The sequence below is a fragment of the Blennius ocellaris genome (genome assembly GCF_963422515.1).
Source record: "Blennius ocellaris genome assembly, chromosome: 18".
Taxonomy (NCBI): Eukaryota; Metazoa; Chordata; class Actinopteri; order Blenniiformes; family Blenniidae; genus Blennius; species Blennius ocellaris.
In genome coordinates, this window is record NC_137667.1 from 12,940,118 (window position 1) to 13,012,206 (window position 72,089).

Consider the following 72,089-nt stretch of genomic DNA (forward strand, 5'->3'; position numbering starts at 1 on the left):
GGTTTGCGCTCCCACCTTATAGTGGGAATATCTGTGTGGAATCTGCCTGTTGTGCCTGCCTGGGTTTTCTCTCCAGTTTCCCGCCCCAATCCGTAAGCATGTTTGTGTCACAGTCTTGTTTGTGTTGTGATGGATTCAATGGTGCGTCTCATGTTGCCCCTAGTCGTCTGGGATTAGTGTGATGATAGTACATCCATTAAATTCAAGTGTGTGGAGCAAGAAGACATCAAAACACGCAGGACTGTGTTCCTCCCGCACTGCCACTGTGTTCGATGTGTCCACAAGACTTCAGAAGAAAGTCCTAACTGTAAAGCACAGTGTTGTTAAATGTTGTATTTTGGCTGCTGCTTTGCTCTCATATTCAGGTGAAGCAGCTCAGATGAGGCTTTAACAGGGATTCCTGAACCATGTCAAGGAGGACCTAAAAATAAATTGAGTAAACCTGGCTGAAAGTTAAAGTTCAAACAAAAGGGACCAGATTAATTTTTTTCAGGATAATATCAAATCCACTGGGTGATGTTTCGAAAGGAAGAAGTACAAGATTAACAAACGGATGTGTCAAGAAAAAGCCTAAATGGTTGAGTTTTGAGAGAGCGAGTATGTTGAAACAATTCTGAAGCATTGCTTTGCGTCAGGTTTTTTTTTTAATGAGAGGGTGGGGAAAATGGCTTGATTGTTAGCTTTCAGTTATCATGATGCATATAGCATATTGTACATGTTCATGACCATGATGAGGGAAACACGTTTGAGAAAATCCATCCTAATTGTTGTAAACTGCTCTCAGTTCTACCATTAAGTTGATATTACAGGGATTAACAGCAGAAAAAAAAAGTGTAGACAGGTTGACTGCAATGGATAATGTGGAAAAGTTGATGGTGCTGATTGAAGGCAACATTGCTACTCTGCTTCTCTTGTTGGATGTGTGTATAAAAAGGTTTTGAATAGGAAGTGAGTTGCATCTGTTACCAGGGTGAGAATGAATGCCATACGTAGTCCTGTATCTATGTGAGGTATCATTTATTCTGGAGTGGGGTTAGCTAATATTCTTGTCAGTGTGTGTGGTTAATGTTTTCTAAAATGAAGGGTATTCTGGAGTAAAGCCAAACAAACACATCCGAAGGTTAATCTGGGTCTCGATGCGAATATCCGGTGATCACATGATTCATGTGTATGTGCCCTTTTAAAACCCTTAAATTGAAATTATATTAAAGTCAAAGATGCTGTAACATGAAGGTTTGTAGCCACTGAAGCGAAGCTCCAGCAGGACATTATGTTGGTTTCCTCTGGAGATCCTGACTCCTTTCCACACCTTTTTTTTTTTTGCACTAAATATCATTTGCATATTTCTTATGTGTATTATTAATATTTTACCAAATTGTTCTTTCTTTATCTTTTCTATTTTAACTCGGGGAGCACACGCACGCGCGCGCGCGTGTGTGTACACACTGGATGACAGAGAGGGCTCGCGTGCACGGGAGAGGGCTCGCGCTCCCTCCCTCCTCCTGCGCTCCGCACCGGCAGTGTGACTGAGCTTTCTCTCTCTCTCTCTCTCTCTCCTACATTTCAAACATGGCGAAACTCTTTTGCATCATACCGCCGCCGTCCCCGTCGCCCTCCTGCGCCTCGCCACCACCGCCGTCCCCCTCGCCCTCTTGGCCCTCACCGTTATCTCCGCTACCGTGATGACCCGGGAGGATGGAGAAGTTGTCGGCGAGCCTGTCGGAGATCACTTGGAGCCCGTTGGCGCTGCCGCTGGACGCGGTGGTCAGCAAGTTCCGTCTGCCCACCCTGGTCCGCCTGGCGCACGGTAAGACGCACGGACCGAGCCTCCCCCAGGTGTCCGCACCGCGCACAAGTAACGCAAACAAACTTTTTTTTTTTTTTTTAAATCTCAAACAATCTTCACCAACTTCATGTGTCTGAAAAGGAGAAACGTGACAAGTCGTCATGATGGATGTGGTTGAATAGTCAGGGGAAACCTGCGGACAGTTGCACTCGACACGACACCGTGTATTTATGAGAATAACTTTGCAGGCTTCTGAGAACAAGTGCAGAAATTTGCTAAAAAACCCAAACTGGAGCTTTTTGTACGCCAAGAGTCCTGAATTAAAAAAAGATGCATCCACAGTGACCCTTCAAAGTAAAACAGCTAATATCTTAATGGAATCTTGTTCCAGTTTAATGTCACCAAGTTGTTTTTTTGCAGAATATTACAATTTGATAATCAGAGTAACCAGCATTCTGCAATAAACTCAAGGAAACAGAATTTTTTTTTGCATTTATTTAAATCAGATAACTTCAAAACCCAGCATGCTCTATTTTATATAAGTTACATCAAAACAATCGCATATCAAAATAATTACATTAACTTTTATCTTAAGTAGAGGACCTTTCTCGGACTGCTTATTTCAAGGATCATAAGAAATATTAAGATCTTATCCTTGACGCAATTAAATTAGTTTGATGGTTTAATCGGATTTCCGCTGTGCTTTTAAATAAACATGTTTCCTTTTTTCTTGACAAGTGCATAAAATATTAAACCTTTACATGTTGGTATACAAATGAGGTATATACATAAAACCATCCAGATACAAACGCACTACCAATGGTGTTTTTACAGTACTTGGTGTAACTTGCTGAGCTCTTATTTTGACTCCGTTCTGGCACCATATCCGCGGTTGTTTTGTTTAAATGTAGCGGATTTGACTTCACTGCCACAGTTCAACTCGGACCATCATCCTCTTTAACTTTTACACTAACTCCGCAGATAGGTTTCATACAGTATTTAAGTTTAACTTCTCTGTGTGTTTGCTCGCATGCCCGTGCTGCCATCGTGACGCTCCGCTCCACTACATTTTCGCGGTCCGGACTTTGGGAACGGGTGTCACGGCCAAAGTTGTTCCAGTCCAGCGAGGCCCTGAAAGCCACAAAGTGTCTGTTGTGCTGCTCAAGTGCTGCTCAATTCTTTTCATATGTAAATGCTGTAATCTGTCGGCGACTGTGGTGAATACCAACGAGCACCAATGAGAAGGAAAACCTCCCCAACTTTTTAAGTGCACAAAAGCGCGCACCCCTTAGTGTCACGGTCCCGGAAAATTACGCACCTTACTTTTGCCGACGCGCCTGTGCGCGTCTTTATAGGGAGGGGGGGGGCAAAAAAAAAAAAGAAAAGAAACCCATAGGTGTTTATTAACTGCACTGGAGTTACCCCACAGATGCCTCCTTGTTTGCATAGCCAGTCAACCCAGATGGTAGTTAGTTATTTACAACAGGGCTTGATGACACCAAGTGAGCTTTTTCTCCTACTTTTTCTCCTACTTTTTTTTTTTCATAGAAACATCAACAAACAGTGAATTTGAATGGGAAAAAAAAAGTGTCTGCGTGCGCGTAAGGATGCCATTCATTATCATGGGGATTTTCCTGACATGCTGCAATAAGAATTCTCCAGATTGTTTGCCGACAAATTAAATAGTAGCCTAAGTGATTGCATGGTAACAAGTACACAAAGCTACACAAAGGAGCTTGCACACTCACTGGCCACTTTATTAGGCATACTTGAATGATCTAATGTGATCCGATACAGCTTTTACTAAAATATTGTAAATTTTTGTTTTGAAATCAAAGTTCTTTTCATTTCAATGGATGTTTCGACTGGAGTTTGTAGAGGGGATCACTCGGTTAACATGCATATTAAAGACGGGAACAATATTTATACAAATCAACAGTTTGTTTAAAAAATAAAAAAAGGTTTTCCCAGGCAAATGAACATGAGGAAAAGCTAAATGGCTGTTTCCACGCTGTTTTTAATATTGGTATGACAACAGGAAAAATAAGAAATCTAATAGTCTTCATGAAATTGTCCTAACAGTTTGGAGTATTTAGAAACGGTGACAGTGAGTTTAAGTGTTGGTGTTGTTTTTTTTTTTTAAAGCACAAACTTTAATCAAATCAAATAATTTCCCAAGCTGACAGTGATTTAAAAACAAACGACTTATTGATTAACTCGAGCTTCTATTTTTTTCCATGGCAGTGTTTGGGAATAGAAACATCATTCCTGCTAATTTACTTTTTTGCTGCATTACCATGAGATCAATTTATACAAATGTATGTATACCTATAAAAAACCTTAAAGCTTTGTTGCGCAAGCCTATAAGCTGTCCAGCCCCAAACAACCCAGATTTGGATAAAGTGTCACAGAAGCATGACTGTGGCTGGAGAGAAACGGCACTGTTTTGTGTGATTGAGTTGTACCATGGTGCCATCAGCAGAAATCAATGCTGGTGAGCTCTTGTGAAAGCTGGAGAGCTGTTTTTGAGTGTGTTGTGTTTGTGTGTGTGTGTGTGTGTATGGGGGCTGTGTAATGGTAGGTTGCCAGTTGCAGACTGGGCACTGATGAGTAGGTTAGGGGTGGTGAACCGTCACTGATGGTGGTAATTATGAACAGTGAATCCTGAGTGCTTGTGTGTGCATGTGTGTGAGGGTGTTGCAGTGTTTCCCGTTGCCAAGCTACTTTATGCGACCAGAGAAATTAAATTAAAAACAACCAGTAGGTGCAGCACCTCGCAGAAGCTGCCATACCATTTCTTGATCTCTAACCCGTGTCTGTGTGTTGCAGGTGAATGTGTGGAGGGTCTGTCGGAGGAGGATGTGGTGCTCTTACACTCCTGCCGGCAGTGGACCACAGTGACGGCACACAGCTTAGAGGAAGGACACTACGTAATCGGGCCTAAAATCGACATCCCTCTGCAATACCAGGGTGAGCTCGCATGCAAACGTGGACACACATGATGGGTGCTGCTTTTTGACACAGTAGTGGGGACAGAAATTATTGAATATATATATATATATATATATAGTCCACATTCTAATAATTTTACTGATTGTGGAAACTAATACTGACTTTTGTGTTAAAGATTTCCCTCAAAAATGTGGTTTGACACACTTTTTGGACAGTTGAATAAAGTTTTTGCTTATTTGCGCAACAACGTAATGCATCGTTTAGTCAACTCTCCTTTAAATAACAGGGATGGAACTGTGTTATAAATCTTGCAGTGTACTTTTGCTCGGTGAACTTTTTGATTTGTGAAATGTTACACAACAGTGTTTGACTTTTTCATCTCACAAATAAAGGAAATGACTCCTAAATAATTTTCGCCCTATTGAAATGAAAGTTTACACATAATCGTCTGAGTCATAATCTATGACTGATGCTAATTAGAGTCAAGTCGGTCATGTGTTTTACATCATGCAGGCGTGTGGGTTTGAACTTCACATTTGTTAACCGATATCTTTCTTTGTCAAGTCATGACTTGTGTTTTCCCACGTAATTTTCCACTGGATACTTGCATTTCAAACTCCTACATCAGTTATTAAGTGTATCCCAGTCTTGTGTTTTCTTCAATTTATTTGGCACACGACTCCATTTCTGGGGAAAGCACAGCGTTGTCCCAAGAGCTGCTAATAACTTAGGATAGTTTACCGCTACACAATGAGCTTGCTCTCAAGAGGCACTTTACACACAGTTTGCCATTTATGAGCCAACTAGTGCAAATCAAGCTGTGAACCCAAACTGTTGATCCAACCTGCAGAATGTGCAGAAATTGCTGTGGAAATCTCAAATTCTCTTTAACATTTTAAGTTGGTCTAACAGCACAGCTCTGCCTCGATTTCAAACGCTTATCTAATCGTTGTATAGCTTCAGATAAGAGCTGAAACATGCTGATACACAACAGGTGATCGAACAGCTTTGATTAAGACGATTTCAGCTACCTTCATTGCATCCATTTGAAAACAAGCAGCCGCTTACACTCTCACATCAATCCAACCACGTGACCTTCACTGACTCCTCTGGTCCATTGACTCATGGTCTTCCTGCTGAATGAGTCTAGTCGGTATGATCTCACCGGAGCTCATCCCCACAACTCCCATTGTTCCGACTTTCAGCCCAGTCACATTATTCGCTGTGTAACTGGATCTTAATGCCTCCCCTCCATCGCTTCCTCCTCTGATGGAGCGCTGATGTCACCTCATATACTGCCGCCTCCCAGGCTCCTTTTCGGAAGAATGAAAGACGGTTTGGCCAGGAGGAAGGAGGAGGGGCGAGCGGGTTTGTCACTGTGATATTTCAGTAATTCATAATGGGAATATGTGACGGGCGGTGTTTTATAATGAAGAGGATATGGTGCATTTCATTTATCCAACCATGGTCTTTACCCACTTCATCTCGGTTTACGATTTCATGGATTGAAGCCAGGCGTGTTTAGATGGTGCTAAAAAAATCGTAATGAAACCGACTGTGTTGAGGTGAACCTTCAGTAAGAAGGGGCCTTCCAAAACACACATTAAGAAAACTGCCTTTATGTGACAAAGAATTGCAGATGTGTAAATTACTGCTTAGAGTTTTGCATGAGTATGGATAACTTATTAGACGTTTTTTAATAGAGTATATCAATTCTATGAAGTATCCCAAGTGCCACTCAAATGACACTGGAATCGGCTAATTTCAGGATCTGGACAAGTTAGAAGTGCAGTTTCACAGGGTTCACAACCTCTGATTCATTTCCTGAATGATCAGCAATCAGGCTGTCGGATGATCAGATGTAGTTCTGGCAGGTCAGACATTTTGGTTGGCAGCATCGGTTGCGATTTGAGCGCTCGCAGTCTGATTTCCCACATGCCCACTGTCAAAAGAATTTGAGAATCAATCTTTTAGAAACCGCAGCGAGCTCGTTTGGGAGGTACTGCCACAATATTTTACACAATGAGAGTATAGCTTTTCACATCAAGCTGTGCAGTGACAAAACTATAACTGGCTTTGCTGAGTAAAATAGAAAGGATCAAGCAAACTGTAGCTCAATGGTTTCCCTTTTTCCATCAACATCTACATTTGGCATTCAGCACCATTGTTGTGACAAGTCAATCCATCAGTGTGAACGAGAGAAAAATCCCAACTTCTGCTGATGTGCAGAAAAGCCAACCACATACATGTCTTGTTCATTTTTTTATTTAACTTTGAATTTTTTTTAATTTTTTTTTGCGGGGGGGGGGACCTTGAATACTTGTGTGCAGCCCTTTTGCAACAAAGAAAATGGGACTCTAGGAAACCCTAGTTACAGCCTTGTCTGCACAGCTTTCAGTCTGACAATATAAATGATGCGTCTCTGGGCAGTTTTGCAATAAATCAGCCCGGAATCTTATTTATCTAACGATGCATGTCACGTGGGTTTGAAAATGCACGTTTAAATTTATGCACACTTTCAGGACGATCTTTATCTCCTGCCATGCGGCAGGTGTGTTGGTGGGGAGTCGGAAAACCTCACCAATGATGAGCTCATGTCTGTATGATGACCTCACACAGGAAGTCTAAATAAGCATCGGATGAGAGCAATATAGGTTTACCCCTGGGGATGGACAGCAGGATGCCACCCCTCCTCCTCTTCCTCCTCCCTGTCTGTGTGAATCCTCCTCTGGCTCTCAGTGAGGGACGGGGATGACCGGAGCGTAGAGGATAAAAAGCTGAATGATCCCTCATCATGAATGGGGAGCGAGTGGCGCCACAGCCACCCTTGCAATGTGGAGCAAGCAGCCAAAAGCCTGATGCGGTTGCATTTTGAACATTTAATGACTGATTCTGTTTATCACACTGCAATAGCTGCTCGTCAAACTAGTGCCGGTTGTTTTGTTTCTGGCAATTGGTGGTCATTTTCATAGGCTTTCTACTAATCGAATAATCCGCTTCGCACAACTTGTAGGAATGAGTTAAAATCGGTTAAGTTCGGTGCCAAAACCCTGTTTTATTCAAACCTTTTCCTTTCCATGATGGAGCCAGTCAGTCTGGAGGTTGGTGGGTTGTGTTTTAAAAAGTAGCGTTTGGTGTGTGGATGCTATCCTGGGAGCTCAGTTTGAATTGTAAGGAGTTGGTGGTGGTGGAGCAAGAGGTGGCGAGAGAGAGGAGGAGGAGGCGGAGGAGGAGGGAGATGCTGGCATAGATTAGATGGTGAAGTTTCGTATTCCCTTCTTCCTCTCAGACATAAAAAAAAACTTTCTTATCCCTCCTTTCCTTTCACTCTTTGACAAGGAGGATCTGTGAAGCATTATAGTTGTGCAGTTTTAGTCCGTTAACCTGGTAAAGAAGAGGGGATGAGCAGGAGATGAGCAGAGGAAAAAGAGGGTCGGAAAGAGGGAGAGTTGTGTATGTGTGCATGTGTGACAGTATGTGTGTGTGTGTGTCTCCATGGGGATGTGTCTCTGCTCTGCGTGAGAATGGGGGTCTTTTATTGGTTGCTATGCCAACCCTGTCGACTGTCGATTGGCCAAGAGCTGGTGCCAGGTCAAAGGTCACTGAGGTGTCTTTGTTTTCCCCTCGTACAAACAGGGCGTCTAACTGTGGATGTATGTGCAGTCCCATAGTGATACGGTAGCCAGTCAGAAATGTAAATGGAAGGACTGAATGAAACCTTCTCACCAACTTTGTTTTCTGTTTCTTTGTCTCCTATCGCTCGTCATTCCTCCACGGTCACCCTTGCAGGCAAATTCAAGTTGTTGGATGAAGACCGGGACGTCCGGGATCCAGTTCAGTATTTCTCCAGCGTGGAGGAAGTCGCTGGAGTCTTCCCTGACCGAGTCTTTGTCATGGAGACGATCACTTTCAGTGTCAAGGTCAGAACCGGGTTACTTTGAGGCGCACAAGCTCGAGAATTCTCTTCAATCTTTCAGCGAGCTTCTATTATATCCACAAATTCTTTTAACAGTGCGAGAGCTGATAGCCAGTGTTCAAGTCCACATGACATGAAATCTCTAAACTCCAACTATACCTACAAAAACCTTTACATGCATGATATTTACAGAGGCCATTATAGTCTGAGCTATATACCAGAGTTTCGGCTGAATTTTGCACAAAACTAAATTACAGTGAAGGCCTGACCTACTTGAGATTGTTTTAGTTTACAGTATAAAATAATCTACGAACTTGAAGTATCACACGTACATTTTGAGCCTGTGTGCACTGCAGGTGGTTTCAGGGGAGTTCAGTGAGGACAGCGAGCCGTACAGCTTCACTCTGCAGGCTGGAGACGAGCTGTCGCTCATGGGGAAGGCGGAACTTCTCTGTGCCACGCCCTCGAAGGAAAAGACGGGACTGACTGCACTCCTGAGACGCCTCGGAAAGACTCCACGAAGTAAGTAAAGGCAAACTGTTGACCTTAAAGTCCTACAAAAAAAAAAAAAACAACAACAACACTTTTTTAAAAATAGTTATGCAAATGAGAGCAAAAAAGGGATATTGTTGACATAAGATTGACATTCAGAATATATTTTCTTAAATGCTAAAGCCTTATCAGTCAGATGATTTAAAAGATAATAATTAGGGTTAGTGGGTTAGGGTTAGTGGTTATCATAAAAAATGACCTTTTTTTAAAACACTAAATATTTCTGTTTCTAACAAGTTACATCTGAATCTTGCAGAGATACAGTTTAACATTTACCCCCCCCCGCCCTGCTTTTCCGTAATCTCCTGTTTTCTGTAAACAGGAGATTTGGCTTTCCCATCATTTTTTCCTCCCTAATAACTACTTGGAATGTTGCAGTTTGCAATATTTGCTATATTAATAAAGTAAACGCATTTAACAATTGCAGTAAGTTGCCATTTTGATGCACTGAATGTACTCCTGTCTTACTTTCAGCCTTGTGACGGCTTGTAACATAATAGAGTTTTGTTTTTTTATTTGACAGTTTTTGACTCTTTGCCCGATTGTTGAATGAAAACAAGAAAAAAAAATCAAAACTAACACTCAAAATTAAATTTGCCTGTACGTTTATATGGCAAGTAGTATTGTAGGAGGGAAAAAAATAAAGTACTGTTACTTTGAAGAGCACTCCACACATTGTAAGATAGTGATTTTGTTTAGTCCAACCTGATCACATAATTCACTTTATTTACCCACCTCACTGTCTTTGTCTCCTCAGGTAAAACCCCCTGCCTCGTCTGTATGAACCATCGCACCAATCAGAGCGTCAGCCTGCCCTTCGGCTGCCGTGGACGCTTTTGCACTCGCTCCCCTCTGGAGCAAGGCATGCTGGGAGGGGAGCACACAGTACGCAGCATCATTGAGAGAGTCCGCCTGCCCGTCAACGTGTCCGTCCCCTCACGGCCGCCACGGAACCCCTACGACCGCCACGCGGTGCGGGAGGGCCACCGCTACAAGCTGCTGAACATCGTCAGCAAGACGGTGGTGCTCTGCATGGTGCTCCGCAGACAGGAAGTCTCACCCTCCCACTTCCTGTTGCTGCGCTGCATGCCCCGGTTCAACGTCGCCGAGGCCTCTGTCCACACAGCAGCGCTGGAGAGCCTCCTTCTCAGACACGCTTTTGACCCAGACGCCTACTCGCGCGCCGTTCGAGAAACCCGGCCAGAGTTGGAGTGCATGACGGAGGAGTGCGTGAGCCCACGGCGCTCTCGCATGTGCGTGTCGGGTCAGGACTCGCTGGCACCGGCCCTGCAGCGCCTCTCGATGTGCGGGTACGTCGGCGGGGTGTCGGACAGCGTGTCGCAGCGCTGTAGGGACTCGCTCGGAGAGCGCCTCGGCGAGGGGCCGGGCGAGGAGAGGGAATACGTGACTCCCGAGTGGACTGAGGCTGAAATGAGGACCAGTGAGGAAATTCCTTACGAGGAACTTTGGACCAATCAGAACCCGGAGGGCTTGGGAAAGGAGCCGAACCTCATATCCTTCCATTCGTCGTCGTCTTTGGACGGTTCCGTCGGTACGGTGGTGGCAAGAGTGTCTACCCCGCCACCTGTACCTCCAAAATCTGATGCTGTGAGTTTCAGTCCTCACCTCCTGTTCTTACCTTGGTCCATGTGTCTCTCATCACTCTTATCTGTCCACAACAGCATCCGGCTATTAAAAGTCAGGATGCCCGACTTCAATTATTCATACATAACAGCTTTTAAACCTCACTGACATACACAAATACACAATGACTTCCTGGAAAGGCAAGCATACAACGCCCCTACGACTACAACACATCAAAACATAACTACCCATGTGCTGGCATGTCACTGTGTCTCCTGTGGTCAAGGGCCTGCTCAACAGGAACCTGTGAACAGGAAGCATGTATACAATCATTCAATGTGCTCCACAGAGCCATCAATTCTCATGGGTATTTGAGTATAATAGTGATGGTGTTTTTTTTTTTTATTGTTTCTAGATTTGACAAAATTAGCATTGACTTCACTGGACAAAAAACGCAGCAGGAAAAACATTCCTAATAATGAGGAATGTATTCGATGACTTGGTTTGTTGTAAGGGATTTGTTATTAAATCGTCATCCACTTAAAATGATTTATTTATCAAATAAGAGTTGTCACTTATTCTGAGAATTTAATTAATGGGTTGAGTTTTAAGTCCCACGTTATTTTGTCATTTGTTTTGTCCAAGCAGCACTCAAAACCTCAGAAGCATTCAGTTTCATTTAGTTTGAAATGTATTTATTTCTCCGAAAAACTGTGGTTTCTAAAGTTGCAGTAGCCAGAAACAGTCGCCCAATACTCTAATTTCAAATGGCTTATTCATCTCCACAGCATGATAAAAAAAAAGAAAACCATATTATTCTATTAAGATGGGTCTAAAATGTTCAAAATACAGTTTTCAATGTTTTGGCTCACTACACATTTACACATTCAAAAATGTGATCAGGTTTCATGTTAAAATAAAACTGACAGCAGTGCATTTCTGCAGGTTTGTGTAATAAGATATTTTATCACCCAGGCATTATTTTTTGCCAAATGTGGCAAACGTCTGACACAGGCTTGGCCTCGTGGCCAACCAGTTTGCTGGTTTTAAATCCGACTGTGACGGGCCACTGCCGTGGGTCTCTGAGCTTGGCTCTTCACCCTTAACTTCTCAGGTTGCCTGAGGAAGGGCATCGAGCCAAAAACATGTACTAAACGGATCCACTTGGTGAAGCCCGAATAGGAAGAGGCAAAACACTTTTGCAGTAAAAAAAAAAAAAACGCTTTTAAGATTAGCACAAGTTTCCTTTTTTTTGCAGTAGATAAACCAGACCCATAGCATTAAAATACTGTAATGGATTAAAGAAGAACACAATCAATCCTGAATAAGAAATACATAAAAGTAATAGTGATCAAATAGTTGCCTTGGGTCCGTCTCAAAGCACTCATTACATATATTGACTTCTATACTTGTAACCATATTGAGGCGCTGCTTGAAACAAAAATCGAATCAAATTTTGTTTAGCTTTACAATCATAGTGGACTTTAAAATATAAATAGTATAAAAACATGGTGTGATTGTTATAGTTAGTTCTCATGGTTTCAATAGTTCCCTTCCAACCTATGCCAGGTTGACAACAGGCTTTTTGGTCTGTTTTTAGTTGATGTTTTCAGGTTGTTCCTGATCATCAGTGTCATATGGTCTCATGTATGTTATTTGTAAGGGTCACATTATCACGCCTTTGTGTGGTACAATTAACTTTTTTTTTTTTTCTTTCCACGGGAGGGCAGCAATTGAGAAATGTTTGTGTGGGTGTTGATATCTGCTCAAGTAGATTATACCCTGTCGCACGACGCATTCTTTATTCCCTGATATTTAGCCTGCCAAGACACCCTGCGTGTGTGTGTGTTGGAAAAAGCTGCTGCTGTGTGTGAGGGAGTTTGTTTGAGGTGTAAAGGTCACAGAGTTGGACATTTACCAAGCAGAATACACAGAGTCTCAACAAGGCCTCCTGAGGAGTTAAGTTTTAGAACTTAACTTTATTTGCCGTGTGGTTTGTGTGTGTGTGTAGGTGAGAGAGGAGTGCCGCTACTTGATCGCCCCTCCAGTTCCCCCACGCTGCTCTAAAGGAGGCTCCATCTCCAGTCCGGCTCCCAGCCCTCCTGTGCCACCACGTTTTCCCAAAACCTCCACTTCCCCAAGACCAAACCTCTCCTTCTATTCATCTGGACTGCAGGACAGGTAGAGCAAATGTATATAATGCTGTGTTCACACAACACATGTAACAACTTAACCTCTGTATTGCTTTTATATCTAATTATATTAGTGCAGTATCTGAAGGGTTTGGCATCCTGTTTCTGTCTCCACTGTGAGACGGGAAACTTGAACTCAGATCATGTATGGAGAGAAAAAATGAACAAATGCATTCCCTGAAGTACATTGTGACCTTGTAAATATTTGCCAAGAAGTCACTCCATTTAGCAGCTTCTCTGGAGCTTCATATCACATAGCATGATCTCCATCAATATTGGGTCAGCTAAGTAAATACTTCGGGCTATTTTCAAATTCAAAACATAGCGTACGGTCTGTTCAAGATGGAGAGCAACTCCTATATAGCAAACAATACTTTCAGATAATACAGATTTTCGACACGATAACAATTTGCTGTTTTTCTTCTATTTGTAAGCGGTTGTGACAACAAGGTTACAATCTGTCATGGCACAAATGTCAACTTATGAGGTCATCTCGCGTTTTATGTTTCTCCTTTGAGAGGAAAGCTCATGTTTTCAGACTGCTGATGCTCAGTTGGCACAAGCTGATGTCATCTTGACATTATTATTTTGATCATGGACACAGGATCATCTGCAGATATTATGTGGCTGCTGTACAAGTGCTGCACACAGAGAAGTTCATAAATGTGTTCTTCAAAGTGGGTAGGGTATCAAGAGACAGAAGCTAAAACGGCTTGTTTCAGAGAGGGTTGAAGCGAGGGGCCACAAATGGGATGTTTCTCAATTCTCATTTATAATAACTAACACAAAGCTGCCAGAATGTGAACAGCACCTCTAAAAATGCCCATAATAGGCCAATTAATATTGTTGAAATGAAGCTTTGTCACAAAATGTTCAAGTGCCTTGCCTCTGGAACTAATGTCACTTCCTCCTGCTCTGCCTCAGCTGTTCACCGTCTCCGGACACCTCCCTCTACTGTTACCCATGCTCCTGGGCAGACTGCCCTGCTCCAAACCCCGCCAGTCCTGGGCCAGTGTCCGCAGACAATCCAGCCAATCCTCAGCCTGCGCAGGCCACCTGGGCAGAGCCATGGGCGGATTCCTTCTCTTCCTCCGGACCTCGGCTCCGGCCACCCCCTCCGCAGAGCCGGTTTGCTCCCTTTGGGGCACTGAACCCCTTCAACCGCCAGTCCCCTTGCCCCTCGCCTGAGCCTGCCACCAATCCAGTAACCGATTCCTCCAGGGGTGCAGAGGGAGGCGGGGCGTCCACAGAGGGCGTGTCCCCGCCCCCCGACCCCACCTGGCGACCTCCGTCTGACCTCTCGGCACTGTCCCTGGAGGAGGTGTCGGCATGCCTGCGGTTCATCGGCCTGTCGGAGGCGGCCGTGGCCGTGTTCCAGCGGGAGCGAATTGATGGCAGCCTCCTGGTGCAGCTGAATGAGGACATCCTGTCACATGACTTCCACCTGAGCCGTCTCCATGTGACCAAGATCACGCAGTTCATACAGGGTTGGAGACCCAAAATCTAACACGCAGACGCCCTGTCTGAATTAACGTGCCTGTTGGCCCCTGAGCCATCCTGAACGTGCCTTCCACTGTGACCAACTGACTGCTGAGCCCCACCGGCTGAAGCTGAAGGAAACCACGCCACACTGTGGTGGAACTGCAGAACTGACACTGATGCTGGCTCTCGTGCTGAGAAATCTCTTTGACTTCACATTTCTGGTCTGAATCAGACTGGAACTAGTTTACTAACAAATGGCCACAGCAGATACGAAATGGCCCCGTTCTGATCCAACCCGGAGGCAGACGGTCAGCCATCTCTGTGCTGCACTGAACAACAGCACAGAGGTTGCTCAGGCTGCGTCGCCCCGAAGCTGTGGTCACACATGAAAAAAATGAACTGCAATTTCTCATTTTAAGGTACATTAAGGTATTCACAACCTCTAGTGTTGACCAGCTAGAAGCAACAGAGAATCGGTCACTTTTCCAGGTCTCCGCCTCTTTTTATGAGTCTCATTGAGCTTCTGTGACGTGTAACTGGCACAAAGGGCAGAGGGAAAGATATCGTAGAACTCACTCATGCAATTACTGAGCTTTGGGTACTGATCAACTATTCAATGGACTCTCTCTGAATATGCAGCATTATTTATCAGGGTCATGTTGTGCTTTGCAGCAGTGACATTTTTATTAACAATTCCCTTTCAGGGTAACAGTCAAGACAGATGTGTCGCCGTGCTAGAATAAGTTTTTGTCTGCCTCAGAAAAGGAGTTTTCAATAATGTACCTCAGAATGTTTGTTCAAATATGCTTGATTTAGCCCTGTATAATAATAATAAATGTAATCACACTTGGTACTGTGTGCAAAGAGCCACTTGTTTTTCCTCTTTTAATAAACTGAAGTTTGTTTTTTTTTCTTTTCTTTTTTGTTTTTTAGACCAAACAAGCAAATGGCAAACGGAAAAACCACACAATATTTAAACAAAGTGAGCATATACACAAAGCTGTTCTTGTATACAATTAGGTTACATCGGTTGAAGTAACAGTGATGCCATTAATGCCGGGGCGACAGTCTCGGCTGCGCTGAGGTCATCAGTTATCCAATTTAAGCTGTTACAAAGTTGTTTAATTCTTTTGATTTCTTGGTTGCCATCCTACACACTGCTTCTCTTTCATGACGTCTTACATCATAATGGCTCTTTGAATTCCTTATTCATTTACTGAGCAGTGGCCAAGTCAAGAACTCCATATTAATGCCAACATTGTGAAACTGCTCACCGCGTGGTTACAACCTCATGAACCAATGTACTTTGCAAACATGTAAGTGCAAGTCCAGAGACCGGTTCAGTGTCTTGCCTCAACACATGAACAGGGATTGGGATTGAAAAAATGGCCCGCTCTACCAACTGATCCCAGAGCCATGCAATGTAATTGCCTACTACTGAGAGCAAAATGGGGTTCAGTGTCTCGCCTAAAGGCAGATTACACACACAGACTACAGGAGGTGGTCGAATACTTCCAGTTCACAGCTTCTTATTGCGTCTCCCAACGAAAACTTTTCCATAACCAGCTAAAACCCACCGCTGCAGTTAATTTAAACACAAATACTGCAGATATAAAGAATTTTAATCAGAACACAAATACAAGTTGAATTGACGGGTCCAAATCAAATGGCTATTTTACAGTTGTAAAACAATTGGTCTTGTTTAATAATCAGTTCCGTGTCTAGAAGACTGATGAGAAATGCATTAAAAGATACTGCCTTCCTAAACTTGGACAAACATGACATGAGAGCCACTCTCTCCCTTGATTACCAAAATGGTAATGGGTCATAACTCAACAAGAAGAAACATTTGTGCCAAATTTTCACAAAGCCTTTTTTTTGGGGTATTGGAGTATGAGAAGACATTTATGTAGTGGAAACCTGAAAGCAGTGACTGTCACTGTTAAAGAAGCATGAAAAATCAAATATGAAAAAAAAAAGAACGTGACGTAGATACTGGCAGGGATTTTACAGAGCGATAAAAGCCCTGTTTTACAAAGTATGCATAATTATGTAATTTATTCCTTTAGCAGAGATGTAACTGGTGACTTCACATGGGTTTAGCTCTTCAGATATGTGGGGCAATTATTTATTTAATTATGTTACGTTTTTTGTTTTGTTTGCATTGCTTTGTTATGTTTGTCGTTTATTTTTGTTTTGTTGTGTACCCATATGTCCGAAATAAACTAAACAAACAAACAAAACAAAAAAGCCTTTCCAAACACAAAAAAGGTTCTATTTATACACATCAAGGGAGAAAAACACATGGTTTTTCAGCAAAAGTCACAAGAGCTTTAATCTGATAACCTGCCTATATGGTCCTGCTCCATGCAGTCTGGACACAGCACATTTAAACACAATGAGCGTATATCTTCTTCTAATACCCAGTTCTTATCTTAGTGATTTATTCAGGAGTAGGGAGGTAACCTCTTTTAGAGCAGTTTTGTACATTTTCTAACAGACTGAATCCAGGTCATTGACTGTAGACATTTAATTATAATAATTCTTGATCTATTCAAATAACAACCTCAACATTGAAGCATAGAGTTACCATTATATATCCAAATATCTATTTTACATAAAGTGCAGGAATAAAGAATTGACAGATGGAGAACATACCCAGAGGGTCCACAAGTTGGTGCCCAAGACCCATCATCTCAGCTTTACCAGCTCTCTCCTGTCAGCATCATGTCAAGCGCTTGGGGGAGACCCACCTACACACGTGCAACAGGCTGAATGCAGATAGTGTGAGCTGATATGTTGGCCCAAGTGAGTCTCCTGACCTTAATATACTCCAGTGGACCTCAGTAACCACCAGCACAACACTGTGGCACAGCTTTCAAGCCTTTTGCTGGGTGACTGATTAATATGAGTGTGTGCATGTATACCATTTTAGGCAGTCTCTCAGTGCCACCCTGCTCCGGGCAGAAGTCCCAGCATCACCTCTGGAGTCCCCACTTTTTTTTTCTTTCTTTTTTTTTGTGGTGATTTGGGAAAAGCAGACTGTTGCAAGCTGCAGAGATGTCATGAAATCATTTTTTTTTTAATTTCTCAATATGAAAGCAGCATTACAAGCAGGACCTTGTCAAAATAGCCAAAACATCTTGTTACACTTACAAATAAATATTTGTTATTATTATTTCCGTTGTATATCCTACGGAAATAGTAAAACGACAGGTGATTACATCAAATGACATCAAGATTACATCAAATAAAAATAAAAAATGACCCTTGTTATAATTCTTTTTAGCAACCTGAATAAACATTTCTATATGTTTATTTAAATTATTATTCCAGTGGTTAAATGTCTGTTCAACGTGCAATTTGAAGCCAGCTGCGGACACCATGAAGCCACAACTTGCACCGTGCAATTATAAAAGAAGTTACAATGAATTATTAATTTTATATGACATAGCAGACAATCGTGGGTGCTTGCAAGTTGTAAATACAGTAGAAGCCTCCTGCCTGCAACCAGGAAAGCCACCTGAACTCAGTTTGAAAAAGCTGTTCCCTGAATGACCACAGGGGGCGCCAGAGTATAACTTGATGAAGACCTCAAATCATACTGAAAGCTGCCTTTGCTTTATACGTTCTTTTGTTTCAAATATTTATCCTAGGTTTCGTGGATAAAACATATAAATATATATAATCATACAATCTTTCATTTAAATTTCGCTTCAATATGAGTAGGTATTGAAGTCGTTGTTAACTGAATTTCCTTCCGGCATATTGTTGGCCACCTCCTTGAAAGCGGTGTTTGTAGTCCACTGTGGCCGATCTTCCGTCTGAGTCGAGGTGAGCAGAGGATTAAAACACACACAGGTAAGCTTCAACACTGTTATTCTCTACCGTGAAACTGCAAAGACAACCAACTTTAATTAATCTCTGCCTGCATGTCATTTCCTCTCAAATCCTTGGGAGATAAAATTAGACCTGTTAAACTGTAGCTGACGAGCTAGGTTGATTAGCATGGACCCTGTGCCTGCAGCTTCCTCTCTTATCGTTTACATTGTTACGATATTTTTGAATGATTTAGGCGTTCAGTTGAGGACTTTATGAGTTTGCCACTATTCATATGGGTATTTAGCCCTTTTGAGTTCCGTGATTCTGTCATTCTACCTCTGTCACTCCAGAAGAGGAATGTAGGTGAAGGGTCATAGACGGAGCCCAGTGGGCTGGACAGGGTGACCGTCACAAATCTGTCATATTGACCCACATAACAAAAAGCAGAATAACATAAAAGACCGACATGACCTTGTATCGTATGGTTGTAGTTTCCACTGGTGGTTTGCACTGTTTTTGGCCCACTTGCATTATCAAAAGAACATTGTGATCCGCAGTTCCAGAGTTCAGTCAGTTTCCGCCAGCTGCAAATGTGTATTAAGATTATTCAACCTCAATTATCATGTTGTATTACAGTTATCTGCATATTCATACTGAAAGTGAGGTGTAAGTAATAAAGCTTCACCGTGTCGTCACCGCAGAGGGTTTATTACGTCCAGTGTAAGTTAGTTATTGTACCTGCCTTAGTGGCAAGACGCAAAGATTATTATCCTCGTGGGGCCATTTAATTCTATCCATCTATCTATCTGGGATTGTCTGGTTTAATTCATAGTTGCTTCTTGAGGTTGACCTTTGCTCTACACGCAGGTCTGGATTCACCTGCGGTCAATCAGTCATGCTTTAATGGCAGCAAGGCTTCAACAGCAATGATGACAAGCATTTACTTTACAACATAAAAACAACAACTTTGACAGTAATAGCAATTGTTAAGACAGCGTTAGGAATGCATATAATTTTGAATTTGAAAGACTGCAGTGTGGCTGTCATTTCTTATATCCTATTCTTTATTATGAAGCCTTTGTGTATCCTTGGCACATCATCTATTACCGGCTGACACAATAAGACTGATAATACTCATGGGTACGGCTGATTTCATGTCTTTAGATTGAGAGTGGTGCCCAGGTTAAAAAAGACAAGCACAGGCAGAACATATGATCCATATCAATGTCCCAATTCACCAGCAAGGTACACATTTTTGCTGCGCGGTGATGGAGCTAACTTCAACCTACTGTCTCTCAGGCTGTACAGTTCTTTATGAAGATAAACTAGAACTCTTTAGAAAAACAAAAAACAAACTATATATTTTACAAGCATTTCACTTTAGTATTATATTTTAAGTACCTGGGAAAATCTCTTTTGCCCCCTCATCTAGAACATTATGGCTTCCATGTTGCTGAACTCGATGCGGAGCTGCCCCGTCAGCCCTTCCTGGGCAGTGCGGTTGGGTATGTAGTTTTTAAAGTTCTTTTTTTGTTTGTTTTAAGTCCACATGTATATAGTCATTTGAGAGATTTGTTACAAATAAACTGTGGTTTGTTGATTTAAATCAATAATAATGATTGTTTTTCTTTCTGTCATAGGGGCTCGTTCTCTCAGCTCAACAGCACCACTTCAGGCACAGGGTAAGTTAATTTGGTTTTACAGTTGCATCCGAATCCAGAATTCAGCCATGTCTATATTACAGATTTGCAATGTTTCCCTCAGTTCAGACAAAAAGCAAGAAGACACTGGCACGGCCTGGTGTGAAGAACATAGTCCTGGTGGAAGGAGTCCGAACACCTTTTCTGTTGTCTGGAACAACGTACGTCTACCCATGACTTATAGCTCAATCACTTCCTGGAGGCCGTTCTCGATATGTTTCTGCTGTTTTTAATGTTCTTCTGGTCAGAAAAATATACTGATTACTGTCACTAAAAACATAATTGTAGTGGTTTAATTGGAAAACCTTTCTGCTGTGCGTTTACAGGTATGCTGACCTGATGCCTCATGACCTGGCGAGAGCAGCTCTGCAGTAAGTGCCACATTATTTCACACTTTTATTTACACTATTGATAATCTGGCAATTATCAGCAGAGTGCAAAGTTAAGAAAGTACCCCACTGAGCTTTTTTTGGCTCTGGATTACTGTTTAGTACATAATACAATGTTTAATACATAATGCAATATGATCATTACAAAAGAAGTCGCTGGTTTTCTTTAGCTCCTTCATTTCCAACTTGAATAGCCAAGTTAATTCCCACAATTTGAGTTCCTGACACAATTGTGTTTTACACTGATCATCCTGATCAATCCTGGACTATTATGACTAAGTATTCAGTTTCAATAAGTAATTTAATTTCTGCAGTCATTTTCATACTTCATTCATGACATCTATTCTGGTTTTCTTCACTGCTTTATCATCTGTTGGAATTGTGCTTTCAACTCGCAGATTAAATCTCCATCTTCAATGTCAAGGACTGATTGGAAACTTAATGTGAATTGAAATGACTTTTACTGTGCTCCCTCTCAGCTGTAATAGTGGGACTTAACCGTGCACTACCAGCACGGTTAAGTTATAAGTAATTACAGCACTTGAAACATCAGCGACCTTCAGATGTTATATTGAGGGAAATTTCAATGGAAGAAGGTGAAAAGTGCAGATTCACATTTGAGGAGGGACTCTAAAGTTATCTGCATTGCTCAATTCCTCATATTGAGTAAACTATACTTGGCAATAAACCCGATTCTGATACGCGAAGCATTTGGGCCCCTGAATGCAGCCGGGTTGAAAGCATTCTGAGTGAACTTGCTGCCGTTTGCATTTTAGTTTCATCAAATTGGTCATATCGAAGTTCTGATGCATCCAACTCTTGACTTGGCAAGTGGTGGACTATTTCACTTCTCACTTTGAGACGTTTCCACACCACCGACGTTTTTGCCATTGTGTTACTAATGCTGTGGTGTGGGTCATCTTGTCAAACAAAAAAAATGGACTGAGTTTTAAATAAAACTAAACTCAATCTGATGAGGACATCTGAAATTTGCTGTTCAACTCTTAACATATCTGATTTCCTTGGGTTTATTTAGGGGTCTCCTGAATAAGACCGCAATCCCCAAAGATGCTGTCGACTACATCATATATGGAACAGTCATTCAAGAAGTCAAAACCAGTAATGTAGCACGAGAGGTATGTGCTGTACACACACACACACACACACACACACACACACACACACACACACACACACACACACACACACACACACACACACACACACACACACACACACACACACACACACACACACACACAGCTCGTGGAACTCCTTCCTTCAAAATTTAGACTTGGTGTTTCACTGGAACATAATCTCAACTTCAATCTCAATTTGTGTATGTGACGTCAGGGTGTTTCATTTCATCTTACTGTGCTCTTAGGCTGCACTTGGTGCAGGTTTCTCAGACAAGATCCCAGCTCACACCGTCACCATGGCCTGCATCTCTTCCAACCAGGCAATGACCTCAGGTACGTCAAGGGGGAAAAAAGAAACCTCACGTAATTGTCTATGAATACGAGAATTATGGACTAAACTGTAAATGTTAAGGTGTTCTGCACTATAGAAACATGAAAAAGTGAAAGGGAACAAAGGATTTTCGAAAATTACTACAAAACAAGCTCCAATGGCTTTTCTTCAAGGCATAAGCGTCAAAACATTTCATTTGAGCAAGTTGTAGACGAGATGAAAATCTATATGCATGCTTAATGGCAATGAGGAAATAACGAAGGAGCATCACAGAAGGAGAATCGTATCAGATGTCTCTTCTTGTTACGGTAAAGTTTAGCCCCCAACATAAATCTGCAGACGCGGTGATGCGAATGCTTCGTTTTGTATAAACATGCCAGGTTTAAAATGTTCCAAATTGATTTTGTTGGCTTGGTCCTGTTTGCTTCACCTGATCTGAATATTTCATCCTTCTCTTCAGCTGTCGGTATGATTGCTGCTGGCCAGTGTGACGTGGTCGTGGCTGGAGGAGTGGAGTTCATGTCTGACGTTCCAATCCGCCACAGCCGTAAGATGAGAAAGACCATGCTCTCCCTCAACAAGGCGAAAACCCTCGGCCAGAGGCTCAGTCTGATCGGAGGCATCCGGATGGCACACCTCTCCCCAGAGGTCTGAATTCACTTCACCACTTTGCTTTATTAAATGTGATCACTTCCCACCTGAATCCTCTCTCACATCTCATGTGCGTAGCTCCCCGCCGTGGCCGAGTTCTCCACCGCGGAAACGATGGGCCACAGCGCCGATCGTCTGGCTGCTGCGTTCGGCGTCTCCAGACTGGAGCAGGACGAGTTTGCGCTGCGATCACACTCACTGGCCAAGAAAGCTCAAGACGCCGGGCTGCTGGAGGACGTCGTCTCCTTTAAAGTGCCCGGTAAGCCACCGGTTTTACTGTTGGCAAGAATTGTAACATAACTTGGAAAAGTTTGCATTGTGAAACATCATGTTTGTCTTCCCCAGGTCGAGATATCGTGTCAAAGGATAACGGCATCCGTCCATCGTCCATGGCGCAATTGGCAAAACTAAAGGCCGCCTTCGTTAAACCCCACGGCACCGTCACCGCTGCCAACTCGTCGTTCCTGGTAAACACACTCGCGCCAGAGCTTCTTCTACTGGGGTCAGACCCACGGCTAATAGAAATACTATAAATGTGTTTACCTACATGGCTTTTGTTGTTTTCCACCCTCATGGAGTCCGAAGCTGCACTAGAATAACTTTTTCTTAACCAAATCTTCAATCACGTGTTGGAAACTGTACTTCGACCTTGAACGTAACCAACCCCGGCTACAAATAAACTGCTTGTTTCTTTGTTTCTAGACTGATGGTGCCTCTGCAGTGCTCATCATGTCTGAAGAGAAAGCTCTGGCAATGGGTTACAAACCTAAAGCCTACCTCAGGTATTGAACGCGCCTCTCTTGTAGCCTCTCTGGTAACGCAGCCTTAAAATTCCTCATAACAACACTCCACTGTACAATAAGTCATCAGATGTTTGACCTAGTTTTAAAATTAAAGGATGACTATTGTGTGGCACAGATCAATAGATTATCTCATTGGAAATTAATTTAGTATTTCCTTGGCTCTTTGAGGTTTAGCTGATCTAATATTTCTCATCCTGACAGAGACTTTGTGTACGTGTCTCAGGACCCGAAAGATCAGCTGCTTTTAGGGTGAGTTCCTCGACCTTACTCTCACTATTTTTTTCCATAATAAGACAATATCTTGCATTCTTCTGTATTTGAATGTGCTTTTTTTTTTTTTTTTTTTGAGAGATTGAGTTTTCAAATTTTAAGAGTTGTTTCTCTTTCAAAAGGTAAACTGTAATTGTTTTTGTTTGTTTCAAATCTGATTTCAGGCCAACTTACAGCACACCCAAAGCTCTGGAGCGGGCCGGATTGTCCATGAGTGACATTGATGTTTTTGAGTTTCATGAAGCATTCGCAGTAAGTTATCACGACACATTTTGGAGGAAACGGACTCTAATTTGGGATTTTCTATTGATGCCTCTTTACCATACCAATACTTCAGTCTCTCATCTTATACGTGTTCTGTTCTGCATGTTACCTTTTACAAATCATAAATGCGCCCAAGTACATTCTGTCAGGTTGGCTTTATATTCTGCACTGCTCTGCCAGTAGGAATCACTTGTCAGGCTGGAATCTGTTGTGATTCAGATTTGATATTTGCGTGTTTTCCAGGGTCAGATCATGGCGAATCTGAAGGCCATGGACTCGGACTGGTTTGCCCAAACATACATGGGCAGGAAGTCGAAGGTAAAGACAATGATTGGTCCGGCTCTGGCGTTCTTGTCTTGTGTCTTTTCAGAAAGGCATGAAGGAGTGATATTGCTGCTTGCCTAGTTTCAGTTTTCTTACTGATTTTATTAAGTTGTTGTTGATATTTGCAGTTGACAAACGACAATGCCTTGTAAATACTGTATGAAAGACAAAGCAAGTTTTTTTTTTTTTAGCGAGTACCATTTGAACAATATGCTTTTCATGAACATGGGAATACATTAAAATACTAAATAAAAAATAATCCTTATATTCAGTTTGAGATCATTAAAATGGAGAAATAAAACAGTTTAAAGGATGCAGAATTAGCTTTTACAAGTGAGCCTAAAGAAAAACTATAAAGACGACTGCTACGAATTATCTGAACAATAAGCTGTGACACAGGCCAGTTTGTTGTGACTATGTCTCTTATTTACAGTTGTTCAGTCTGATTCTGCTTCTCCAGGAGACGGGAAGGACCAACATGTTCTTGGTCAAAGAGTAAAAGTGCTTCTATAGCGGTCTGCTTTCAGGAAACCAGGAAGATTCCTGCTTTAGCAAAGTTGTTAGGTTCATATCGGTGTAAATAGATGTCACGTTTTAACTGCTGGTCCAGAAAATCTGGATGCAATTTGAATTTGAGTGACGTGTACTGACCTCTGCGGTCGGCTTGTTCTAACCTGAACCTGGTGCTGTGTGCAGGTTGGTGTTCCCCCGATGGAGAAGTTCAACCTGTGGGGAGGGTCTCTGTCTCTGGGTCACCCGTTCGGTGCGACCGGGTGCAGACTGGTGACCACAGTGGCACACCGGCTGAAGAAGGAGGGAGGACAGTACGGACTGGTGGCAGCCTGTGCTGCAGGAGGACAGGTAATACCAGACTAAATTCTGCCCTTTTGAAAAGTGATTGCACACCTTGGGAAATTTAGATTTGGATGTAATGTTTATCTATTTTGTGAGTTTCATATGTCACATAATTCTTTTTCTTTTTCAGGGTCATGCTATGGTGATTGAGGCCTACCCACAGTAACACACATGGTGCAAAATCACAATGACGGCTAGACACACACACCTACGGTATCACCCAGACAGAGTGTACATATTAGCACCACCTTGCCTTGATCAGAGAGGAGTCGGATACAGTGTGTGAATGTGTTTGAAGAATCTCGTGTAAATTCATCTTTAGTTAGAGGCTTTAAAATTATCAGACTATTGTTGAGGAACGTTGGATACGTTTTGCTGACTTTCAGCTGCGTCTTGTCTGCAGTGCCTCCAAATCTAATGTAACATAGTGAAGTTTAAGAATGCAGAGAGCCTCAGTGATCCTAATGTTTATATAAGCTGTATTTTTTTTTTCATACAAACTATTGGAATAAAGTTGTGTGATTGAAAGCACACTAACACTCATCTGTTGGTCTGTCTGTTCATATTCTTTCATGTTGGAGAAGCACAAATGTTTATCAACTACAGCTGCAAGCTGTCAAGTCAACACGTAATAATTATGATTCGCAATGAATGCAACCCAATCGGTGATAGTAATGTGTGTGGAAGAACAAATAACAGTGCTCGAACCAGAGCTGTGACTGGGCCCTGTTTTACGTTTTGTATTTTTTTCTATAAAATATATATCTGCAATCTGTTTGAGCAGAGGAGTGGGGCTTTCTAATGTTTCTATTTTCTGGCTTCTGAATTCTGCCCTTTAGCCACCAGGTAAGGAATAATTCAGACTGTCAAGCCATTCAAATTTGCTCATTTCTACACAAGTGGCATAATTTGTGTACATTTATTTTCAGAATAAAAAAATTTGTTATTTTGGATTTGCAGAGCATTAACTGTGCATCAGAACATCCATTTGTGCAATATTTATCTTGTTAATGATAAATTTGCATTATATTGTGCAGCCCTACTCCCAAGAAAAATGCCAGAAATCTATTATTATTCCTCATTTGGGGTAAATGTGTCACCTTTGTAAAATGATGGGAAGTCTCTACGACTGTTCTGGTTACACATAGCGGTGGTAGCTACTTTGAGAGCTCAACATTTTCTCAGGTGGTACACAATTTAGAAAGTTATATAACCCCTCAAAAATAAAAACCCAAACTTTTAAATTCTGCTTCGTGATGTGAAAACGTCCTTGTCATCAAGGCAGTTTGGTGAATGAAGACATTCATGGGTTCTTTATTAAACTATTTATCATACTAAATATTCGTTACAATATATGTATGATAATGGATTGTGTGACTAGTCTAATCGAAATAGAAATGTAGACTGATAAATGTAATTATTTAATATTTACTGCCCATTTATTCCAATATATGTATATTCATAAGACTCAATTTTCTTTGTGGTTATGATAGCTTTGCTTGTAGCACTTTCAAATTTCATTATAAACTTCCATTGACATTTTGCCAGATATAATCAATTGCTTGCTGAGCACATACACAATCTAACCCTACTATTGCCTGTACATTTAGACTGAACGTGAAATCCACATAAACTGAAGAATTGTTTTAACCAAGTGAAGTCCACCTCTTTAAACCCGGATCATAAATACAAGAACGAAAACAAAATGTGATATAATCTCATAATGAAGGAAAATGTAATTATTGAGGAGTGTGTGTTTGCATTAACTAGTGGCATCCTAGTTATAGTTTCAATGGACGATCAGTGTTTGGTAATGGGGGGAGTGGTGATGATGGTGATGATTGTAGGGACCACAACTTCAAGCAGTGTTGATGGCCTATGTTTTATTCAGCGGAGACTAGTCTGAAACTGTTGAGAAAGAAAAGATCAATGTATAGAAAGCTTTGTGCCGCAGACAACAACACAATCTGAGGCGGGAGAGGGAGGGGAGTCTGCTGTTAAAAGTCTTACAAAATTTGCATTGCCAAATTTCTTCTCCTTTTTAAGCATCTGCATCCAGGCCCTGTGCCAGGATGTGTCATCAGTGGGCTGCTGTTGGATTCCCCTGCACTTAATTGATGGTGAATAATGCTGTCTGCCGGTGACGAGACGACTGATGTTAATGAGGAGGTAAAGAGGGATGCTCGGGCTTCCCGGTGATTTAAAACAACATGAATATGGAAAATTGGAAGCGTGACTGGCAGGTGACTTAAAAGTTCAGGTTGCACTGATGTCGTCCTGATATTTGGGTGTTTCCGTTGCGGGTGAGACTGAACTTTCTCCGCGCCGCTAAAATGTTTGTCTAATTGACGGCGGATGGGTAAATTTATATCAACACCGCGGTGCGTGCGCTCCAACCCCTCAGCGCGCACCGGGGAACCTGCGCGCAACACACGCACGCCTCACAGGTTGGAGGGCTTGTTAACACAACTTCACTCAGACACGTCGCGTTTAAAATGTATTTAAAGATTTAATTCTTCCAGTTTAAGGGATCCTTGACTCTGAGCGGGAGGAGCTGATTAATGCAGCCGCGCCTGGCTGTCACACGGGCTACAGGCAGGGGGAATAAAACCAATGTTTTACTGCCAAGGCAAAACGGAGCTCAAATGTAAATAGCGGGGAGATAGACAGAGAGGGGTTTTTTGTGTTTATAGAGCTTCAAAACCGCCTCAACCCTGCGAGACACCGGAGACACGCAGACACACACCGACATAGCGGGCCGCCTCCCTGCCTCTCCCCGCCTCAGCGGGGCTTTGATCAGACGGAAGCTTTTATGGGGAATGACTGGCGAATGCACCCGCTGCTGTCACTACAAATCTACCTCACCGAGCGCGCGGGGAGGCGGGGAGGCAAGGAGGGAGGCAAGGAGAGACATTCACAGTGCAGCGGCGTCGTTTCATCTCGTCCTAGCCGGCTCACGCGGGGCGGCACCTGCTGAAAGCTGCACTTGACTCGCGCTCTCACTTCACCTGCTCCGCGCGCCACGCACGAGCTCTGTCTCTCTGTGTGTAAGTTGTTAAGCAAGTTTCAGCCAGCGCCTTGTACAGTAATACCGCACCCGGAACAGTTTAGGCTATTTGGATTGTTTCCATCCATCCTTCCATCATAAGGTCACGGGGTTCTGGAGATGGATGAAGGCAGGGTCACGTGTCCATCACAGACCAAACACCGAGAGACTGTTTCACAAATGATCACAATAAGACAGGTAATTCAAAGTCAACATAAATAGTAAGTATTTGGACTTTTGTAAACTGGAGTACACCCAGAGAACAGTGACTCATGCAGGCTTCACCCCGAAAGGCCTGACCTGGACTCAAACCTTGGACTGTTTGTTTTTATTACTAATTCTAAGGAACAAAAGGTCAGGTAATTCCTTCTGTCCAGTGAGAATCTACACTGATCAGAATTTCTGATTCCACTGTACACATGTCTGTTAAAATGCGATCAGATTACAGTGTCTGTACATACTTTATTAGACACACATGTTCAACTACTTGCTAATGCATACAGGTAATCAGCCAATCACATGGCAGCAATAGAGTGTCATTAGGCATGTAGACATGGTGCTGGAGTTCAATGTATTTAATTATTATTATTATTATTATTATTATTTATATCTACGTGACTTGGCAAATGGGTTGGTCTGGCAATACTAATCAACTTGGATTTTCAAGCACAATGTAAACAAAATACGCCACAGTGTTGGTGGTGTCTTAGTGCGTGAGCCCCATACTATCCATCAAGTATTTAAATACAACAGCCTTGTCAAGTATTTGTGCTGGTGCACCATATTAATTCAGAATCTTCAGATAGATGTGTTTACATTTATTACAAGCACTGTCATTCTGATCAGAGTCCATAGTCTGTTCCAGCTCTGGTATCGGTGCTTCAAATCCACATTGCTCGGAATTCCTCTGAACTGTGTGCAGGGTCACAAGGGTGTCATTCCCATGGATGTACTCCTCTGCATTGAGGGGGTGCTCATGGTATGACAAGGTGTTTCAAGACTAAAACATACAAACTCATGGTATAAAGGTGCAGTCATGCACATGTGGTGTCTCTTAAAATACTGTTGTATATGCAGCCCCCCCAGTCCTGACATAATGACCACAAGTGTAATGTTTTTGTTGCCTAAAAAACCTTGAACCATCAATGCTAGACCTCTGAAATTTTGCTTTGGTATCGGGAAGAATGACATTTGCAGAAGATTTTCTAAGACCCATCAGCTGCATGCTGGGCCATAGACGGGGCTGGTTTGTAAACCATGGCCCAAAGATACTTGATTAGACAAAGATCTGGAAAAGTCAGAGTCAACACTATTTTCTTCCCAAGCATTTTCTTTTTCTTCAATTTGTGACAGGGGGCATTACCCAGCTAAAAGCGGCCACTAGTATCTGGGAACACTTGCTCAGGTAGGTGGTAGGTATCACAAGAACATGGATGACAGGACACAAGATTTTCTCAACTGAATACTGCCTCAAGCATCCCACAGCCTCCACCGGCCTGCCTTGTTCTGACGATGCATCCTGAGCCATGTGCGTGGCACGGTAAGCAAGCAGTTCGCCAGGATGTGTGGTGACTAACTTTCATCTGCTCACTGTCAGAGTAAATAAATACATCAGCGACTCGTGCAGGGTAACATTCTATTTCAGTGGGTCAGCGATCCACAGGCCCTGTTGAGGTTCAGACTCGCCTTCTATCGTTTACTTTCGCCATTACAGGAATTCAGTTGGATTTCTTTAACCTGTCCTCATTAATAAAAAATGTTTAGGATGTTATGAAGACAGCAACAATCTGTACAATATTAATTGACCACATAGAGATCTCTCATGACCAGAATGGGACTGTAAATTATGGGAATCCTGACTATACGTTAACAATAGCTCATGCTCGAGGGCTTCCGGCAGGCTACACGCTCCCTCTCTGTCCCATGAATCATGATCCACCTCTACTCAGAAATGCTCCTGGTTGAAATGCTGAAAATGTTTGTTCTTCTCTGACATCTAGTACATGAAAAAGGGGCTGGTTGTTTCCATTTTCTTTTGCACAATAGTGAAGACAAGAGAGCTGTCTAAGAGCCTCAGAAATGCTGTTATCAAAAAAGACAACGACTCCAAAGACACAACAAGATGTTCACCAAACATCTTTAAATCCCAGTTTTTACAGTTTTGTGATGTTATTTAGAAAGTTTCACTATTACACAACTGTTAACTATCCTCCTTGGTGACAAGAAACCAAACAGTTAAGCCTTTGACAGTTGGTGTGGATGGTGGAAATAAAATATCAAACATCTAAGGGCCGACCTCCATGCCGACCAAGTACGGAATGGTTGAAGGTTAAGAAGGACAAAAATTGACCCCAATAGCCCAACATCATTCTGTACTGCTGTTCCGGTCAAAAATCAGAGCAGAAGTCTTTGAAAATGTAATACGTCATGACTTTTATTGGTGACTAAATGTACCTAATACAGTAAAGAAGACTATTGTGAAACATGGGAGAGGCATCATCAGGCTATGGGGCTGCTTTGCAAAAAAAAAAAAAAAAAAAACACCCAGCAACACAAAGGAATGTTTCATAGAGAAGCCATGGATAGTTTTCAAGAGGCCAGTAGTGATTTAAATCTTAAAATATATTTAGTAAGACAAAATCTGCAACTTCAAAGAGACTTCCTGCGAGCTTCAACAAAGTCAAACATATCACAGTGGAAAGATATCAAAAGACTAACAGCAAGCAGAAGCAAAAACAACTTCCAGATACATATAAGAGATGCGTAGACACTTATTGCTGCCAAACATTATTTTGAAAACGAATGTAAATGAACCATGCTAATAATCATATTCAAACTGCAGTCCCCCAATTTTCAAAGTAAACTTTAATATGCTGATATAGTGTGTATTTCTTGAAGCCACGATATTGTTTTTACTGTAATTGTCAATGTGATCACATTGCTTTTACTTCCTGAGCTTCAAACACGACCAAGCTTCCGTTTCATACATTGATGGACAATACAAACACACACTTTTCCTTCTGCATCAGACTCAGTAGTCCTAACAGGTGCAGCTTGTGCACTGAACTGTAACAATGTCAACCTGATCAGGGGGCTTGTGTGCTTAAGGTGGTGTATTTTTGTGGATTTCTTTAGGGAACTTTGGTATCTTCAACAAACTGTGGGCACACACACACACATACACACACGCTCAGACACACACACAAATACATCTCGACATCTGGCAGTTTGTACACCAGCTGTACACAGGTGGATGGCAAAGACTGTGTGTGTGTGTGTGTGTGTGTGGAGCAAGTGGATTATGAGGAACGGTAATTGGCTGTCCAGAGAAGCATCCCATAAGTATATCTGTGTGTGTGTGTGTGTGTGTGTGTGTGTGTGTGTGTGTGTGTGTGTGTGTGTGTGTGTGTGTGTGTGTGTGTGTGTGTGTGTGTGTGTGTGTGTGTGTGTGTGTGTGTACACTCTGTTCGAAGTTCATCATGTTCTCATAACGGTCAGTTAGGGTTGTCCGCCAGGCTCCATCTCCTGTCGGGATTGTAAATGTTATCGATCAGATGCATACGCCGCCGCATTCAGAACGAAAGCTGAGACACAGTTTTACTCTCTCTCTTACACACACACACACACACACACACACACACACACACACACACACACACACACACACACACACACACACACACACACACACACACACACACACACACACACAACTCATTAGAAGCCGTACACACTCATAGACATATCCTCATTAACACTTCCTCGTCACACACACTAAACATTGGTACACATCCAGTTGTCAGAAAACACACACACACACGTACACACGCACACACACACACACACGTACACACGCACACACACACACACACACACACACACACACACACACACACACACACACACACACACACACACACACACACACACACACACACACACACACACTAGAGTGATTGGGGGACAGTGAAGGATGGGGGAACAAAATGTGGTCATGAAACGTGTGTGTGTGTGGGTGCGTGTGCATGTGCGTGTACGTGTGCATGTGTGTCTCGAGCATGACATTTGTGTTAGTGTAGGGCAGTGTGTGTGTGTGTGTGTGTGTGTGTGTGTGTGTGTCTGTGTGTGTGTGTCAGAGTCTGTCAGCCCCAGCGCCTTGTGTCAGGGCGAGAGGCAAGACATTAACAACTTCTGTCATTCTGCTGACAAAATGGTGGCAGAAGATTTCCCATGGTGCCCTGATGACTGCTGGCGTTTGTCAACAAGCCCTGTCACTGCAGCGATGAGGGGAGGGTGAGGTGGAGGGGAGGAAAAGGGGGGAGAGAAAGATGGAGTGGGGGAGGGTTTGTGACAGGCCCCGGACCCGTTCCCATGAGCACCGGGGAAAGAGAGCAGGTTTCGGATGTGTGTGTGTGTGTGTATATGTCAATGTATGTGTGTGTTTGTGTGTTGTGTGGGGAGAGGGAAAGTTGGGAGGCAGGAGGGAGAGAAGGGTTGTCTCTCAGCAGCTTTCATACACAGAGTATAAAAAAACCAAAATGAGCTGTCACTGCAATTCCCAGGATGCCTTGCTGTTTAGCATAGCAGCAGCAGCACTATGAACGTTATGTGTGTGGGCCGGTAAGCTGATAAGCTCTCTCTCTCTCTCTCTCTCTCTCTCTCTCTCTCTCTCTCTCTCTCTCTCTCTCTCTCTCTCTCTCTCTCGCTCTCGCTCTCTCTCTCTCTCTCTCTCTCTCTCACACACACACACGCACACACACACACACAGATAATTAAGCAGAGCAGAAGCTCCCCCTGACGCGAGGCAGAGCTCATCTGCATTTTGGCCTCCGGCGCGCAGTTAGGAGCAACGCCTGATGGAGGGAGAGAGAGAGAGGGCAAACGAGGGAGGGATGGAAGGAGGGGAGCAAGAGAGAGGGAGAGTGAGAGGAAAAGACAGAGTGAGTGAGAAAACAGAGGGAGAGAGAAAGAGTGAGAGAGAGGGTAAGGAGCCAATTAGCCAGCTGGATGGATGAGTGACTGACAGCACTCCTGACACACTGCTATCTGGGCTTTTCTGTGGTGTGCGCGCGCACACACACACACACACACACACACACACACACACACACACACACACACACACACACACACACACACACACACACACACACACGCACACACACACACACACACGCACACACACACGCACACACACACGCTTTCCCATCTCTCCATCCATCCCTCTCGTCTCAGCCTCCTTCTCTCTCTGTATCCGTCTCATACTGTGTCGGTAGCTCTTGTTCTCGCCTGCATAAGGCTCACGCTCCAATCACACGCACCCCCCCACAGGGCTCAAATGCCCAATGACCTTGGCCAATGAGTGCACACACTGAGCAGCGGGCCCCGCCTCCCAGGTGCTCAGATCTAAAAGGAGGTCAAAGGTTGCTGTCACCCCATGGGGCAGACTCATAGAGAGCCTAAGTCATGACATCCTTCCCAGGCGTTATCCTCAGGAACTCAAAACAATCTGTAATCAGCTTTTCCTTTTACCTGTCATTTGAAATGGTGCAGCGCAGCTGTCCTGAGATCATGCAAAGTTTCCAAAGTGTCATTTTGTAATTGTAAATGACAAATTAAACCCAAACAGCCAACAAACACCGTCCATTCAAAGTATTCCATCTTTTGTGCAGCAGATGTTAACGAGCTATCCACACACTCATCTGTAGTGTGTCCTTAGTACTACAAGAAAAAGGGAGAGGTTTCTGTACAGTTAGAGGAAAAGATAAACACAACAATGGTTGAAGCCGAAGCCAAGTAATGTCGTGGTGCCAACAACTACATGCTTAAGGTGTGTTCCTCTTTCAACGTATCTCCATCGGATGAATGGATCATCACCGAGGTCTGCTGAATACCCCGTGACATACGTGCTGTGTGTTCACATGTAACCAGGAAGTGGGAAATGTTGGGGAAAATACACAATAAGAATAAACGCAACACTTTTTGTTTTTGCCCCCACTTTTCAAAGATCGAAGATTCTTTTTCTCTGTACAGAAAATACCTATTTCTCTCAAATTTTACATCATTTTATCCACTGAAAACACAAGATTTGACTCATACATGCCACTTTGCTTCAGTGTCAGACTTCAACAGAGGGAACATTTAATTTGAAAAAATAGTTCCTACTGCCCGCTCTCCACTTGCAGGATCACCTGTTGGTGTCGAAGACAAGTCTACTTCTTCTGCTCTGATTCAATATGCGGAAAGATCTGGCAAAAGGATGGTAGAACTTTTACAGAATTCCTGTGATAAATCAAGAAAAACATTTCTAATCGATAATTTGGATAAAATCAGATTTTCGCTTTGGTTTTACCCTTACCAATGTATGTTCTAATAGGATAAATCAATCAAATATATGTTGCATAGTGTGGACATGTGCAATGTACTTAATGGTCTTTATTTAACCAATCATGTAACAGTTCTTGAACACGGTACAGTTTGAATGACTGAACTCAAAGTAATTGAATGAGCGCTTCAGAAAGGATAGAGTCACTCAAGTGAACATTTCCCTTTGTGGTCAGAGGTTCAGGTCAGTTTAAGGAAACGGTCATTTAAATTTCCTTATCAGGTCAAACAAACTAAAATAAGATGGACAAAGTCCCTACATTGTTGAAAAAAATAAAATAGAAAAGAAAAGAAAAACACCTTACCAGACAGCATTGCAGAAGGGGGCGGGAGGAAGCAGTTGATGCGACAGACGGCTGACCAAGCACAAATCATCACCTTCAGGAATTCACAAAGTTTTCCGGAGTTTGGCAGTTTTGTGTCAGAACCCAATTACATCTCGCCCAGAATATGATATGAAACCACGGGAGCAGAACACAAAATGATACACGTTGTGCCTCATAACACGACTGCAGGTGAGCACTTCTCTGTAGTCACACACAATGAGTCCGTACAGATTACCACAACCTCTGGCCACATCGTTCAAAGTTTATGCACAAGTTACGTAGATGGCGTATCTTCAGAAGCTGAAGTAAGGTATCACGTTCACTTTAAATCTCCATCTTGTATCTTTGACTCTCATTGAGTTCAGTAGTTCAGTTTATGGGGCTGTTTTGTTTCCTGCAGGACAAAACTAGCTCGATAGAATCACAAATTGCAATATAAATGGTCTGACTGATGAGTCATAAATCTAAATGTGCAAAATCAAATAAAACTAGAATCCACATATTTATCTCCTCTACCTCACATCGGAACTGTAAACCCTTGAACTCTTTAAGTATCAGAAAGTATCAGAAGACCTGCTGATAAACAAAGCATAAAAACAACTTTACATTTCTCCATGTTTAACAAACATTGTCCACCTACGCAAATCAACCTGAATAATGTTCTGGGCCAGTAAGGATTTCATTCCCTTGACAAGCAAAAATTGTGTAAACATGGAAAATATACATAGAATGACTTCTTTCTGCAGAGTCTCACGATTAGGGATGTAGGGAACAAGTACTGTCACTGTAACTGTTATCACACAGGTACAAAAGAGAGACACTGGCCTTTATGATGGTTTAAAAAATAACAAAAGCCTCAGAGACACTGGTGAAATTAAAGCATGCGGTGTTTGCCGATATATTTGTGCTATTTGGAGGTTGCAGTAATTTACAGGGGGAGTCTAAAAAAGCAACAAAAAAAAACACAGCTGCGAAGTTCTTTACTTCTTTTTCTGATGTGTGCTGTGATCAAACATGCAATCTTCATGCAGCTTCCTCCCGTAATTATATATGAAAGTACACAGGGCGCACTTTTCAGTGTCTTTTGTTCTCGTATAGTCGTTTCACCGACTCTCTGAGTGAAGAAACACAAACGCTGGAAGAGTACAGTGAAGTGCGGCAAAGAAAGGGAAAATATTCATTTCCACTCAAACCACAGGAATTAAAAGACGCTAGTGAAGTAGTCTCTGCACAGTGAAACGCTGGTGTTTAGAGGCAGACTGTACCACTGTCGCTTTCATCTTATTAACATACTAACCGCCATTATTACAGTCACATCCTGACATCAGATTTGAAATTCTGACCTGAATGGTGTCTGAACATTTAACATAGGATTACTTTTTGCAAACTCATTTCATCTCAAGCAGGCCAGACTAATAAACTCAAAATATTTCCTTTGTGTTAGTCCAAAAGGTACAAATACAAAAGCCTACATTTTCTTGAACGTATGTACTTACTTTGACCTTAAGGCTGAAGAGAGACACTGCAGACTGCTGCTAATTTTACATATTAAGGACAAAGGATTTCTGCAGTTTTCTTCACGTTTTCAAAAATTCACCCTGACAGTATTTGTTTAGTGCTAATGCTGCTTCACGTGCAATAAGTTAGCTTTCACTACTGCGGCATTGATCTGTCAGCTCAAGTCTCAGTGTTGTGGGAAATCTTCCATACATAAGCAAAAACAAAACTATTTGAAACTCTTGCTCTTCATTATGCTCACATTGTAGCATCATTAAACACTAAACAGTGCTCAAAACACACCAATCACAATGTAAATCAGCTCTTTGGTTTTTAGATCTATAGCATCTTTAAACTGTGGAGCTCCAAATAGTCTTTCTATGGCCTTATATAGTATATATCTGTACCTACAATAATCTTCCATGAAGCAAAGTTGCTTTAGGTTAGATACAATTAGATTAACAGAACCTGGACTGCTGAAAATCTCATATGACGGCGTGATATATTCTAAGAGCCATATTGAAATGTATGAACGTGTGATGTTACAGCATTACTCATAGGACTTAAGTTAAGGAGCAACAAAGCATAAACAACAACTTTATGGAATCGGTAGTCTGCACGTTTTTATGTGAATGAGTTGCCTAAATTAAAAATGATAAGGTGGGACAGTGTGAAAATACTCTTGGAATAAACTCCCAGCAAAGGATGAGTCAGTATGTATGTTCAATTATTTCAGGGTAATTGGTGACTCTGAAATAGCTGTTGAGACACGTGGGAATCATTGAGACATTCAGTGGCCTTAATGGTGCGTTCAGGCGCATCCTGGCAGTTGACCTGTTTGCACAAGAATTTGTTGGACTTTGGCATGTTCAGTCGCTTTGCAGGATCCAATTTTTATCACTAATACTATTCTTGAAATATTTCCAGATAAAATTCTCTTCTTTTCTGTTCCTGTAATTTGGTGCCTGGCGACTCATCCTGCATTTGAGGGCGTTTCCTCAATTTTGACCCAGTAGAGATGCAGCTGCCTCCCGCACTCATTGATATCCCGGCTGACAACACATCAAATTGCGGCAGGCGCATAATGTACAATTATAGCGATTTACCTGTTAAGATGTACATAAAATCTCAAATGCATCCACTTTGCCATGTTTTTAACCAGGATTATGTTAATGCACGGATTCATATACTGCTCCATCCTTTTACTCTTCATGTTGACATGGGGAAATAATAACAACATATGAGTTTTGTAACTCACAAAACTACATAAATGCAGCAGCTCACAAAATGTATGAGACAACAATAACCTTTAGTTAAGCCAGCTCTGTGTAGGTGGACAGAGGAAATAGGCCGACAGTAGAATCTATTTGTTATAGCAGGCAGTTTCTTCTCAATTAGGTGTCGTTCTAATTTACACATATGTTGATGTGAAGCACTTTAAATGGCCTGTTGCTCAAGTATTTTGTACTCATGAATATGTTGTGTTTCATAATGAATGAAAACTGCTTTGCCACACAAAGATTTACCCGAGTTCAAAACTTGCACAACCAGACGCCATGTTTTAACCCGTTCTGCAACTCCAGTGCCAAAATAATGTCTGACCTCAAGTAGTTCTGCTCCAAAGGGATGAACTTTCCCATCATTTCAATGCCACACAATGAGAGTATCTATCTTACAACTGGATCCTGCAATTCCCACAGCGCATCTCAGTTTTTTGACTCGACCTTGCCCGTTTAACATATGCGACGCTGTCTGCTCTGTTTACTGTGCACATTCTTTGCTCCAACAGCTGAACTCAGTTTCCAGAAATTATCTCCAATAGTTTAAAACTTTACCCGTCCAGAGTCACTTAAAGACTTTATACATCTGTTTTCAAGCCTGTGTGAGAGTTTGAAATGCAACAAATGTCCAAACATGAGGTCAAGTCCAAAACCATTTAAGTGTGGTGCGTTTTTGGAGTATTTGCGGTGCATTTGCTAAAACTAAAATGAGGAGACGTTTTCACCCCAGCCTTGCGGTTTCAGTCGACGGAGTGACAGGCGGAGACAACAGCAGAGGATATGACTCTGTTCCTGCAAACTGTATGCAAATTTGCAACAAGAAGACGCCAAAAACACAGTGAGGAGCAGATGTAGGATACGTGTGGGTGGAAGCTAACATTTGGAAGAGGGATGTACTGCTATGGGTTGACAGGAGCGCAGTTGGCGGGGCTGGAACAGGAGGCCTCATGACAAGCCGCCGAGCTTCCTGTTGGCCCACGGAAAGACGCCTGAGGAGGAAGAGGGAGGAAGAAACCTGTGGAAGAGACACAGCTGGAGCGAGCGAGCAGGCTCACATCTGCATGACAGTGAGCGAGAGAAGAAGAGAGCGAGACGGGTGATGGGAAGAAGAATGGGAGAAAGAAAATGAGGCCGAGAGTTGAAGTGCTTGTTAAGGTGGACTCTGATCACGAGCACATTTCATCATGTGATGCCGTAATGCTTCTTTAACTAATCAATCAGTTGAATCGATTGATATTAATCAGCTAATAAGTGAGCGATAAGCATATTATATCAGTTAAATGTTCTTTTTGTACATTTCTAATGTATATTTATCACATTTAAAGCTGTTATATTTGGTGTATGTATATATGCAGCATAATAATAATACTAATAATAATGCTTCTTTCAAAAATAATTGTTTTCATTGGTTCAAATGGAATTGGCCAAGTTAATTTTATATTTTAATTCACAATTTCTGTTCTGCCTTGTGATTTATTTTAAGTAGTTGATTAGTTGTATTTTTGTCTGTGCACATAAGAAAATCTAAAATAGATATTATTTAGATATGTTTGAATTACTCTGAAGCATAAATACAGAAACACAAATTAATCAGATACAAAATTATGAGACCAGTCATCAATGTTGATTATTATCCGTTTTTGTTCATGCCCGAGTCAACACTGAGGGGAAGGTCAATTTTAAATTGTGCAGAAATGTTAGTTTGATTGTTCAGAGTTGGACAAGTGACTTAATCATCCAATGGTGATGTGAATAGCTACAGCATGTGGTCACAAATGTAAGTGTGACCACAAGGCTCCAAAAGGGAGCAGATAAATAAAAACTTCTTCCACAAGATGCAGGTTTACTTTGGCCCGCTGGGTTACAGCCTCCCCACGGCCCAAAATCTGATCAAATAAACTGCCCGGCCAATAGTCCAGAAACAAATTGTTCCATCTTGTTCTCTAACACAGATTTTTGGATTTGATTGTCAGAAGACAGCCAAGAAACTGATGCTTCTATAAGAGGAAAACAAAGTGAACACAGCCTCAGAATTCGAGGGTGGACTTTACCTCACTGATCATATGTAGCCTCATGTCTTTAACTTGCTGAATACTAGAGAATCTGGTCTCCTTAACACTGCCGGTTCCCATCAGGACATGTTAGCATATCATAGAACAGAAGGCAGCCATAGCAAAAGACTATATGAATCCAACCATCTTCAGTAAGGCATGAAAGTCTACTAACATGCTCTAACTCTTTGTTTAGTTGTTTTGAGGAAGTATCAGTATTCAATATTGAGAAAATTAAAGAAAAACCTAACAAACTTGATATTTGTGATCAAGTCTTTGTCTCGTCACGTCAAAGGCTGGGACTCCAGTAGCCCAGCAGACTGACAAGTCGGGTAGATTAAAATGCCACAGACACAATGGCAGTGGCTCTAATGTCGCCGTTTATGTCAATCAAACTCAAATGTTCACCATGTAAACATAAAGTTGACTCTGATTTCCACTGTTTTGCAAAGGGCATTTAACAGGTTTCGATACCGAGGACTGTGTGAGACCGGATGAGAGAGACGGACAGGGGATGAAGGAGGAAAAGAAGAGCGGGCGGGGAGGCGAGGCGAGGGGCTGAGTGACGGGCAGAGAGGTGGTGGTGTGCGTTTCAGACGAAGGGATGGAGGGAGTAAATCCTTTTCTTCATCATTACCTCGTCTCTGCCACTGCCCTCACCTTAATTAGTCTCAGAGCAACTCGCTCGGCCAGAAGTCTCTCTCATCCCTCCATCCATCCCTCTACCCCCTTCACACCATTCCCTCCCTCCTCATAGCTTTCACCTCCTTGTCTTTCTTCCTCTGCTCTCTCTTTTTCCTCCAGCGATTTCCACACTTCCTCTGTCTCTCTCGCGTTTGCGCTTCATCTGCGTCTCGGTGGAAATTGACTGAAATACCAAACCCCTAACCCCACAATATCAACAGCTGTGCAGCAATGCACATGCACGCACAGCACAAAGAGCTTAATGTTGGTAAATACCGCCGACACACACACACACACACACACACACACACACACACACACACACACACACACACACACATGGAGACATACGTGGCATGCTCCAGGCTTGGCAGCTATAAATACAGAGGATTGCAAAGAGGAGGAAACTCGGTTAAAAAGTTAAGTGGGGAAAAAAGCGGTGCTGTGAGATTGACACCCCGACGTCTCAGCTCTCTAGAGGCTAAATTAGGAGATCCACAGCTCGGCAGACACAGACACACACACACACACACACACACTGGAAGCACCTTCGCACAAACTCATAGTTTTGTAAGGTGCATGTGTCGCGCACACAGTTGTGTATGCGTGTGAGTGTATGCATGTCATGTCAGTCTCCACAGTCCCCGACTCCAGTGCATACACTGAGGGCCGACCCACTGTCCCTGCCTTGCCTTCACCAGCTGAATGCTGATGGTCACTGGGACATTAAATTGGTGGGACATGCTGCATATCACGCACCAGGCTCCATGCTGTGCACCTTCCTCTTAATCTGCTGAACTGGAAAGGTGAAAGTTAGTGCCGGAAATAACAAAAATACAGGTCATAAATGACTTGTACTTTTTAGGAAATGCCCAGAATTATGCGCTCAACTTACAAATGACAAGAAATAGAATATGTCTTGTTCTTTTTTTTTCTTTTTTTTAATTAATAAAAATCAGGGAAACGTTGCTGCTATAATAATAATAAATAAAAGTAACATTTCAGTCTTGAGTGTTTTCAGTTGCTCACAATCCACAAGTAACTTTCTCAGAATATTGATAATTAAAAGCAATGTAAATGAAGAACCTCTACTTGCTTACATTCAACCAAAGGTATTTTTTCTGATTTGTTAATTTACGAGACCCTTATTTTCTCAGGTAAAAAAAAAAAAAACAACAACAACATGGTCTTCTTCCATTTGTTTCTGCAAAATGAAAAGATAAACAGTACATCAGTCTGCAGAATCAAGACTTTTCAGTGTGTACAAACAACAACAAAAAAACCCTAAAATCTTTCAAGTACACCAACACAAACAGCGATGGATTAAAATGCCGCCAAACAAATGTTCCATATTTTTCCCCCAAAAATATATGCATAAAATTACTGTGTGTCTGTGTCAGGCTTTTTGTTGTAAACCTGATTATATAGAAATCAGTATCTTTACACACACATATCTTTACAAACATACAGTTATACCTCAACAATATACTGCCGGGGAAAATAGATTCAATTAAAAACGTGGCATTGGGCTGTAATTTTGATTATATAACCTAGCTCCAAAAAAACAGATACACACCAATTTTTAATTATTTACGATAACACTCTATCACATCTACGGACCTAGGAGCAATTTAAGGTGACCAATTAACCTCACATTCCTGTTTTTGGACTGTGGGAGGAAATCCATGCACACATGAGAAGAACATGCAAATTCTATACAAAAAGGCTGGATCAGTATTTGAACCCATGACTAATCACTGCGCCACCTTGTGGGCTTTTAAACTATATAATAATGTACATTGAAAGGGCTCGAGCTAATACATAAAATAATACTTTTATAAATCTATGAACTGATCAGGATCAAGTTTGCAGAAATCTTGATAGTCCTTTATTGTAGGTGCAATAAGTTAGTGCACCTACTTTTTAATCGTTAATATTCCTATTCTTATCATTAAGTTTACACCAGATAGGTTTGAGAACAAAACTTGAGCAGTTGGTGGTTAAGGGTCTCAGGGACCCACAGCTAGGGGGATTCAAACCAACCAACTAAACGCTTGGCACAAGCGTGTTTTCCCAACCTCCTCTTTGTTGGATGATTTTTTTACACAATTGAACACATTTATAAGCATCAATCGCAATGGTGGACTGGTAGACTTTAAAGTCTTAAAGCACATGGGGGTAAAAAATGTTTTATTAAATTAACGAACATAAAGTTCAAACTTTCGTAACTATATTCCTATTATCCAGATACGAGTCAAACCGCATCTGCATGTGATCCGATGCCCTCTTCGCCCTGCAGGGGGTGCTATTGACATGGAAGTGGCCCTGTGACCTCTGATCCCGCCGCTCAATGCGCGCTCTCGCCACGGCCTCCCGCTGCAGCCACTAGATGGCATTCAGGCTCTTCACACACGCAAAACCAAAGCACACCGAGTGGACGTTTCTGACTGTCTCATATCCACATCTGTTTGATTTGGTGTTAAACTGGCCAGATGTTGCTGCGGCTTCATTCTGGATTCAGACAGGCCGACCTGACTCTCATTTCCTGGAAGTAATTTTTGTCCACTACAATCAGGGATGCACTTGAGTTATTTCAAAATAGGTGGAACAAATGGAGGAAACGTGTGAAAATATTTGAATTTGACATTTGTGAAGCTTTTCAATCATGTTGCTGGTGATGCACGTTTATGGGATGAGTACCTGCCAAAACTCACACAAATTCAAACTGAATATCACAAAAGTAATGCCATTTGTTGTCAAATCTTTTGAAAGGAAACGTATAAATTGATAATCTTATGACAAGGTGATAGCTTTATTGCCTTCAGCAGTGGGAAAAACGACATGAAGTACATTGAGAATTACAAAAACAGAGTGTACAGGAAGATATTATGAGAACACATTAGTTGTAATTATGACCTGTGGTTGCAAAAAGACTGTACAATTTTGGCATTATAGGCTTAAATACTATACCAGAGTGTCCACGCACACACACGCGCACACACACACACACACACACACACACACACAAACACACACACGCATTTGCACACACTCATGCAGAAAGAGACAGAAACTATTCAGCCCATTCTTGCGTAAATCACTTGGCCTCAGGGCTCTCTTAACCCTTTCTCTCTGTGTGTGTGAGAGTGAGTGAGTGTGTGGCTGTGAGTTTGTGCGTGTGTGCGTGTGCGTGTGTGTGTGTGTGTGTGTGTGTGTGTGTGTGTGATTGTGTGTGTGTGTGTGTGTGTCCATGTATGCGTGCATGTGCCTTAGATGTCCCTTTGAAAACAGTAATGCCTGTGGACAGTATAACTGGTGTCTGTGATGATGCTCCGTATAAAGACAGCATTCAGACAAAGATCCCAAACAGGAACAGGATGAACACTGAGTGCAGCATTAACAGGACATAATAGATCATTGAGACGACTCAACACAATAATAAAAGTCTGATTGCACTCTTATACAATAACATCCTCTTGACAGTGTGTGTAAATGTGTACATAAACTTGAGTTTGCAGGAGGGACGCACACACGCGTGTGTACGGTTTATTTTGTTTGTTTTTGTTACATTTGAATTCATAAAGAGTTTTCCATAGAAAATAAACACTCGAAATAAGTAGCCATAAGCAAGTTTTCAAATAATATATAAAAGAAAAATGTGGATATTAAAGGCAAAATTAGTGATTATAATATTATTAAATTCATTTAAAAAATAAATCAATGGTGATAGTTTTTTCTTGCGGAATCTCTGCTAACAATTTAACTCAATTGTCAAACTCAGTATTTCTTGATAGAGAAAACAAAAACCACCTTTAAGTGTTCATAAATTACAGCTACTATTTTTTATATATTATACGGAATTTGGACTCTTTTATCCACTATGATATATTTACTGATGCATCAAACTGGGACCTTAAAACCAAATTAATGACAATACTTTGACTTTGAAAAGTTACTTTGTGAGACTTTCTGTACCTAACTGTGAGTGGAGCAATCTTATTTTCATACTACTTTTTTTTTTTTACATTTATCACCAATATATATAGAAATATAATATTCAAACATTTTATTAAATTTTTTTTCTTTCATTAAGAGCTATTATTTTTAAATCCATAAGTATAACACACTGTACATTTATGGATCTTTGTACACACTGGACATCCACAAAACCTTTTGCATTTGATGTGCCTAGGATTTTTACAGTGAATACATTTGGTTCTATCTAGTGTATTCTAGACAAATGATAGCTGTGTATCTTGTGTACTGTTTATTTTTCACCAATCACATATACTGTACTGCTCCTACAATACTTAATCGTACATAAATGTATCTTCATCTAAATATGCCGACCACATTGTTTATGAATCTTCTGTCTTTCTGCGATGACAATATGATTATACACGTTTAGTTAGATAGTTAGTTAATTCTATTCAAAGCCACACTATTTTAACTTATAATTATAAAAAAAATGTTTTTAATTACACAGACTCTCAGACATCATTTAAAGTATAAATAGTTTGTATGAAGATAATGGAGATAAAAAAGAAGTTTAAGAATACATTATCACTTCTAATGAATTGTAACTAGTAAGAGTCCAGAAGAATCATAAATGCAGTAAGTTTTTTGACCAGTGTGTGCACCGGTTTTGTTTGTCTCCTTCTATAGAAGAAAAACAAACAAAAAAAATCTACATTGACCCCGTCAGTGGCTGCCAGGAGCGAGACATTTTATATGAAAAGCAAGAAAAATGTATGCTGCTATCGACAACACACACGCACACACGCACACACGCACACACACACACACACACACACGCATACACATACACAAAGTTGTCTCAGGCTTGCTGAACCCCCGTAATGCTCCTATTAGCAGCTTCAGTTAAAATGGCATTTCATCAGGCAGCTGACAAGTGAATTATCCCTCCCATTTTCCTTCCTATTTCCCTGCTTTTCTCTCACCCTCCCTGCCTCTCTCCCTCTCTCTCTCTCTCCTTCTGTCTGCCTGCCTCGGTCTCCCACTCTCCCCCCGGCTTAGTGACAGTAGCCTTAGGCCTGAGATAAAGAGGAGGCGCGGCGCTCGGCGCTCTCACACACACTCTGCAGAACTGAAGTGACATCCTGTCAAAACAATAGTTTACTACAACAGGAACTTGTGTGTTCTGTCAGACAGAGGCTCAACTTCAACTTTGGGACATATAGATTCCTCTTTCATATTGATCTCCCCCCGACTTTGGGCGTGTGCACGCGTGTTTGAGTGTGTGCATGCATTTCATTTGGGCCAGTGTACTCGGATCCCAGCCCCGAATCAGAGAGAGAGAGAGAGAGAGAGAGAGAGAGCGAGAGAGAGCGAGAGAGTGTGTGTAGATAAAAACTCAGAGGACAGTTTAGATACTGTTCATCATACAAGCGTCTGTAGTGCTCCGGGGAGGAATTGCCATCGTTGACAAATCTCCTCCAGAGCTCATCAGCCCCGGTGAACACATCTCTGCTGTTTCCCGTCGCACTTCTACAAAAAACATGACCCTCCATTTCTCCATCATACCCAACAGTGCAGCTGAAGGAAGCTCTGTGAAGACGTGCGGATAGACCTGTGGCTTTCTGAACTTCTCAACTTTGCACAATATTGTTGCAGCAGAGATGAGAAAATCAAACGACAGAAGATCATCTTGAATTTTGACAAAAGGGAGGAAATGATTAAAGCAACATCTGGAGCAGTGAATGTAAGAAGTAACCTGTAGAAGAAGCAAAGTGTTTTGCTGTTCTCTTTTTACAGTAATGAGGGCCTTTGTGACTCAAAGTTGAGACAATACATCTAAAATATGTGTTTTGAAGTTTTGATCATTCTTTGCTGGTTATGTGCAGCAGTTTTACAAAGTTTTCCCTTTAATTCCTGAATGTTAATCATCCCGCAACCCATCAGGTCTTTCTTATTAACTCTTAGCAATCAGGGTGCATTGTCTCCACAAACAACTTGACTTCTTATATTCCTTTTCATTTGACTATCGAGTTCAGGCTCATTGATTTTAACAAACAGAATTCATTTCAGAAAAAAAAAAAAAAAAAAGATAAAACAACTTGAAGTAACTTTATTATATTCTGGGCTGAAAAAAACTGACACACTGAGGGTGGTGATCTACTTTAAAGGACACATCCTTTCTTTGTGAAACTTTGTACAAAGTTGCCTCTGAGTCCCATGAAGCATAACAGATCTGGATGTAGCCACCAGGGGGCGTTGTAGAATGGGGTGCAGAACAACACCCGTTGTTGCCCCTCTCCAAACAGGACACAGGCAAAAGTACTGTGACTTTATAATAATTACATTTTAAGTCTCAAATTTATGTGTGGTATTGTTTTTATTGAAAATTAGTAACCAAAAATACAGTATAATGATTCCAACCAGATTTATTTAACACCCAAGAAGCGCTTTCATGTTGTTTTAGTGGTCAGGTTGAAGTCTGGTTGGGATTGTGGGCCTTTCTATGTGTGGAGTAGCCATGTTTTAATGTTTGTTTTCTCTCCACCCCGGCACACACGCTTCCTCCCACAGTCTGAAAAATGCATTTGAGACAAACTGGTGCTTCTAAATTGCCCCTAGATGTGAATAATGAGTGTATGTGGTCGTCTGTCTGTATATGCTTGCCTTATGAAGGACTGGTGACCTGCCCAGGGTCAGCAAACTGCTCCTGCACCAGTACACTACATAAAGCTGTATGGAAGCACTTTAATAGCCATAAACTTTACTTTTTTCACATCTTTTGGTGATGTCCAGTCATTTTTAATAGGATAATCTCATAGTTAAGTGACATGCACAAACAAGTCTTGACATTAACGTTATGATGGAAGTTACCAGTCATTTTCCTGTTGAATGTGTTCACAAAAGAAGAGCATCAATAGATGTCTCACTGAAACATAACAGAACTAAAATCTCAGCTGCAGCCAGAATAACACTGGCTTTTTTTTCTCTCTCCCTTGAAGCATTCAATTCTTTCCAATTCTTTCTTTCTCTTGTCTTTCTAATCACAGGAGATCACTGGAGGCAGAGGTGGCTGCAGACTTGTACAACTAAATTGTATCAGCTCACAACAAGTTGACTGGGTAGCAATATGCTCAAGTAGCTGTGTCTGGTGGTTTAGGATGTGCATTATTGTGTGATTCAGACTATTTAATTGTACTGTGGTCAGATGGTGAATCCAGACACACACATACACACACACACACACACACACACACATACACACACACACACACACACACCACAAAAAAGAAAAAAAAAATCCACAAAGAAAGACCCCCACACATGGACAGACAGGAACAGACAGAGAGACGGACACATGGATCCATATATAATATATTCGTGTGTGTGTGCGCGCACAGACACAAATATATGATGTGTGTATGTGACTATGTGCAGTGTGTGTTATGCGTGTTACATGTGTGCGCGATACCTGGCCAGCAGTGGTAACAGGCTCTGAGGCCTTTAATGGGATTTAGCCCGAGGCTGTTTTATTAAGATGTCGGCTTTCCCTGCTGCCTCTGCAGCTGACACCATTCCCCACTGATACCCCCCCCCCACCCTCCCCTCCCCTCCCAGCTAACCCTCAGCACCACCACACACCAGCCTCCAAGCTGCACAGGCCCCCCCTCCTCCCCCCCTTTTGCATCGCACCCAGCCTTCACCCCACGCAAATCCCCTCAACCGTCACCCCCACTGCCTCAGTGCCCCCACTTCACACTGTTCTACACCCTGTAATGACCCTGCCATTGCCAAATACCCGTACCCTACCTCACCCCTTCTCCTCCTCCCCCCCATCCCTGTGCTCTCCTGGGTCACTGCTGTTTTATTCATTTTATTTTTAATGCAATGGCTAATTATTGTTGAACACCTCTAAAAAGACCTTATGCAAACAGAAAAAGTATAAAGAGATAAGAGTCCAAGATGTTCTCAGCCATTACTTTATTTATTGACTTCACATGCTGACATGATGTAACAGAAAGTGAAAGAAAAATCTTGTCAAGATCTATAAGGGGTCAACAACCAAGTGAGACCCAGAGGCAAATCGAAAAGTGCTGGAGTCAAATTCTGAAACAAACCCGGGAGTCTCTTCCCTCTAATCCTCTGTCAGCGAGCAACACCTGAGCTGCAGTTTGATGATTTGACTCGTACAGAGACTCATAGATTCAAAAATCTGCAGCTTCCCAGACCGACGCGGTTACAGTTTGATAATCTTTCCCAGCAAGGAGCTGAAGCTCTGCTCTGCAGACTCGGCCATTCAGCTTGCATGAAATACACAAAGTCTTCTCTGTGGCATGTTTGACTTTTTAAAGACGTCTCATTCATCACACAACAAAGAAAGAGTTTGTTATGACATTAGATCGTACTTATTATTATTATTATTATTATTTATATGACTCTTGCTCTATTTTATTTTCTTCATATTAATGATATATACTCTCCTGATAAGCTGGAACAAATGTAAGAAGTTCTACTAAAATTACCACCAGTCAAAGAAAGTAGTGTCATCAGATGCTGCTTCACTTTTTTATCAACAAGTAAACTACTATTCTGATATTGTACTATAATATACTACAAATTTATGGATATTTCTTAAAAAAAAAAATCATTGATTAGCTTATGAAAACAATGTCACTTATACTTATTTACCTTTGACATGTCATGCATTGCTCTTAACAGCAGCAGTGCAATAGAATCAAAAAGATGACAAGATATACTGTAACTGTACTGGAAGTATCTGGAAGTTTAAATTTGCCAGTATGTTATGTATTTATTTAGGTTAGTTAATCTCAATATTTATCTATCTATTTATTTATCGCTGCATCCATTTATTTATTAATTTAATCTGTTTATTTTATCTACTTTGAAATAATTACTGTATATTCAAATATCTTAAAAACGTCCAGAAACAATAACATTTTATTATTAGGCTTAAGTAAATAAAACTTGTTTGAATCAAGAATTTTGTAAAATGAAATTATTGTTGAAGAGAACAGGAATATGTTTTTAAGCGGAGTTCATTTCAGTGAACTTTAGCTTGATTTAGAAAAAACTACAAATTGTTTTAAAGTGTATTTCTGCAGATATACCAGCGTAAACTGGGGCCATACATTTGCACTAAACAACTGAGCATTTAACAAAAAAGGGTAAACTTTCCAATAGTGAAATGTTAACAGACTAAATATTATCCTTAGTACAATTACAAATGATCAATAAATGATTTTAGTCATTTAGAAAGCAGAAGACTCGAGGTTTTATTAAAAATAAGTATTTGCAAGTTTACTGTGCTTCACTATAATGTGTGTAGAATAATGAGTAATAAATAAAAATTGGGTTTTACAGTGTGAGCTGGACGGTAGAAAAAAAACTCTATCACATCTTTTTGACTTTGAAAATGTATAAAGGTTTTTTTTTTTTGATAAATGTGTGGACCGAGTTAATATTCTCAACGTACATTTTTGATAGAAATTAATCATCTACACTGTCAGGATGATATTTCCACTATATATGAATGGAAAGTAATTCAACATGTGATCACGGTTTTTGTTCTAATTAATTACCTAATTAATTAATTATCCGGTTGCCTTGTATGGAGTCCATTCTTTTGTAGCTCACCCAGCAAAGTTTGCATTATTATCCAAAGATTAAAATGAGATGTGAACTCAATCAATCAGAATAAAGTTGTTTAGATGAGGGTGTATTCTACATGAAAAGAGATCACTTCAGTTATTTGCCAGTAAATGCTCAATTCGGGGAACATTATTTCATCGTTTAATTAACCCTGCAACAATAAAGGGCCCCCAAAAAGCCCTCTAAGAACCAGATCAAGGGGACAAGAAATGGCTCCTTAAAAAGTGAAATCTTTACAATGACTTGTATCGACTGCCTTCAAAAACCAGCGCTGTTTTGCACGGTTTCACCCCCCTAACGACACCTCTTACACTTCCCGTGGAAACACTTAGCCCCGATCCTTCCCCCCTTTAATAGAGCCGATAGCGCTGAACGTGTCTTGCCTTGGACCTTTAGGCACTTCCCCTGACTGCTGCCCCCCAGGTGCTTACTTCCTGTGCCCCATTCCCCCTAGCTCCCACCCCGAGGTCCCACCCCCTCCAGGCACTGGTGCAACTCCAAGAACATTGCGAGTCTCAGCTCTGTACTCGACTCGTACCGCCGGTAGAGTCTCTGCACAGAGGATGTGGGTGCTAACATTTTAGCTATTGATCAATGTCATATTTCTAAAGACTTTCTGTTGCTCTGATGCTCGCAGGAGTATAGTAAGCGTGTGTGTGTTCTGTAGGTCTGTGCACCTGCTAGTGTGTGTGTGTGGTTTTTTTTGTTTTTTTTTCATCTGGCCAAACTTAAGTGCTTTTGCTGTTTTTCCCTGGCAGGCTGTTCTGATTGGCTGGCCCTGGGGAAAGGCGATATCATGTTTAGCCCCAAACCAACATGTATCCCTCATCCACCATCCACTGCCGTCGCGATAGTGAGTGGAGGAGTTTGTGTGTGTGTGTGTGTGTGTGTGTGTGTGTGTGTGTGTGTGTGTGTGTGTGTGTGTGTGTGTGTGTGTGTGTGTGTGTGTGTGTGTGTGTGTGTGTGTGTGTGTGTGTGTGTGTGCGAGGAAAAAGAAAGCAAGAGAGAGAGAGAGAGAGTGTGTCAGAGGGAGGTCTGTGCGTTCAGGCGATCACACACTCTGCTCTTTCTGCTAAAGTGCTTCTCGTCTCCTTGGCGCAGGCTGATGAGGTATGACATCACAGCACTTTGTTTTATCTTTAAAAGATGAGCAGGGAGCCCTTCACTTCCCCTTAATGAGGCAGAGGTGCCCACAGAATATATGGAAAGTGTGTGTGTGTGTGTGTGTGTGTGTGTGTGTGTGTGTGTGTGTGTGTGTGTGTGTGTGTGTGTGTGTGTGTGTGTGTGTGTGTGTGTGTGTGTGTGTGTGTGTGTGTCCGTGTCCGTGTCCGTGTCCGTGTCCGTGTCCGTGTCCGTGTCCGTGTCCGTGCGCGTTCGCATTCCTGCTTCTTCTCATTTCTTTTGCGTGCCAGCGATGTGCATAGGTGTGGGTGCGCTTCTGGTTTTCTGCACACTCGCACTAACACCCATTTTACCCATAACCCCTGGCGTTTCCTGTCCTGAAGCCATGTGTCAGACCTCATTGGCTACCGCATCAATAACACCGCACTCACTCAGCTCCCAACACCACATCCTACTGGCAACACCTCACGTAGCACCGATTTGACCGTTCATCTCTTCCTTTTCATTTCTGCAGCGGCAGTGAACACTGTTGATTTTGCTTTTGTTTACCTGGGGCAAGTGCTGATCCGATCACACACGCACACGCACACACACACACACACACACACACACACACACACACACACACACACACACACAATTACACAATCACTAATATTCAAGGATTGTACGATGAGGATATTCGATCTGCTTTCATTCACCTGCATTTTCTGCAAATATGGTTTTGAAACAAAAACTAACAATCAAAACTCAAAACATTCATGTCACCTTAAGAGTCAAAAGAACAAGAAACTAAACAACAATATAAAGGTTATTCTCACCTTTCAGACAAATTGAAATGGCCTGGTGTGGTGTGGTTCATTACAAAAAAAAAGAAAAAGAAAAAGCAAAAGTCGAGATATTTTCTGTAATGCAGAAGGGCAGGATTGGCTGAGAAGACATCAACAATATTGCATAAAGGAGTATAAAACTACTATACTGATTTGTTTATTTCTTTGGACAAACAGATTCGGGGGATTTTCACAAGGTTGCTGTAAATAAGCTCAATTCAGCACTCGGCTAATTTCCATCCGTTGTCCTGCTATATATGTTATTAAAACATGAAGCCTTTAAAAATAATAAATAAAATGGAACACAACATTCTGTCCTATGAAATCGCACCTTCATCAGAAGCTGGTATAATTTTTACACTAGAAATGTATGTCTTTAAACTGAAATCACAAGTGCCTACAAATGGTATTTTGTATTTCATGCCTCATAATCACTCCAACAACAATAAATATAAATAAGTCAAGAAGTATGAGATGAAAAACTTGTACAGGGCAATAATCTTCTCTTCGTGTTTTGTTCACCAGTGTGGTCACATTGATCTTTTGTACGTTTACACACCGCTAACAGTCAAAAACCCCGCAGTTTGTTTTGCCCCAGTCAAACTGAACCTCGGGCTGCATGGTGGCAAGAGAAATAACCGGCTTCATTCCACAGTCTGAAGATGTGGATGTTCAGGTAGCCGGTGTGCCTAAAATGCTGCTCAGTGTGTGTGCTTGTTCATGTGGATGTGTGTCTGCGTGTGGGGGACTGCAGGCTGCCTTTTGTTGTTCGATATTGACTGCGATTGTATCCTTGCGGTCGAATCCTCAACAAAGTAAGTATGGAAAATGAATGGATCAATACAAAAATTGATCTCACCCAGTTCTGAATGATCAAACTTTTCTTCTCTCACAAATCACACTTGATAAATAATTTATAAGGTGAGACATAATATGTAATTTTACATTCTTCTCACATTCAAAAAGGAGTGGATCAGCATGTATAATAAAACAACAATCTGGACTTCACCTGCATAATTGGTGAGATATTTAAAATTTTCTTCCAAAGTTCCCCATTTTTTTCCGCAGACACACGCTGTTCCAGACGCGACAAATTGAGTGCATGCATTCATATTTATCTTCTGATTTGCTGCCCGTAACAAAAATAAACAAGCAGGGGGGCCTCGTTCACAGTAGGATGAAGGCGGACAGCACTCTCCTTGTAAAGCAAATGAATTCAAACTGTGTGTGTGTGTTTTTTATTAACTGCGTGTTGTTGTAGCACATGCTCTTAAAATATGCCATAGCTTCACTGAAAGCCAACTGATTAGGCTACAAGACTCAGCTATGTTTCAATTTAAAGGCACCCCATGTTGCTATCGAAGGAATACTAAAAAGAGCATAGACCTTAACTTTCAAGAAACTTCTAAAACATGCCGTTTACTCCTTATTGGGTATTGTTTTATTCAAGGAGGACAAACTACACACTGCAATGGTGTCACTTATAAACAAACTAATTAAAACTGAGTGAGAAGCTTTGCATAAAGTTGTGCTTGCTGGTTGTTGACTTTTTTTCTCATTGTGAAATAAGTTGCATTTTTTTTACAGTGCAGATTTCTGCTATTTCCGTTTTCCTATCGTCATTGATTTTGCCCTCAAAATATTCAAGTCATGCCTTAAATGGGACGATGCAAAAATAGCTGTAAATAATAGAAACAAAAAGGAAAAACGTTGTCGATAGTTCCTATCCATGGAAAACCTTCTCCCAAAGGTCACCGAGGCTTCTGTAACTTGTCAGAAAAACTAGTAAAAAAACTCCATCCAACCCAGGATCCTCAACGGTGTTCATCAAAGGGCAAACACTGAGGGACGTGTGCACACGTTACACCAACAGGCAATTTCTGGCTCACCAGTCGACCACAACCGCATGATTTTGGACTGTGGGGAGGGAACTGGAGTACCTGAGAAAATAGCTTGTCAGTGCCTGGCCAGTCTATTTCTGGACGTAAAACATCCGCTGCCACCTGACTTGACACATCACCATCAGTTTTGGCTTCTTGAAAGCCTTTCCTTTATTAAATAAAGCAAAACAAGATAAATACAATTAAGCTTTGAAGGAATAATGTAACTAAGAGGTTTAAGTGCATTTAATTATAGAGGGAAAAAAATAACAAAAACTTTGCCAAAAACATGACAAAAAAACCCTCCCTCCAAAACATGCTACAGGACTATCTGGCAGAGATGTGCGGTCTGAATGTGTCTTGCTCTTAATCCTCATGGGAAGCTGGTGCACGCTGGCTTCCCTGATGTGTGTGCCATGTTGCCAGACGTGGCAGTGGCTGGCTAACGCGGCTGTGTGTGTGATTAACCAGCGTTAGCCGTCATTAGCCTCTGTGCACCAACGCAGCAGCAGACCGCAATTAACCCGCTAATCCGGCTAATCCGGCTAATCCACTAATGGAGCTAATCTGATAGACTGGAGAAGGGCTTTTCAATAGGCTTTCTCTGGGAACACACACATGTACACGCATGCGTGCACACAGCAGCACCCACTTCTCTCTGTCTCTCTCTCTCTCTCTCTCTCTCTCTCTCTCTCTCTCTCTATCTCGCTCTCTCTCTCTCTCTCTCTCTCGCTCTCTGAGTGGATGTCTCCTGCTTTCAAACACATTTACACACTCTGTTTCAAACACACAGTCACAGTCAGCCCGGGTTAAATCCAGTGTGTCCACCACCAGTGAATTAGAGGGGCAGATCCATCTCTGAGACATCTCGCCCACAGCCATTAGTCAGCCCGGGGCCTCTGTCACACACTGACCACAGAGAACAAGAGAGGGAGGAAGAGGCAAAGAGATGGGTAACAAGACGGAGGGAAAGACAAACCTTGCTGTCATTTAAGTTTAAAAGCTTGGTTTTGAGATATTTAGACAACGACGTCACCTCATTCAGATATTCTCGGTGCATTTATTTAGCAGTTAGGCCATCAATTATTGTGAGTCACTGCTACTGGTGGGACCCCGTAATTGCAAAACAAAACAGATAGAAAAAATCTATTTCCTATTTCTGGGGTCTTCTTTATGCTACATTCAATCTAAAAAGTGTAAATGTATCAACAACTTCTATTTTTTGTGGCAAGATTAGAAAGATTCATTCAGGTTTAAATGCACTTTTTTTTATTTAGCTCTGTTAAGAGGATCACACAAACACACTATTACAAAACCCATGTGCATACATGCATTTATCCATCTTTTAATCGCATTGTCGCCTTGCTCAATGTGGATTTGTTGGGTTTTTCTCTTTTCTCTGTTAAAAGCACCAAGAGATGACTGTGTTGTATTTGGTGTATTTGTTATATACATCAAGTTGAATTGAATTGAATTGAAATGGTCTAACTGAGGGAGACATCTCTGGCTTACTATAGGATACACAAGGTACACCCGGCACAGGGCGCCAGTCCATCACAGAGCAATCTCACCCACCGGCCACATTTTGAGGCAGTGGTTAACCTGAAATGCAAGTTTATGCAAACATGCAAACTCAACATGTGACACATGATGAGGCATGAGCACAAACTACTACAGTACTACACCACAGTACTACAACTAAATTGAACTAGCACTCCACAGCTTTTCTCTGGTATGTTGACACTTGAAGGTAGGTCCAAGATGAAACAGAAGAATCATAAAATATGGTAACTAAACAGCAAGGCCACACAATGTGAGTACATTTCTGAGTTGTCCAACGCCGACAACCAGTATTACTTGTTCCAGGCTCTTATAGTTACTTGCCAGCCAGTAATCACTGTTATTAATAACACAGATGCAGCTAAATCTTGATCAGAGCCCCAAACGATTTAAGGAAACTGAACAATACTAAGAAAAATAAAGGCAGTTTCAACCATTTTCAACATGGCTACAAAATGCAAAATGTGTCCTTTGATTGTGATATGTTCTAGCATTTAGCAAGCATGTTTTTGTTTTTATTCAGACACAGTATGTCAAGTGCTGAAGCTGCTCTACTCTTGTGCTGCATCACTGAGCACTCAGCTCAGTGCTGTTAGTATGCTACTCTTATTGCAAATCTCCAGTGAACAGATTAGAAGAAAATGCTGACGTCATCAAGAAGTTGGTGTTTTAGTTGTAATTCCACAGCCCAAACACTATTCATTACAGTAGCTTCCAGGGCTTCTTCAGTAAAACTGTCTAATCACAGACGAGATTCACCAGCGTCTCACACATGACTGTCAGAGATTTAAAATTCAAGCTGTCTTGAGAAAATGGGTTGAAACTCCTGCTACAGGAACAAACAATAAAACCCCTTGTAGCAAAGCTCATTTATTCACATCAAATTTGTTCTTAATTTTGGAAAAATCTGTTGCTACTATGTGAATTTATTGTCGTGTATAAGCACTCCAAGAAGATGAGCAAGAAATGAGTTAATAATCCCTGTTAATGATGCTTTCATCATGACGGTCCAATGAATGTCAGCAAACATGAAAAAAAAATCCCACAAAGAGCCACCGCTGTAGACTGAGATGTGACGCTATCACAAGGTAAATGGGAGGCTGAATAATCCACGAAGGGGTGACATCTTTTTTTTTTCATCTTTTTTAATTAATCCTCAGTGGAGTTGTGGAAAATCACAAGTGAACTCTTTTGCTCTCTATCTCGACGGTGGGAAAGGCAGGCTTCTTAAAACCTGGAAAGCTAAAGGGCAGAAAGGGCAAATCGTTTTTTTTTTTTTCCTTTCATCAATCTATTTTTTTTGTTCAGACTTTCTTTCCTTTCTCAACTTTTGTGATACTTTGCTGTCTTCCCTTCATTCTATTATTTTCTTCATTTTTCTTTCTTTTCAAATTGTGGAGACATAACTTTGGAGCAGATTTAGTAGCCAGGAGACATTTTTAAATGCTGGTTGAAGGAACATGGAGGTCGCTTGTCTGTCTCTGGCTTCAAACACTGACCTTGGCTGCTAATGATGCTAATGATGCTAACAGGGCTAATGACAGCTCTATGTGTGTGTGTATGTGTGTGTGGGTGTGTGTCAGAGAGTTGGAGTGTGTGAGAGGAGCATAATCAGAGCCGCTAACGCTAATGAGCTCGCCCTTTGAAGAGAACCGCCCGGCGAGGGCTCCACTCCTGCCAACTCATTAGCTGACCTGAGGAGTGCCTGATTAGAATGCTTTTGATGAAAATTTCAAGGATTCACCCCCCCCCCCCCCAAAAAAGAGAAAAACTTGAACATTTTGTGAAGTGAGATAAATATTGCACTAGTCTTTTTTTTTTCAGAGGGTGTGGGGGTTGATGCTGAAAAGTGGGAGGTCATTTACTAAGAAATCTTCAAAGAGCCCTCTGAAGAGTGCTGGATGAGATTGATTTGCTGTGTTTATTGGCGATGAAATGTACAAATATGTTTAATGGGAGGAGAGAGCGCGAGAATGTTTCCTTTCACTCTTCAAACGCCCACGCATCATCTCTGTCTCTCTCAAACACACACACGCGTACACACACACCGGCGAGTGTGTACGTGCACACCGCCGTCCCGCCTGTGTAGAAGACAGCGGCACCTTCGCTGCGGTGAGAGAGTGGCGCCGACATGAGAGGCAGTGTGGGTAAATTAGTTTCCAGGAGAAAGTGAGCAGGACAGGTTGCACGGCGCTGAAATGCTTCTTTAAAGCTCAGACAGTAAACTCCACATGGCGGCGTGCGGCGGCGCAGTCACATCGCCTCTCATTTCACCGCGTGAGGAAAAAGAGCCCGGATCAAAGTGAAAAGACGTCGAGCCTTCATGCCAGAGACGGGAAATGATCTGCCGTACAACACGGCGACATAAAAGTATTACAGCCTTTAGTATATTGACCAAACGAATCGGTTACAATCATGTCGTATCTCTCAGTTCGCATTAAACATGCAAAACAAATGGACTCAAAAACTCTTTCTTCCCCGTTGCCATCAGACAACTGAACAGCTTCTGAACATGTTTACATTTAATCTGTACAATTGCACACAATGCACATCTCACTTTCTGACTAATATTTTGCACTGCTCTGTTATTTTATTTTATTTTATATTTTATTTTATTTTTATTCTATTTTCTTGTGTATATACTTATTTATTTATGTATGTCGGCACCAGGGTAGACGGCAAAGTAAGAATTTCATTACACTGTGAAACCTGGCTTTTACTGTTGAAATGACAAATAAAACACCTTGAACCTTGAACCTTGAAATATTGCGTAGAAAATGAAGCTTTTCATCATTTCAATCACCTGTTGAGTCACCGGCTGTAAGATGCGTCTGCACGCGTTCTCCACATTCATTGTTTTAAGATATCGGGAAATGCAACGGATTCATTTGCAAAGTCATTTTACACAGGGGAACAATGAACTCTGAGATTTGAAAATTGCCCATTACTTTTTAAGTTCATGCACCACTGTCATATGACACCTGATCATTGGAGTTGTTATCTACTCACCTGGCGGGACCCCATTTATCCATCTTCTGCTTTCACCTTGTGGTCACAGGGCGCTGCAGCCGATCCTAGCTGACGATATGATGTGGCCTGGACGGATCACCAGGCTATCACAGGGAAAACACAGACAAATGAAACAGATCACCAATTGGGCTTAAAGACTTGTTTTAGGACTGTAGTATGAAATCAGAGTATCTAGAGAAAATCCACACAGGAAACACCACTGCAGTGCTTTTCTGAATCCTGTAAATTCAATAGATTATTGACCTCTGTCTTTAGACTTTGGTATTTCTTTCGAGCACATTTTTGCTCTTCTTTGGTGATATTGCATCAACAAAAACACACAAAAAATGAAGTAACTGATATGAAAACACTTTTTTCACATTTCCAGGCTTCCTTCGATCGTTAGAAATGAGCATTACTATAATAAAGAAATGTGTGCAATAGTCTACAGTTTGTGCGGTTGAGTTAAGACTTAATACTCCCATTAAAAAATTTTTATTGCAGTGAATCTTTAGCAGCAGTTCTTCTGTTAAAACTCTGGTGTAGTTTCAGGTGACACTGAACAGGTTGCAGATTAAAAACAGAACAAACCAAACTGAATAACTGACAAAGTATGTGGAATAACCCTTTATCTCGCAGCACATCTTAGTTGTGGATGGCAGCAATGTTGAAAGTTGTTTCTGTTTTGATTCCTTTATCCTTCACTGAAACAACAAGGTTCTGTGATTATAAAACAAACATAAAAAAAAAAAAACAACCACATTAATCTTACATATGCATTTAGTCTCACACAGAGCATTGTTGTGGTATTTGCTAAAGCTGTCTGTTTGCATATTTTGTAATCAGTTCATATATTTCTCATTTTCCTGAAGGTAACTGCACCACGTGTGTTACTGTAACACCGACTAAAAATTCATTTAAGTACAAAGCAAATAAACCACATCGGACTGTAACAATGGCCAATGAAACTAAATTCTAAAAAGTCTCCAGGTGAAGAATAGTCCGAAAAAATGTTCAAATAGAATTTGTTTAAAGATTTAAAGAAAGGGGGGGATGTTTAGTCTAAAACTCTGTATCTTCTAAGGAAAAGGGAAAGACCAAGCTTAGCTAAGTTCATTAAATATATGAATTACAGTGTTATTAAGTGAATTTGCCTCAAAACAGGAGAAGTGAAGTTTGATATTTATTGTCCATTATTCAAAAAACACCAAACACAGATTTTCCCATTTAAATGCACGACACTAACACAGCAGTAGAAGGCAGATGGCAGGCTGGTTGGCTTGAATCAGATAAACACAAACTGGAAACACATTTTTTGTTTTTGAGAACTGAATATATGTCTTAAATCTGAAAACATATTTTTTTTGGTGTAAACAACCTCGGGTAAATATTTAGCTGCTGAATGATCTCAATAATTTCCTTTTGAAAGTTTTGGGTGAGACGGTTGGGCGTTTGACTTCGGGTCGAAACCAAGACAACTTTCCAAGAACTTCAGCAGGCTGAAGCTAAAGTGTAGTGATCTGGAGTGTGTGTGTGGGTGTGTGTGTGTGTGTGTGTTTACATGTTTCAGTCTGCGAGTTTGTCTGCCGTGTGTGTGTGTGTGAGTGTGAGTGTGAGTGTGAGTGTGAGTGTGAGTGTGAGTGTGAGTGTGAGTGTGAGTGTGAGTGTGTGTGTGTGTGTGTGTGTGTGTGTGTGTGTGTGTGTGTGTGTGTGTGTGTGTGTGTGTGTGTGTGTGTGTGTGTGTGTGTGTGTTTGAGTTGCAGTAGTTCAGGCAGGCAGAGAGCTGGATCTCTCATAGTGAATTTGGCCAGACTGGAGTCTGAGAGGCAGTTCAAAGACCACAAGCCCACAGGCAACAACCAACACCGAGACCGCTGTGCGTGTGTGTGCGCGCAAATATGTGTGTGAGCATGAGACGCAGAGAGGGAACGGGAGAGTGTGTTTGGTCTGTGTGTGCATGTTTTATGTCCTGATGTGTGCGTTTGATTTGCTTGTATTTCTGTCAAGAGTGTGTGGTTTCGCCTCGATGCTGCATATCCTGATATGCTTTTATTCTGAAAGAGTTTTGCACCGTATCCTCGCGCACACGAAACACGCACACTTCGACTGCACGCGCGCTCTTGCTCGCACAGTGCAAGCATGCGCTGCATCAGCCTGGACGCACCATTCGCTGCAGACACCCTGAGCAGCTGTCCTGGGCTCTGACCCTGCTGTAAGTTATGCAGGAACACTGGCACCAAAGAAACACCAAATAATTAATTATATATATATTTAAAAAAAAATACTTCCTGCTAATTGTTGGGCTGTAATTAATGAGCTAACCTTTGGAGAGTGAGAGAGGAAGGTGGAGAGGGAAATTATTCATGTTGTGTTTGCATATATGAATATGCAAAAGATAATTATCCCCTCCGAGGAGGGACAAAAAAAAAAATGGCCCAATGTCTATCTGATGCTCCCTTTTAGTCACACACACACACACACACACACACACACACACACACACACACACACACACACACACACACACACACACACACACACACACACACACACACACACACACACACACACACACACACACACACACACACACAACCTCGCTATATCCAATAGCTTTCTCCCTGTCTGTCACTCTGTCTCTTTCTTTATCTCTTAAACATGATGTAGTCTGATGATGGGTGGCTCTGAGCGATGCACAATATTAAATGGCGGAGTCTTTTACTTCTGATGAATGCAACGGATGGGGATATAACCTCTGGCTAATTCCTATTAGAAGCACTTCTGTTTTGTCAAGACTGTATCCCAAAAGTGACACGCAGCCTTGACATCTTTTACACGCTGACACACGGGTCAGTGTCACAGTTGTTCTGTGAGCGAGTGTTGGATGAACAGTTCTTTCCTCTAAAGTTGCCGTTAAACAGCCACGGGAGAGAAAAGGTGTGTTTTTTTTTGTGTGTGTGTTTGTTTTAATGCAACATCTTTGTTTTTTGAACGTGCCAAGTTTATAACAAAATGGTCCCGTTTTTAAGTTTGTTTTCTAACAAAATGTCAAGCAGGAGATTCAATTCTTCAGAGGTGTGTGCCTCTTTCAGCAGGAAAATTCTCGACCACACGTGTCTTCTTCTGCTGAGACTGTACTTTGCTGGGTAAACACAGAAAGTAGGCCTCGTCCCCGCTGGTTCAGAGCAGCAGCTTGTTATTACGGCTTATAGGAAGTTCGTATCATTTAATATTGCTTACTGTTTGTCTTTTGAGCTGCTACAACTTTTTCATTTTCTTACTTTCAAGATAATACACATTGTTCACTCTTTCATATCCACCCCTAATAAGAAACTACAGAATGTATGCTCTGTTTGAACATTGGACTGTTAAATCCTGACGGCTGTGAAGGTTTTTGTCTTCAGACTAGAAATGAGTCAGAGGGAAATTGTATCTGCCTTCCATTTACTTTTTTTTAGTTGCTATAAGCGCTCTGCAGGACAAATGCCTCCACACTTTTAGTCATGGAGAAGTTTTTTTTCTTTCTTTTCTCCTCAATAGGCTTTATATCTATAACAGGTTAAATGTAGAAAAATGTACTATCCACCATATTTAACAAGCAATTCACTATAAAAAACCTTAATGGTAATGTATCAAAGTTGGCAGAATTCATCAAACGAAGGTAAATTAAACAATGCTTTATAATGGCAAGGGGCCAATTAAAAATGGATCCTGGGCCACAGTTGGCCAGCGGGTTGGAGTTTAGACACCTCTGATCTGAGATGTTAACAACTATGTGTAATCCAACTACCTCCGCATTCATATCCAATCACAGGCTTTCTCTCTCTTTAGCTGACATGCCACATTGTTATCTTCACATGTTGTAACCGCCCCAGCCCACCAAATTTCACCATATACTTACATGCACGGCAGTTTTGAAACCTTTACAATCAACTGACTATGTGGTAGTTTTTACAGTCCTGTCAGCATATTTGCTCATTTAACAGCTAAAAAAGCAGAAGGTTAAAAATTATATTTTTATGAATATGCATTTAGTTTCAGGACATTCAATATACTGTAGTTGACCCATAGAAATGTGTTTTTAAACTGCAGATCATAATTATTTCGAGCACTGTTTCACAGTATGACTTAATACTCTTTTGTAAAAATTACTTCCACCTTTAACAGCCAGAAAAGAAAAAAAAAAGTCCAAAACATTAAGATGTTTCAAAGAAAATGTGTCTAAATTTGGAGTTTTGGTGTCACTCAAAGAAATTACATTAAAAAAAATGTGTTTTGAGAATCCACATCTCAAATTATCCAACATTTTTACCTACCGTACATTAATACTTACATTGGATTTTTAAATTTTTTTTTCAAACAAAAACAGTTCATGTAATAGTTCATGTAAATGTTCAAGTATTTGATTTTTTTTTTAAACAAAACAAAAGTCGTTCAGTGTATCATACAGTTCATAGCTTGGACCCCGACTTAAACTTAAGAGCTGATGTGTCTGGTTTCTATAACAGGAGCGCTGATTTTGATCTAAAATGTATTGTTTGTGTAAGTCTACAGTTTGCTAACTGCAGACTGCCTTTGTGAGTGCAGTATATACTATATTTGTCGGCCACCTCATCCTGGTCTTGTTCTTCTAATGATTAGAAGTTATAGCAATTCACCTGCAATTAATGGTCATATAAATACAAAGATCCTTGTAAGAAAATATACGATAAAGCCTGATAATTTTGTCACTTCTCTACACAAATATTGACAGACCTTAAACATATGTATCATGTCGATGTCCACAAAGGTACGGATGCTGTCCAGCTTTTATTTTGGCAAAGCCAGTTGAACTTCAAGGCAATTATACCCTCACACATTTTTCATAGGTTTTCATCTGCCTTTGTCGAGAAGTGGTGCAGCAAGCACCACTTTTATGCTATGCAAGCAATTCATCTTTTTATCATTAAAATGGATTAAAAACTGCCCATGTCCCTGAAATGTTATCTTTATTGCTTTATTGTGAGTTTAGGGTCACACCCTTACCCGCTTTTCTTTTATTTGTGGAGGTTTTTGCTCATATAGTATGTGTTTGAGCAGCTGTGTTGTTCCTGCTGGCCTGGTACTTCTCTCTAGGCTGGAGTTCCATTACAAATTCCAATCACATCTGAATTGACCTCTCTCTCTCTATCTCTCTCGCACTCTGTGTGTGTGTGCATGTGTCAGACAACGGACTGTGCATATCATATCCATTGCCCACATTGATTCTTTAGGTCGGATGAAGAGAATAGCACCTAATTGAATAGATGAATAATATATTCCTGAATAATAAATGAATGTTTTGTTCTGGTGCCTCTCAGCAAGAAAGAGAAATTACCTCTCAGGTGGGATGAGCTGTGTGTGTGTGTGCGTGTGTGTGTGTGTGTGTGTGTGTGTGTGTGTGTGTGTGTGTGTGTGTGTGTGTGTGTGTGTGTGTGTGTGTGTGTGTGTGTGTGAGTTTGCTTGTTTCTGTGTGTGGCCTCATTAGCTCTAATACATTACCATACAGAAAAGATAAGGTGCTATGTGATCAATGGTATTGATGAGGAGCAGACCATTGGACACTGAAAGTATTGATCTCTCCAAGGCAGATGCACACAATTTAAGGGGACACACACACACACACACACACACACACACACACACACACACACACACACACACACACACACGCACACACACACACACGCACACACACACACACACACACACACACACACACACACACACACACACACACACACACACACACACACACACACACACACACACGTACTGAGCAAACCGCACTGACCTGCAGCTCACTGTGGCAGTTTTGCATGCAGTACAAAGTTGGCATATTCAGATGAAAGCCCTCATGCCTTTGGGCATGCTAACCGATCTGAACGAGTGCATATGGTTTTCAGGATGCCTTCATCTCCTGATTTGCTCTTTTCTTCTTCTTCTGTGGTGCTACCGCACAGCCACAAACTCCGCCCATCCACTGGCAGCCGCTCATCAATAAGACATAACGCAGCATATCTCACTGACCACAGCTCACAGACAGTCTCTCCATGCATGCACATTTCACACACACACACACACACACACACTCACTCATTCACTCACTCAGAGAAGCCGTCATTGTTGTGGAGGTGCCCGTCCCAGGTGGGGCTGATTAAGTTTTCATGGATGTCCTCAGGGCGAAACACTTAAGGGTTAACCAGCTTTCTCCAGCAGAATTAAAAGAGTTAAAAGTCTGCTCTGTGTTTCCACACATCTCTATATTCTCAGCCTGCCTTTTTTTCCTCTCTGTCTCACTGCTCGTTGGTAAATTACTGACTTGGAATCGTGACAAAAGTCAACATTATGCAAAATGCTTGCTGTGAAAGCAGTATAGACATTTGACTCAAATGAATCTTCGGTTTCCATGTGGAGACTGAGGCAGCTGCTGTGGAATTGTCATGACAGATGCTCGTTACACACAGTGCAGTGTCTGTACATTGTGACACTGCAGTCCAATATTGAGGTTACGGTGATCGTAAAAGCCAAAATACTGTGCATGTTGTGTCATATGTTCCAATGCAACGTGGATATTTCATATATCAGATCAGCAACATGACCTTTCACTGACCTCAATGAATCGCCGCCAGCTTCCACATATATAAAACATTTTATGGCAGCACTCTCAGAAAATACAGCAGAGTATCTTCAGAGTTGTGATGTGTGATACCACTGATTTTTATTTCAATCTGATACCAAGTAAAGCCAAAGACGAAATTGCTGATTAACCAAAAAAACCTTTGTTGAAAAGCCTATAATGCTCACAGACTGCTAAAGAGCAGGTTATTTTAGAGTATATCTCTGATATCACACCAAGAAAGACAATTCTTTACATTTACTCTACATATGTCACATTGGGATTTTTGTAGTTTTCAGAGCTTAGAATCATCAGCTTGCATCTAAATCTATTACTTTGATAAGAAGACATACCGTCTGCCCTGTGATGGCGCAGTGTCCAAGGTGAATCCTGCCTCGCTGGATAAAACAGCATTTCGGACGGACGGGTTGGTGTTGAATATTGATCTTTTAACACAAACAAACGACTGTAAGAAGAAACACATCTGGGATCAGAAATAGTAAGATTTTGCATCAATATGCTCTTCACTACTTTAGAAGTACGATGCCTTGTCACTGGGGTCATATTCTCTGAGACTGAGGTGTCAAACATACTGTATGGCCTGCAGGATTCATTTTGAAGCAATCTCTACTTTTTCTTCAACACTCCAAATATAAGTTCCGTGTGTATGTGTTTTTCAATGTTGAATTCCCAGATAAATTGTTATTACATCATGATCTTTAGCTTTAAAGCTGCACAGCCGGACTTACCTCAAATAACAAATAAAACAATTGATGTAATAATGATGTAAATACATTCTCCCTCGCATATTTCAAGTCTGCACCAAGTGGATTGTCTCTTGATCAGGTTTGATTCCCCATCTGCCAATACCTGGAAGTGTCCTTGAGCAAGACGCCGAACCCCAAACTGTTCCCAATGGATGGATGGAGTTGCATGGCAGCTGCCTCCATTGGTGTAAGAATGTGTGCGTGAATGGATGAATGAAAACAAAAGCCACACGGCGATATAGTGAAATATAACAGTTCAAATACCGGCTGTGCCTTACTGAGAGGTTGCATGTTCTCAACATGTGGCTTTCCTTCGGGTATGTCAGGTTAATTGGTTAACCCAATTGTGTGAATGTGAGTGTGTGTCTGGTCGTCTGTTTCTGTGTTTGCTCTGTGATAAACTGATGACCTGCCCTCGCATGTAGATATTTTAGATCAGCTCTGGTACCCCACGACCCTGCGCAAGACATAAACAACAACATCGAACATGGATGGATGTTCCTGCTCTGCACCGGTCTTGAATTTCTGTGTTCTGTCTGCTAACTGAATCAATTTTAATCCTTGAACACCGAGCTCCGTATCCCACAAAATAAGCATCACCTTCAATTCCAATGAATAAATACTGAAATGTCCAGACGGCATTCTTCAACCCACAAGTCTGCCTGGTGTCCACATACAAGTTATGCCCTGAAAATAAATAAATGAACAAAGCCATGAAAAAAAAACAACAACAAAGTTCTATTGCAAGGATTATATCCTCTTTTTTCCCTCATTGACATGGTGCAGCCAGTCAGAGATGACCAATGGTCCTCACAGTGCACAGGTCTGGTTCAGAGGGACATTGGTCGAGATCAGGGCGTCAAACAAAGACCCAAAACTGGTCTGCCAGAATGGTTCAATATGTATGACCTCCCTTATAGAGTAAGGATGAGAAAAGAAGGTTAAATTGATGTTTTTCAAGGCAGTAAGAGATCAGCAAAAATCTTTGTTATGATGTGAAAGCTACAAAATGATTATTTATGTATGTAATGTTTTTGTTGAGCACTGGAATTGTTGTCGTCTTACATTTGTTTAACAGGTATTATTTAACTGCAATCCACACAGCGAAATTGCGTTAAAAGCCTTCACATACTGGAACAAAGGCGGGAGACTTCCGGCACCAGCACACGCCTTAATGAAGAAGAAACTTCAAAAGCAGCATAAACAACTCTGAAGTGAGAGAAACTGTTACTTCTGGTTCAGCACTAACATGCATCCACATCAACTGAATACAGAAGTGAAGCAGAGAGAGAGTTGTGCAACTAGAAATTTGTGGATATTAGTTTAAACAAATACTTAGCAAGGAGTGGAGCGATAAATGTCCTTCAGAAGTACAAACAGCACCGACTAAAACACAAAATACCCCACACATTGAATCATATCGTGGCCGTACGTCCTCGTTGCAACGCTGTTGTTCTCTAAACAGACAAGTTCGATTACTACATGTGACACAGAAAGAGTTTGTGCACAACAACGAATGCATCACAGGTGATAAGTATCGTGAACCCCGTTGATGAGTGAGGCAAACGTCGCGTCTTTCTTCTTTGACACCGCACGTAGTCGCCCTTCTGAAATGTACGCCACTTCTCATCACGTCACTGGTAATCTCATCGCTTTTATCGTTGAATAAATCATGCGAGTGTGTAAAGATACATATTTAGACCACACTCGTCCATCACTATCCATCTGCTATTTTATTTATTGTGCTGGAAATGGTTTTGTAATAAAAATGTATCCATGATTTGCAGCCTGGTGGGGCCGCACGGGTTCGTAGTCGATTCTGAACGCTTCTCCCTCTTCAAACCGAACCTGCAAGTATCTAAAATTGTATTATGAATATATGAGGTGATAAAACTGTGTCATTAAACCACTCAAATCATGATTCTTGCTTTGATAAGACAACAGATCCAATATCATTCTTTCTGCAGAAAACTGAATGTGAGACTTCTTGTAATTTGTGTTAAAAAAAAAAAAATATTGCTAATTACTTTCACAACAAAAACATTTTAAAATGCTGGGAGAAAAAAAAAAATGTAGCTTCTCTTTGGAGACATTTCACTTCCAGAGCTTGTCAGGGGAAAGCTGACAGCGACGTGTCGGAGGTGACAAGGCTGGGTTTCGAGGGCCGTTTCGGCTTTAACACATCTGTCAGTTGTGGGAAACCTCCTCGCGCTGCTTTGACGTGCTGAATCCAGCCAGACATGCCAGACAGACGGCAGCAGACACACAACCACAACCTCACATCAGTCAACTGATACTCTCTCTGACGATAAAAAACAGGCCAGTGTCTGTCAGTCTGGTGATATTTTTAATTCTGGCTGTCCAAACAGAGAAGCAGCTCTCTCATGTCTTCAGATAAACACATATGACTGATTTTATTAATGGCTAAGCACAATACTGTGGGGGTATTATTACAGATATTTATACATAGAAATTAATAATAATAGAAAAAAAAAAGTGGTGAAGTTTTGCAGCTATAATTCAAACTGCAGAGGGGGTCTAATGATTTCCTCTTTATTATTCAGAAAATGTCAGTTTTGAAAGTCATATTCACTGGCGTTGCATTAGGTGCTTTACACCAGGTGTGGCACGTACAGGTGTGGATTTCAGTTGCGGCAGGAATATATATTTTTTTAAATAGCAAAAATGACAGATTGTGATGAGTTGCCATTGTGCCTACATATATATAAAAAAATAAATAAAAAGGTGGGCGGTACAACATAATTCCATTGATTTTATTTGTATCCTACTTAATCCGTACTTCTCTACATTCAGCTCTGCCCACTTCTTCGTAAATCCAAGAACATAAATATTGACACCAGCAATAAACCACACATGCATAAACTGCCATTTGCATTAAACCTCTGCTGATGCTGACGAGGCTAATCTAACCTGACGGTTGGAGAATTACACGGAAGTCACCAAACATCTTGAACCAACACCTGTGACAGTGACAGGTGCAACAACACCTGCAGGGGAGTGACTCCGATGTCAGTCAAACACGGTTCGCACTGTTTGCTGAGGTCTAATCAGCCTCCTCCTGCAGCCGAGCTGTCAGCTCACCTGTGGGGATAAAGCATAGGCAGCAGCTCCAGCAGCACTCCACCAAACATAAAGACAGGGAGGCGGCTATACTTATAAAAGAGAGTTAAAAGTGCCCTCTGGTAGCACCATGACACTGAGGCATGTGTCCCAGCAGGTGACGTAAAGCAACCTTCCTGCTCGAGCGCCGTTATTGATCATGAGTGGCTCCAGTTAGTATTTCACAATGAAGCCAGAATCAAGAATAATTCACGGTCGTATTACTTGATAGTACCTGTGTAACCCTGTGAGCACTGAGCGAGATTATTGCAAGGCTGCAAAACCACCGATACTTCTTCTCACAAGAATCTACAGTTTTCAGCTCAGTTTGTCTTGAAAGTCATGGTTGGTGTGTATTTCTTTGAACCTTTGATTGTTAAATGTGACTTGTTTGTGTTGTGCCATATTACTTTGACCTAAAATAGTACGTTTTAAATGAATACATTTGATTAAATATTAATATTAATCCTACCACTCATTTATCAGGATTTATTCATGAAAATTCTGAGAGTGAAGGAATTCTGTGAAATCGGTTTGTGTGATTATTTCTCCCTTCTTTCTATTATCAGTCATTACTCTTCCTAAATTAACTTCCTGACTGGCAGATTACAAATCCCACACAACATCTGTAAAACACCACTGATCCATATGGACAAAACAAAGCAGAATTAAGCTGTAAATAAGGTTTATGTTAGACAGAGTCACTGCCTGTAATGTTTCCTGAGCACCGAGACCAGCTACAACATTCACAGTCTGAATGAGTAACACAATGACACTTGCCCTCCTTATAAATAACTCATGTGAATGACTTTACACGAGTTGTTTTATTTAAATAAAACGGAGATATTTTCATTTTTAATTGTGACATTGCTTCATTCTGTTTGCTCAATCTTAATTTTTTTATTAAATCTATGCCAGGTATTGCATTCACTGTCTGAAGTAACTAAATATATATTTGAGCTGATGGAATTAAAAGTTAATATTTTTCTGGATTGCTTCCTTAATGATTCCATTATAAAACTTTGTAATATGATCATAAAAAAGGTGTAAAGGAAAACTACCACCTGCTGATCTACTCTACAATGGTTAACTGAAGTCTGGGGATGAGGCTACGTCTTTCTCACACCATCCATCCATCCATCCATCCATCCATCCATCAATCCATGTCAGACTGTGGTGTTCAACATGAACACATGAATCCTGCACTGGAAGTTTTTATCAACTGAAACTTAAACAATATAATGTAAAATTGTGTTGACATTCTTTATGAGGCATTTTATATATATATAAAAAAAAACATTAACTACAACACTGTTGCCATCTCCTTCTTCTCGTTTACCAATCAGGGCCGGGCGAGTGGGAGAGGTTAACACTGAGGGAGGCGGGAGGACACAATGTGGCCTGGCAGCTTTTAGCAGCTGACACAGAGCGGGAGTGACACACGCACGCACGCACACGTACACACACACGCATGTGTACAGTGCGCATTCACACACACACACACACACACACACACACACACACACACACACACACACACACACACACACACACACACACACACACACACACACACACACACACACACACACACACACACACACACACACACACACACACGTTGTGACGCAGACGCATAGTGACAGCCTCTCTCCTCTGGCAGGGAGTGGCAGGGCTGAAGCCCTCCAGGCGATGCTGCGGCTGCTACTGGAGTTAAAAAAAGAGGCAGACAACTCCAACCCCACACCCCCCCCAACCCCCCACCCACCCACAAACATACACACACACACTCCTCCTCCTCAATAAACCTGCCTACTCTTTGACCCTCCTTCCTTCGATCGCCACCTCTGTTTCGAGACTCCGAATATGTGTATGTGTAGTTTCTGTCAGGCTGCATGTGTCCAGCATCAACTGTAGTTCTGTAGTGAGTGTGTGTGCGCGTGCATGTGTGTGTGTTTGCGTGCATACGCGCGTGTGCACGTGTGTGTGTGTGTGTGTGTGTGTGTGTGTGTAGCCAGGGGAGGTCAAGGGCCTGAGGCGAACGTCCCCAACGCTTGCTGGAGGGAAGTCAATAATCATTAGTTTTCCAGGTGAGAGGTGCTCGAAGCATGAAGCGTCAAGCTTTCTTGAGCCTTCATGTCCAATATCCGACCGCTTCATCACGTATGTGTGTACTGTACGTGTTTACTCAGCTGCAAGTATGTCGAATCCTCTAAAATCCTCTGCAAAACCCTTCTTTCTTTCTTTTTTTTTTTTAAAGTCGCTTGTTTCTCACTGACACATTGCAATACAGAAATAATGGAAGCCTGCTCATACACCTTCGGGACACTGAGGGAGGAGCAACATAAGGATAAACACTGCTTAAAAACATTGGTCAGATTTTTGTTTTTTTTACATTGCTTGGACTGTTGATAACACTTTACTCAGAGGGCAACTTTAACTATATTTGTACCAGAGTACGGCCGTAAAATAACGTGATTCTATGAAATAAAGTTAACAGGAGAATGAGAGTCCACCAACTGCACGACATCTGGATCGTGAAAATCAGACCCACACCTGACGGACCCAGTTCCCTTCGAGTGCGACTGTAAACCGTCTGAATGACCCGGCAGCTGACGGGAACTCACAGAAACATTACAAACATCAGTTGCCACCACTCAGCACATTTATTTCTCTTTGCAGCACTTGATTTCGTTCCGTTTCTAGCCCACCAAGTTAACATCTGAACTCCTTCCGTTATTAGTTCTCACATAGCCGTTGTCTTTCCTTGCTGTACTATTTTAATAAATATACATTCTTCCATGTGTTGAGTCAGAAGTGTCTGTTTCTTTAAAAAGTTAATGTGGTGCCCATCCTGTTTCAAGTGTCTATCACTTCCTCACCATACAATAATGGAGTCTACCATTTGTGACCTACAGGCACATGTGCCATTAACTGCTACCATACTCAGAATGTATCAATACTCGCCTTTTTTTTTTTTCTTTTATAAAGCTTTTTTTCCTGTTAAAACTGAGACGGGGATAGAAATTGGTCGTTTGAAAAATATTGCGTTGTGGCAGCTATTATAAAGTGCTGTTTTTAGAGATTTACATTTTTATCAGTGGGTCACGAGCAACAAACTTGTTTTAGCCCGTAATATTATGTTGCTATTGTTTTCATTTTTTATGGTCACTCCTAGAAAAGAGGTTTTTATCACAATGATATTTTTACCTGTGTAACTTTGTAGAGTTTAGAGCCGT

The 72,089-nt window shown here is 41.5% G+C and overlaps 2 protein-coding genes across 2 annotated transcripts; both read left to right on the plus strand.

The window, feature by feature from the left end:
* Positions 1 to 1,695: 1,695 nt before the first annotated feature.
* Positions 1,696 to 14,489, plus strand: gareml (GRB2 associated, regulator of MAPK1-like; the record flags this gene model as incomplete). The annotated part of the gene is made up of 7 exons (XM_080514615.1): positions 1,696 to 1,807; positions 4,616 to 4,756; positions 8,528 to 8,658; positions 9,011 to 9,176; positions 9,964 to 10,814; positions 12,802 to 12,971; positions 13,907 to 14,489. The coding sequence occupies 7 exons, from the start codon at positions 1,696 to 1,698 to the stop codon at positions 14,487 to 14,489; spliced, it is 2,154 nt and encodes a 717-aa protein (XP_080370741.1).
* Positions 14,490 to 18,242: 3,753 nt separating this feature from the next.
* hadhb (hydroxyacyl-CoA dehydrogenase trifunctional multienzyme complex subunit beta) lies at positions 18,243 to 25,555 on the plus strand. The gene is made up of 16 exons (XM_080513538.1): positions 18,243 to 18,325; positions 19,719 to 19,791; positions 19,927 to 19,968; positions 20,051 to 20,147; positions 20,313 to 20,357; positions 21,412 to 21,511; positions 21,760 to 21,847; positions 22,306 to 22,493; positions 22,575 to 22,755; positions 22,842 to 22,963; positions 23,199 to 23,278; positions 23,501 to 23,548; positions 23,734 to 23,821; positions 24,077 to 24,151; positions 24,854 to 25,018; positions 25,143 to 25,555. The coding sequence occupies exons 2-16, from the start codon at positions 19,725 to 19,727 to the stop codon at positions 25,176 to 25,178; spliced, it is 1,422 nt and encodes a 473-aa protein (XP_080369664.1). The 5' UTR covers positions 18,243 to 18,325; positions 19,719 to 19,724; the 3' UTR covers positions 25,179 to 25,555.
* The last annotated feature ends 46,534 nt before the right edge of the window (positions 25,556 to 72,089 follow it).

Bases quoted from the DNA above. Each gene is read 5' to 3' on its own strand.
- hadhb (XM_080513538.1), top strand. From the start codon at position 19,725: ATGGCTTCCATGTTGCTGAACTCGATGCGGAGCTGCCCCGTCAGCCCT. The intron at 20,148-20,312 runs GTACGTCTACCC...GTGCGTTTACAG, and splicing joins TTTCTGTTGTCTGGAACAAC to GTATGCTGACCTGATGCCTC. The intron at 21,848-22,305 runs GTACGTCAAGGG...CCTTCTCTTCAG, and splicing joins CAACCAGGCAATGACCTCAG to CTGTCGGTATGATTGCTGCT.